Consider the following 72,089-nt stretch of genomic DNA (forward strand, 5'->3'; position numbering starts at 1 on the left):
TCCATGCATACCAATATGGTATGAGCTGAAATCAGAATATGGCTCATCCGACATGATGCAAGTCAGAATTCAAATGTCAAAATCAATACCTTTTTCTTCAAAAATACCACATAACCAGTGCTCTTAATATCTGAAAGTATCTCGTTGTGTGGAAAAGCAGAAAATCAAGAACTGTAAATCTCAAAGCGACTTAGAAAAGTTTTATTCCACATGTAAAGAAACTACCGAATGTAATTCATTTATTTTGCTGACATATTTTATGTGTGTGTTCAATGAAATCTACCTCGAAGGGTACATATGTTCTTTCAATACACGTAAAAATTCTGGATGTTAGGAAGCATGTAATTTAACTGGTTGGATGTTTTCTATCTTAATGGGTGGGTCTACCAACAGGTGATGATAGCTTAGATCTGAGCAATGCTGTGCTAAATACTTAGTATCTGAAATGCTGGTTTAGAGCTGTTTTGTCCCATTTCTCTTGTCAGTCGACTCTAGTACCAAAGCATTGTAATTACTTAATGCTTATAGCGCATGGTAACATGGTAACATTTTAGGGTATGACGTTACTTTTTTTTTTTTTTTTAACGTTTATTTATTTTTGAGACAGAGCATGAATGGGGGAGGGTCAGAGAGAGGGAGACACAGAATCTGAAACAGGCTCCAGGCTCCGAGCTGTCAGCACAGAGCCCGACGCGGGGCTCTAACTCACGGACCGCGAGATGGTGACCTGAGCTGAAGTCTGCCACTCAACCGACTTAGCCACCCAGGCGCCCCATGACGTTACTTTTTTACTAGTCTTCATTTGTAAAATACTTTTGGCTATTCTTGCTTGTTAATTTCAAATTTAACTTCAGACTCTCAGTCCCCTTTCAGGCAGCACCCCCACCAATGAAATTGAACTGTAGTCATGAATAATTGGTTTTGGAATAATTGGAATTATTTTTTTTTCCTTTTTCTTGATATGGGTTATACATCTTTCATGTTAACTTTCATCTCTAACAGATTATTTCCTCTGTTTATTACTGAATGATGAACAATAAATGTTACGAAGGTTTCCTAAGTGCAAGCAGGTTAAAATTATGGCATACAAGGTGTTAGTCTTAGGTTATATGGAGCACAGGCTTAGAGAGCATGGCGTTTCTGTGGTCAGGCCACAGATCTGAAGCTTAGACGTGAAGTTATGAATGATCTAATTTCACACTTGTCTTTTTTTTTTTTTTTTGCAAAGAAAATAATCCTCCATACTATATATGGTTCCCGTCAGATTTAAAATCTTAAGTGTGTAATGTGTTTGACTCATCCAGTATATTTATCCTGTGCTACAGTGACCTTCAGAAGGCAGAATTAATTCCCCTCATATATTAGAGTTGTTCATGCAAACTCTTAAAATATATTTTAAAATGTTAAAGAAATTACCAACATTCAATCGATTTTTAAAAAGAGAGACAAGGAATTTGCTTTAATATTTGAAACATTGAAGCTGATGGTTTAGTAAAACATACTGCTAAAAGAAAATTTATGTATCTAATTGAAACAGATCTGAGGTATGAATTGATCAGAAATTGTCTACAAGGCAATTTAGAATTTTTAAATTTGCAATTAATGTAGGGAATTGGATGTTTCATTTGTTTCGTCCTGGAACTATTGCTAGGCTTTGAAAGTTGAGGAGAAAATACGGCTGTGTTTCAGACCAATGGCCATTCTTGTTCATACCTGTACATAATGGGTAAATGGAAATAGTGCCTTAAAATATTTGCTGAGATTCTGCAGGCTCTTAAAAAGCGAGACATCTAAAAGCAAAAGAAATTTTGATCTTTTTTAAAATAAATTGTGCAAGTAATTCTTCTTTTGAAATTATGGGCAATATAAAGGAGAATTCTTATATTTTTGTAGTTTTCAAAACGTCACTTTTGTGGATATCTATCTAATCATAAAAATAACCATAAATGACTAAAAATGTAGGAAGCAAGGGAGTGGAACAGACGCTGTCTTACAGACTTTGAAGAGCAGTGTGTTTCTGCTACTTTAGTGTTCAAACTTTATGCCCTATTTCTCTTACAATAATTCTGTGTATTATCCAGGTTTTGAAGGAAATGTTGTTCGTCTATGATGCCTCCATCAGCATAGCCGTAGATCCATCAGTCACTGGCTTCTAACTTGTCTTAACTGGGATGCAAATTCTAGAAGATTGTTTTCACCAAAGTAAAGTGGCCTTGCTGTGGCAAATATCTGACACCCTAAGTGATCATTTAGAAAAGTAGAAGTCATTTACTTAAGAAAAATATATTGAGGGACACCTGGGTGGCTCAGTCCGTTCTTTGAGTATCTGGCCTGCTTAAGATTCTCTCTCTCTTTCTCTCTCTCTCTCTCTCTCTCTGCTCCCCACCCCCATGTGTGCTCTCTCTCTCTGAAAAAAAAAAAAAAAAAAGAAAAGGAAAATATGAAATAAAATTAGCTCGTTCTATGTGTCTTGAACTGATACAGCAAACATACCTGCTTCTGCAGGGCTGACATCTGTTAACTTACCACTTTTTTTTTTTTGCATTTATTTATTTTTGAGAGACAGAGACAGAGCACAAATGGGGGAGGGGCAGAGAGAGAATGAGACACAGAATCCGAAGCAGGCTCCAGGCTCTGAGCTGTCAGCATCCAGAGCCCAACGTGGGGCTTGAACTCACGGACCCCGAGATCATGACCTGAGCCGAAGTCGGACGCTTAACCGACTGAGCCACCCAGGCGCCCCTTGTTTTTTTTTTTTTTTTTTTAATTTTTTACATTTATTTATTTTTGAGAGACAGAGAGACACAGAGCGCAAGTGGGGGAGGGGCAGAGAGAGAATGAGTAACTTACCACATTTTTAATTGACCTCGCGTTTACTAGAGTATTACTTTTGGCCTCGAAGGGAAACATTTGAATCCAATAGGTGGGTGTCTCAAGAGCAGTTCGAGACCACACAATAACGTTACCCAAAACTGGAGTAAAACAAATACCCATATTAGAAGTGTGCACCTCTGGCATTCATGTGAAAAAGAGATTTTAGAATAATCTGGAGAATGATATGCACGAACATTATAATGCCAGGTCAATGAACGGCTGATTCTCCATTTTTATGAAGATTACTAAGTGGAGTGGATTTAAAACTCAGCAAAGGCTTTTTGTTTGCTTGTGTGCTTGTTTGTTTGTTTTCAGCAAAAAGCTCTTCCTTAGGCATATATTGTTAAGGCAATATTTCTTTCTCAGCGGCTCCGCGAGTTGTGTCTGAGTGAGATGGACTTTGTATACGGACAAGATGGTGACATTAAGGAAGTGATAAATGTCCCATCAAGCTGTACTATGTACTATCATTTAAAAATGATGCCCTCAGTTTTTAAAAAAATTTATTTATTTTGAGAGAGAGAAAGTGCAATTCGGGGAAGGGCAGAGAGAGAGAGGGAGAGAGAGAATCCCACGCCGACTCCGCACTATCAGTGCAGAGCCCGACACGGGGCTCAAGATCACGACCTGAGGGGAAATCAAGAGTCAGATGCTCAACGGACTGAGTCCCGAAGCGCCCCTGACATCTCCTTGGTGCGATGGCATCCCATTACTAAGGATTTTTGTTTTCATTTCACAGGTTCCAATCAGTGTGCATTTTCCCCCTCTCCTTTTGTAGGATTCAAGAGGTTAAATGAAAGGGTGAAATCTGGGCAAAGGGAGTTATTCGTAGGGCATGTTAGGGTCCTTTTGGATTAATTATAAGAAGTTGGCTGAAAGCACTTGATAAAACTGCTAAGAGTCAACAGGATGTTGACATTTCTTTCCAATTGCAATACTCCAGTGAGCAAAGGCCAAGACAGATATCACTTCCCCACTGTCTTTACAGCACAAGATGCTTTACTGAACACACACACACGCGCGCGCACACACACACACACACACACACACACACACGCTCATGCCGACACCCACACACAACCTGAGGAGTCTGAAATGCCAGAAGTCACAGTTTGTCAATGACAGGGCCGGCATGAACCACTCACGTGTTTTTCCTACTCCACGTTCAATCAGCAATTGCAGTCATCACAGTGTTTACACCAGGTTTTCACAGAATGTCCTCTAATTACAATGTGAACGCAAGGAAATTGAAAGAAAATGGCGCGTTGCTTTGGATACGAAATACATCCAAAGAGGAAATGAAACTCTTTCCCGGTGATGCGGCTGAAGAACGCGGACGAGGAACAGGTGTCGGTCACATACCAGTCACGACTTAAAAGCGAGCCTTAGCTAGTTGATGATATCATGTAGCATCCGTGAATAATAAATGCATATTTATGTTCTGAGTCCCTACTAGGAGCTCTGCAGTGCTCAGATTCTGTAAAAATAAGAGAAAGGCACTGTTTTCACACGGAGGATGGTAGTTTAAGGAGCTGGGTGAAAATATTAATGCAAGATGCAGATCAGACCCAGAGGATTGATAGGACAGAGCCACTAATTTGCGTCATGATAGACTGAAGGGTTTGTGTTTGTTTTTGTGGAGCTCCTTCTAAACAAGGAGGAAGGGGACAGAGGAAAAATGCCTTAGCACAATGAACCAGGGTAGAATGGCAGGGAAGGAGTCTGATGTCCCCGCCCTGGGCAAGGGACTATATTTTGGAGCGCCTTGGCCCATCACAACGGAAAGCCGGGAGATTATGGTTAGGAATCCACACTCTGTGACTAAATCCTGCCCTGGTCATTTGACATGCTTATTTCAACCTTTTGGAATGCTATAATAACAAAAGACGGCACAAAGAAGATTTCAGAGCTAGAAATGAAACAGGAAGAATGTCCAGGCAGAGCCAGAGGCAAGGAGAGAGCAGTGAGCACTGGGCAGATATTACTAATATAAATCAGACTCGCCACAGTCCTAAACTCCCAGCTGGTAAAAGGCCGAACCGGATGCTGGAAACAAAGCTTCCCGAAATCAAAAGGGCTGGTGGAGGTCCTCTTGTCAAGTTTCTGAGTCATTATTCTGTCATTAATCAATCTTACGGGTCCCATTGACTGGCAGTGCTCTGGAGTCGTCTTCCTGGATTGGCAATGCAAAATTTTCCAAAACACATCAGGTTATTTCTTCTCCCTGTTAAATTATCCAGGCAACATCAGCTTTCCTTCTTCGTTTCATGGTAAAATACCGTATGTCTACAATAAAAAATTATCCTACCTTGAACTTCAGAGGTACTGCAAGTCTGCACCTGAAGCACGTATCACCAGATGACAGACTTTTATTCTTGACTTTGGGAAAATAAAATTCTGTGGCCTTTTAGATTGGCTCAGTGCTCTGGGGATGTGCTGAGCTGTGGCTACCGAAGCCATAGGCTTATTAGCGTATATACTCTTTTTTTTCCACACTGGATCTTAATAGGCATGAAACATTGATTACGGCAAAACTAACATAATCTTAGTTAAAATTAAAACCAGCGAGGATTCCAAATGTCCCCTCTAACAAATTCTTTGGTGTTCCCTCAAATGTAGATTAACTTAGGGTGCCTGAGTGGCTCAGTCAGTTAAGCGTCCGACTTTGGCTCAGGTCCTGGTCTCATGGTTCATGAGTTCAAGCCCCACGTCAGGCTCTGTGCTGACAGCTCGGAGCCTGGAGCCTGCTTCAGATACTTTGTCTCCCTCTCCCTTTGTTCCTCCCCTGCCTGTGCTCTGTCTCTGTCTCTCAAAAAAAAAAAAAAATGTAAATTAACTTAATTGGTTCAGAAGTTTTCTTTTGGAAGCTTTTTCTGACATTTGTAGCTCTTTTCTTGTTTATGCTGTAAATTATCATTGTATATGTTAAAGTCACACATCTCTGGAATTCCAGGTTTGCGCTCTTTTTCATTTCTTTTCATGATTAAAAAAAACACATTATGGATTTTTCAAATATAAAAAAATTGGATCAGGGCGCCTGGGCGGCCCCATGGGTTGAGCATCTGACTCTTGATTTCAGTTCAGTCATGATCTCACGATTTGGTTCATGAGATCCAGTGTCTGTTGGGGCTCTACTCTGAAACTGCAGAGCCTGCTTGGGATTGTCTCTCTCCTTCCCTCTGCCCCTACCCCTCTCGCTCATGCACCCTCTCTTTCTCTCTCTCAACTGAATAAACTTAAAAAAAAAAGTTACATAAAAGAAGTTGAATGATGAAATGAATTCCTGTGTATCCATCACTTAGTTAGAAAATAATCTTGAATTCATTATTTTGTCGTTGCTTCGATAGAGCATTTTCAAATATAGCTGAGATTCTCATCAGACGAACATGTTTAATATGTTCTCTATTGCTGCATGACACATCATGGCAAAGCCTGGATCTTTATTCAGAGGGTTCACCTGATTAGGTCAGGCCCCATCCAAGATAACCTCCCTTTTGATAAATTCAAAGTCAGCTACTGAGGGGTCCATATTACATCTCAAAAATCGCTTCAGCTTTGCCAAATTCTGTTTGCTAGAATTGAGCCACGGATTCTTCCAGCACTCCAGGTGAGGCACTAGGAACAGGGGGATTACACATAGGAATCTCAGGGATGGGTATTATGGAGCCCATTTTAGAATCTTATATACCACTAAGACTAACTCAGCAACAGCCTTTTACTCCAAATAGTGTCTTTCATTTCTATTTTTTATATTTCTTTAACTGCATGTGACATACTGAAGAAGGAAAGGAAAAGCTAACTGCAAACTTGTGCATGTATGAAAAATTTCAAGTATATGAAAGAAAGACTCAGGATCAAAAGAACTGAGAAAATAAAGTAGATTGACTTGAAAAGGAGTTGTACCAACATTTGATTCCAGAAGAACTGGCCTGTCAAATAAAACACAGAATGTGTACTTAAAGGAAATAATGCAAAATCATTAAGGTCACCAAATTACAATTAGTCTAAAAATTTGTCCTGTGGGTTTTTATGTTTGCTTTTTTTTTTTTTTTAAAGAAATTTAAGAGAGCACAAATGTGTTTGGTATACAACTTGCATTAAACCACCATTAACTAAATGACGCCTGTGGATTTTTAGAACTCTAACCAGGTAAAATAGAAATTCTTATCAATGCCTTAGAAAGATAACTTGGTTTATTAAATCCCTTCACCAAACCTCTTTCTTTTTTTAAATTTGTTTTTTTTTTCCTTTTTCCCTTAGGAATAGATTGTTGAATAAATCATAACTTTTTATTATAACCCAAAATGTGACTCCTATTTATCGTGTTAACTTACTTTATACTCTTTGTCAGTTGAATGGCTCCCAAATTATCTTGTCTTGGCTGTTAGCATTATCTAAGTTTTTCTGAACTTTGTCACTGTGATGTCAAGGAGGAAGGAATATTGCTCTCTAAAGTGTTTGTTATGGGGCATAGAATATTAATCATCTCTGTTCCCCTCCATGAAAGCTACAATAAAATCTGTATCACTTTCTGAGGCTTAAAACAAGTTAATTTATTTGAAAGGAATTAAAATAACTTGTCAAACATTGGCCTTTCTTGGGGAGTGTCAAAAAGAGGCAGCATATGCCGAGGAAGGTGAGATTTTCAAAGGTTAAGAACATTGTTAAGGTCACGAGCTAGGACCTGGCAGCCTTAGGGCTCCAACAAAGAATTTCAAAGTCCATATTTCAAACCAGTTGTTTCAGTTTGGTTTTGTTTTTCCGTATATTTACATGTTGTGTGATATTCATTATGAAGCAGCATCACAGGTTTTCAGATGAACTATTTTATTTTTAATTTTTGTATATATACAGCTAGAAGTACAAAGAAATGCAGCACAAAATCATCATGTTTAATAATTTTAAAGCTGTTTCTTTCAGATTGGTCTCTTGTGGATTTTGCATACTTTTTCCAACGATTCTGTGATTAATTAAAAAAAAATGGAAACTACCTCTTTAATAATTACCTTTTAAGTGTGTGTCCTCTGCCTTTTGTTGTCTTAAGTATGTAGAATCTCCAGTCTTTCAAAGTAAGTTTGATTTTTAGAAATAAATCTAAAAGTCATTAAGAACAGATGTAGTAGATGAAATATGTAATGAAGATGGATGGTAAATTGGTTTTTTTCTTCAAAACTATTTCATAATCATTAGAATGTGGTTAACTCCTATCATGCCATGAAGACAGTGTATAATCTATAAAATGTCTATGTAATCATCTTCATATTTGAGGACTGATTATAAATAATGACAATTGAAATAAAAAAGAATTTACATAATCCCAGGCTAGATGTAATTCTCCCATCTGAGAAGCATTTTAATAATTCATGATGTTTGCATTTTATTTTAAATCTTATCTGAATTACATGGTTCATAATTTATTAATGTTTTCCTCAAATACAGTGTTTTCCTCCCAGTCCATGAAAGAGCAAGACAAATGTCTAATCTCTACTAATTTTCAAATTGTGTGACAAATTCATGTAATAAATAAGGGCTCTTCATGTTAATTTTTTCTTTGAGATCAGTGTTTTTATTTAAATTTAATTTTTAGCCACCATCCCCAAACAGTTCATCTGAATGAACCAAACAGCTGACCCCTTCAAAAATCTCATTGGTTTTATGAATAATTATCACTTCATATATAGCCAGGAAATTTTCCCTACCTTCTGGAAGTTTTGTTTTGTTTTCTTTTTTTGCGAATTAAATATTGTTTACTTATTTTTTTCTTTATAAATAGGCAGGTCTATGTGTATATTCCATGAAAATGAATTAAATTTCACCCACATCTGGTACTGCTTTTTTTTATCTAAACTTCTATCCTGGAAAGAATCAGCAGAGAACTTCCACAAATTGTTCCCACATCTTCCATTTATAATTTGCATCTTTGCCTTTGCACTTGGACATTTTTCTGCTTGCTACTGAGAGCATCCCTGTGTTCAGGGAACGCTCAATCCCTTCGTTGCTCCCTTACAAGGCAACATACTGCACAATTCCTCCCTCTCGGTCTCTCTCTAATGGAAAATTCTCTCAGCACACACATTTTTTTCCCAAGGTACATACTTTGTAACCACGAAGTAACCTCATCTTCAAAATAATAACAACCAGGGGCGTCAGGGTGGCTCAGTCTGCTGAGCGTCCAACTTCCAACAGTTAGTGGGTTCGAGCCCCGCACCAGGCTCTGTGCTGAGGGCTTGGAGCCTGGAGTCTGGTTCAGATTCTGTGTCTCCCTCTCTCTTTCTCTGTCCTTCCCCTGCTCGCACTCTCTTTCTCTGTCTCAAAAATAAACATAAAAAAAAAAGTAATAATGATAGCAACCAAAATGTGCTTGATTCCAATCTCATAGCAGTTATTATTTCTCTGGAACATTTACAGCGAAACTCACTGGCACTTATGGTTTTAATTCTTTCTTTTTTGTTTGAAAAAAAATCAGTCTAATTAGCCTTTTATCTGCAGCTTTCTACAAAAACTGTTCCGGTCAACACCACAGGTATTAATGCTTCCTCCTCATGGGGAAGCTGTATATGGAATTCTGGGTTCTCAGCTTTCTTGACCCATCAGAGCACTTGACGTGGCTGAACGTCTTTTCAACCTTGAAATGCCTTCTGTGCATGGCTTCAGACCTTGCGTGATCTCGACTTCCCTTCTGCATACTGGATCACTTCTCATCCTTTTCCTGATGTCCAAACCTCAAATAGTTGAAATGCCATTCTTCTCCATCTTTGGGCCTCTTCTCTGTCTACATTCATGGATTACGTACGGTTTTGTGTTTGTCAAAACCACGCGTGTGTTAATGATTCCCGAATTTATATCTCTGCCCCTGACTCCTCTTGAAAAGTCCAGACTCCTATCCCAACTACTTATGTACGTGACATCGCCCCTTAGAGAGATGGCTCATAGGCATCTTATTATTAAAATGTTCAAACCCAAGCCGGATCTAAGATGTCTGTTCTTTGAAAACCTCCGTTCAGTCATTGCCATGTTAATAGAACTCCATTCCGTCTCCATTCTTCAGGCTCTAAATATCAGAGTCCTTGAATCCTCTCTGCCCCATACTCCACATCCAAACCATCCTTTCTCCACCCTAACTTGTGGGCACCACTGACCACGTCCACTGCTACCACGGTGGATGAATGCAGGACCGTCTCTTACCCATAACATTTCCATCATCTCCAAAATAATCCTCGTGCTTCTGGTCCAGCTATTTCTCCGTTCACTTTAGTCTCAAAAAACAGCAGTCAGGGTGAGACTTCATACGCCGTTAGATCATGGCCCCGCGTTTCTGAAAACTTAACCAATGGCTTTCTGTCACGCTCAGAGGTAAACGCCAAAGCTCGCGCAGCGGAAATACAATAAAGTTGCTAGAAACTTGAGTGAAAATAATCCCCATGTCAGAAATGTCGAAGTCCGGCATTAATTAAATGTGAAAAGAGATGCTAGGATACCTGGAGAATAATGTATGGGAACATTGTAATGCAAGGTCAATGAACAGCTGTCTTGCCATTTTTATGGTGAACACGGCTAATTGGAATGGGTGTAAAATTCATCAAAGACTCCATCTGAGCTCTTAAGTGCAGGTTGTTAAGGGAGGGGGCAAACATGCTTTCTAGGTGGCTTTGTGGAGTTGTACCTCACTGAGACAGATGTTGTATACGGACCAGAAAGATCGGTTAAGGGTAAAAGCCAGGGCGCCTGGGTGGCCTCAGTTGGTTAAGCATCCACCTCTTGATCTCAGCCCCGGTCGTGATCTCATGATTTGTGGGATCGAGCCCCGCATCGGGATCTACGCCGACAGCACGGAGCCTGCTTGGGATTCTCTCTCTCCCGCTCTCTCTGCCCCTCCCCCACTTGTTCTCTCTCAATCATTCACTCAAAGTAAATAAATTAAAATAAAAAGAGTAAAAGCCAGAATCCTCACAGTGACCTACAAGGTTCTACCTGTCCTGGCCCGTACCCCTCTGATGACACCTTTTGGCACGGTTACTCAGCTCTGCCCGTAAGGGATTTCTAGCTACTCCTCAAACATGTTTCCTCTTCACTTGCTGTTTCTTCTGCTTTGGGACACCCTTCCCACTGCTATCTGCGTGAACTCTCTCTCAACTCCTTCTGTCTTTGCTCACATATGATCCCTTCAGCGGTGTATTCCCTCACCGATATTTAAAATTGCTAGTCCCTGGGGGCACGTGGGTGGCTCAGTCAGTTGAGTGTACGACTTCACCTCAGGTCATGGTCTTGGGGTTCCTGCGTTTGAGCCCCGCATCGGGCTCACCGCTATCAGCGTTGAAGCCACTTCGGATCCTCTGTCCCCATTTCTCTCTGCCCCTCCCCGTTCATGCTCTCTCAAAAATCGATAAACATTAAAAACAAAGTTTAAAGAAACTCCTAGCCCCCTGCCCTGCCCCACCAGCATGAGTCTCTCCCTAGGGTTATCATTAGCTTTTCCCCACCTCCAAAGTGTATATGTTTTAATTACGTATGTATTATCTATCTACCCCCCAACCCCAGCATGTGAGATCCATTAGGCAAGAAGTTTTATTTATTCTATTTACTACTACGTATCTGTTGCTTAAGACATTAAGTCTCATATATTAATTTCTAAATAAACATGTGTTGAATGAGGTTATACTGATGGTGTATTTTAGCGCCCATGTGAAGAATATGCAGACTTTTATTTACCAGGCTGCTGGCATCACGTTAGCGGGCAAACCCTAAATCTTTCTGCAAAAATATGTTTCCGCACAGAAGCTTAGTATCAGCTTTCCTCTAGAATATCTTTGGGAGCCGGTGTGTGCAAGGATGAAAACTCATTAACCAGTTTGACAATTTTTGCTTAGTTTCACAAAGCATTTGGGCCAGACTTCAAGTATTCATTCCGCAGGAACTTAGTTTGCTGTGATCATTCTGGCAGCTAGTGATGGACACCGCCCACCTCTTTGCTGTCTTGAAACCTTTTACCAAAATGTTCTAATTGTGTCTTCCCACTGAGGTATTTTGAAAAGTTCCTTAAATGACAACTAAGCACGGCAGTCAAATCCCTTGGCAATCTGCATATCAACAGCAGAGTTTATACTCCTACATCTGAAAAAAATTAGTAGCTGCATTGGGGTAGAGGAATGTTTTGCAACCATTAAGTTATTGTAACCTATTTAAGTAAATACAATAATAAAATGACAGACTCGGAGCGCCTCTGGCGCTCAGTTGGTTAGGCATCCTACTTCAGCTCAGGTCGTGGTCTCATGGTTTGTGAGTTCGAGCCCCATGTCGGGCTGTGTGCTGACAGCTCAGAGCCTGGAGCCTGCTTTGGATTCTGTGTCTCCCTCTCTTCTCTGCCCCTCCCTCTCTGTCTCTCTCAAAAATAAATAAATATTAAAAACATTGCTATCATAATTGGTAACATTTATTCACGTTAGCCACTTTGAGCTAAGCACTTTGCATATAATGCTACTTTCAGTTGAGGAAATTGACTTTGGCCCAGAAGTTCAGTTACTAGCCCAAGGTAATGCAGCCAGTAATAGGGGAACCAGAATATGGACTCACATCTGTCTCTGAAGTCCGGACTTCTCACCATCCTGGAGAGGGAAGGGCAAGGGGAAGGAAGGTTGGATACCACCTAGTAGCCCTGGTGCTGTGACCCCTGCTCAGGGAAGAATATTCGTGAAAAATACTTGTTCTTCAGGGAAGTTCCTGTGCTGGTTGAGGCTTAATTACACACAGTGCAATAACCCTGAAACCTTGCACAGCTTGTCTGCACATCTGGGTAACCGGTCTTGCAGAGGAAGGATTGACACTAGGGGTCAGAAAAACCTGTTCTTGTCTGGTGTTTGCCACTTACCGGTCATGTGACCTTGGACAAGAGACTTATGGCTTTAAGCTTTAGATGACAGAGGGAGAAATAGTATAATGTTGCCGCCTCGATCTACTTTTCAGGGCTTTATAGATTGAAGTGAAACTGTACTTTATAATATCCAAATATAAGGCATTATCATTGTTAATATCATTGTAGCCATAGGCATATTTCATTCTTCCGTTCCTATTTTATTAGTCTTTTAAGGAATCGCACGATGTTCTTAGATGGAGTGGGCAACCTGGTCTCTTTCTTAACAGATTCAAATTCACATCATTAAGGAGGAGAAAGAAATTGAGCCGTGCCTTTGGGCACATCCTGGCAAAGTAAAAAGTGGCAGGATTTCAGTGGGATAAGGAGGAAACCGTGAGACGCGTCACTGGCGTAAATTTATATTTGGAAAAAGGATCCCTGGAAAGGGGGGTCTCAGAGGACATGGGTGATTTCTAAAAATGAGTACAGTCAGAATGTGCCTGTAGTTGCAAAATGTTTTCTCGCGTGGTTCAAATTCCTCACACGACCCAAACAAATAAGCCTTGTCAGCCATGTGTCTCCTTCATCCACCGTTCAACGCTTCTTTACCTACAGAGAAGAATTCAGAACGTATCTTACGCAGCCAAGGTAAGCAAGATGATCATTTCAATATGCGCAAGCTTGAGGTCAACGATAGCCAAGTACATAAAAATTTATTTTTGTTTTAATAGATTGATGTCTAATTAGCTGACCAATGGGGGGTAATGCTAATAGTACCAGATAACTCAAGTAAATGTTATTTAACAGCATGGGGCTCCAGTAACACAGGAACAACCTTCTAGGCATTATATCATCTAAGCCCAGGAAGCCCCCCTGTGGTGGCAGCATTGCATTATTTAAAATCAGTTCATCATGTTCCCCACGGGTATTGGCCACCTTTCGAAACTGTCTCTGGTCATGAGGTATTTGTGCCTGCGCTGTGATAATGAATCTCTCCTATAATCTCCAAAACTCAGGCAGATGATGTTTAGAGATTCCAGAAGAAAAGAATGCCGAGCGATTCTCCTCCCTGCTTAATCCCTGATTAAACAAAATTAGATGGTATAATTACATTAATTTCAGAGTCCACGATACCTTTATCAAACATCTTTTCGTTTTATAGCGTGGTCTTCTGTTGTCTTATTCAAGCAGGGTTTTTGTTTTTTACATTTTCATAACATTTTAACCTTTAATAGAAACTGTGTATAATAAATATATATATATATATATATATATATATATATATATATATATATATTTTACTGTATCTTCTATAAGATAACTGCTACAGAAATTTGTATAGATGGAAAGCAAGATGAATGGTTAAGGAGGACCCAGTCCTGTGGGCTGTTCTCAGAGGTTGTAGGTCAGAGTTCACTGGGGGAGGAGGGTTCAGATTACCCAGTCAGGTGAGAGGTGAAGAAAGGCTAAAACACAGGAAGTTAGATAGAGATAACCAGACATTGGGTTTCATCGGTATCCCAATGGTGCACATGTCCTACCTAAAACCTATGTGGATTTGTTCCAAGACTTGGGAATTCCCATAACAAAGATGTCCCTCCCGTTAGGCATGGTCCCAAATACTCTGTCAGTTCCCTCAGCTCTGACAGGAATCCCATCTCTCTCTTCCTTGCACAGATCTTCACAACTTGTAGATTCTTTTGGTCCCTCCGCCCCCCCCCCCCCCAAATTTAGTTTATGTTTAACTAGAGCACTCAACAACCCAGAGGAAAAACGACATAGTCTTGAGTCATCCTTCAGTGAGAGATAGTCAAAAATACCTGTTAAAAGCATGGAAAATTCAGATCTTCCAAGGTCAGATGGTTCCCCAAACAAGCTATCGATTGATGGAAGAGGGTTCTGGCTTCCCACGTGCAGTAGCCACTCCACTTTGAGGCAGTGGTGCAAAGCCTTTCTCAGAAGTTCCAGAACCCTGTGATCGGTACCCGTCTCCAGCCATCTGCATCTAGCCCAGAGCATCCACTGTGCCTTCAGCAGTTTCTTTGACTGAATGATCTTCAAGGGTTAGTGAAGGTTCAAAAAGCAAGGGCGAAGGAGGGCACTGCGTACCGTCATTGACAACATTCGAGTCCTCCTTCGACTTATACATCTGTTGGGGGGGGGGTCGGGGGGACCTCCAGTTGGGAGTGGGAAGTAGGGATCTTCAGAGAGGGTTTCAGGAACTGGTTTGTTGCAAGGTACCTCTTGAGACCACTGGAAGCACTTGAAGAGAACCTGATTTGTGTCCTGACACATAGGGGTGAGGTGGTATTTGGTGAAGAGACTGATCAGAACGACGAACATCATCCACAAAGGCCAAGCGCCTCTGACTGGGACGAATCATATGAGCCTCTTGGGCAGCACCAGCTGCGACCAGCACTCTGCGTGCCTCCAGCTGCTGGTGTAGTAAGGCTTCCACTCCATAGCACTGACCATACCACCGAAGACATTTTAGATGCTTGGGATAGACAGAATCCCAAGCGGGCTCTGCACCACCAGCTCAGAACCCGATGCCAGGCTCGAACTCCCAAACCATGAGATCATGACCTGAGCCGAGATCAAGAGTCAGATGCTTAACCAACTGAGCCACCCAGGCGCCCCTTCAAGCATATACTTAATGCAAAACTCCTGCCCCTCCAGACAAAGCTGTGAGCACAGATTCTGAGTGACTGAACAAGACAGGGGCTCCTGAGACCTGGGCACTGCCGTGAACCTCCCCCGATTGGTGGACAAGACTTGGATCCGAATCCCGTTCATGCCAAAATCTCTGCCACTGCACTGTGCCACGCCGCGAACCCTCGGGCCACGCCACCTGCTCTTCTCAAGCAGGTTTTATATCCTGGGTGTGTTGGTAGGTGATGGAGGGGTAAACAGACATACATGTTCATCAAACGAGTACCGTTTCCGCTTCTTTCATTCGCCCGTTGCGTTTCTTGAGTTCTCTACTTTTTGTGCGTGCAGCATTCATCTTTCTACAATGCGGTGACAAGGGGTATATGAGTGTCCCTACTCTCACAGCGGAGTCAATAGTTGGTCTTGTGACTTAGCTGAATATTTCAAATGAGAGAAACAACCCTTTCTAGCTGAAAGTCTCAAGTGAGAAGACATACAAAAAGCGTGCCCATAAACATAAACAGAGGCGCCTACTCTCATACGTTACAAAGTTGTGTACAATTTATTTTACTTTATTTTCTTTTCCGGGCAGCTCTACCCAGTGACATCACATGGATTATGTCTCAAAGGCCGCATTCTTGTTTGAAAACCTTCAACAGGAAATTCTGGGGTTGTAACCTGAGTTTCTAATTCTCACAGCCTGTGCTGATTTAGAATGCAAGTTCCTGACATCTAACGGATAAGAGGCTGGTTACCAACCATTAGCCTGGGGCCGACAGAGCCCTGAAATTGTGTTTCTCTATCTCATCTCCCAGTTGCTTACTAATTAATGGCCGTAAGGTTTCACCAGGTATAACTGGCCTCTGGGTACCTCCCTTTTTATTTTGGGGGTGAAAAGGTGTCCACTTCCGGATCCCAGCTCTGACAGGAAGAACATTCTATCTCAGAAACACTTGCATGAAAAATAGAAAGTATAGGGCGGGGGGTGGGGGTGGGAATGAATGTGAGGCCCAAATAAGCTAGGTCATAGAGACGTTAAATACTCTTCTGCCAGCCAAAAGTAATTATCATCGTGAATTTAGAAACTATGAATTGAGGATTTGAAGGGCTTACTGTTTTAATTTTAGGTGTTTGGGAAGCTTCAATAGTAGCTGCCTTTATAGCAGTAAGCTAATGGAAGTTAATACAAAGTGTGTTCTTTGACGTCTAGTTTGAAAAAAAAAAAGGAAAAAAAGATTAAACAAGATAGGAAATTATGTAAAATAGGTAAATATGCTTATTTCTTTTTATTATTTCGTTTACTTCCATCCGAACTGCGCAGTTAGACGTTCTCTAGGAAGTTTGTGTGTGGGAGTGGCATCGGTGTTTCTTTTTTTTTAATCCTTTTTTTTTTTTAACATTTATTTATATTTGAGAGACAGAGCATGAACAGGAGAGGGGCAGAGAGAGAGAGAGGGAGACACAGAATCGGAAGCAGGCTCCAGGCTCCGAGCTGTCGGCACAGAGCCTGACGCGGGGCTCGAACTCAGGAACCGTGAGATCATGACCTGAACCGAAGTCAGAAGCTTAATGAACTGAGCCACGCAGGCACCCCAATCAGTGTTTCATACAGAATACTGATTCATTTTGATTTTTCAGCTTTAGTAGATCTTGGCAAGCCTTTCCTCCCTTCAAACGCATACATGCATGCACACCCACGCCGGCCCGCGCACATGCATACACATACACACACACTTTCTTTAAACATTTTACTTCCGGTGTTACCTTAAGCTCCTAAGCATGACAACTTGGGAGCCCACTGTTAAGTGACATTTCTCCAGGTCACTGCTTCTGGTTACAGCTTCTGCCCAGAAAATAGTTGTGCTGTGTTTTCCCTCAGCTCATCAGGCACAGCTTCCTGTTTGGCAAAAACAACAACATCCAACTGCAATGATTGAGGTCATTATAACATCTTGTTCAGTGTAAGCGAAACTGAGTTCTTTCGAACACTGACTGAAGATCCGACGCTCAGGCTCGGTCTGGGAGAAAGAGGAATATTGACGGGTTACAGACCTGTGGAGTCTAATGAAAGAAAGATCAAAAGAAATCATTAGGGCTGGATTATGGATGTTGAGAAAGGATGGTCTGAATGTGTACTGAGTTTTAATGACAGCAAGCTAAAGGTTGTTGATTAGAATTCATTATTCCAGAGAGTGTTACCAACCTTAAAAGAATGGTCTTAATTCCTGCCCCACACCCCTACAAAGAGGCAACCTAAAAGTAATGATGCTTCAGTTGAACTCTAAACACAGAACTGGAAGTGATTTTAGGTGAAGAAACTCTTAAGAATGAGTGAGAGGAAGACAGTGGTTTATGCTCCTCTCTCCCTGGGCTATGGGGCCAGTGCGGTATTTGCTGAGATTTCCTCAGGGGTGCAAGACCAGGTGGTTCATCCATCTTCTCAATAAGGTGATGCCAGCCAGAGCTTTGAGTCGCTAAATCCTGTCTGGGAAGCAGCTGCTGTTCTTTTCCTTTTGTTGTGGTTGATCTCAACTAAAAAGACCACTTGATGGTAGAAGACAACTGCAGTCCCATTTATTCTGATTATATTACACGCAGAATTCTAAGATCAGAGGAAGGACCCCCTGATTTCGAACGAAGAGGAATTTGCAGAGGTGAATGTGGAGGCTGGGCGCAGGGCTATCGTGAGTCAGCGCAAGACACATAAACACCGCTGGGTGGTGGGTGGATTGTTTCGGGCGGTGATGATGGGTCGTTGAGGGGGATGTCTCAAGGCTTTGAAAGCTGTCTCATCTGTATTCAAGGAAAAATATGAAGACTGTGAACAAGGTGCTTTCATTTCTGGGACCTCGGCCATCTCAGCTGTGGAGGTGAGATGAGTTCTATGATCCCGAAGGTCCTTCCAACTCAAGCGCGCTCTCACTCCAGCTCTTGAGTTATTTTGTATCCACAGAGCATTCTTATGAACCAACAACACGCGAGCCTTTATCACCTTAGAGCAGATTCTCGTTCGCTGGTGGACTTCGATGACCAATCACAGTTGCCATACAATTGGATGTTACTGCAGCCGTAGACCTGTGTATATTTCCTGTAGGGTTATTACAAAAAAATAATGTCTCCGTGCACGCCTCCATATTTCTTTCATTCACATATTTTGAAATTATCACAGGGTCTCATAAATACCTTGTCAACATCAGTTTGGTCGTAAGGTGATATCATGTAAATGTTCCAAGCGACGTTGCCAGAGGTACTCTGTATGCGTTTTTGTGTGTATGTGCCTGTCCCCACGCACGTGTGTGAGCACCTGGGGTAGCACAGCCGGAGTGTCAATTGCGATGACATCAGAAACGAACTCCCAGACCTCAGTACTCTTCCCTTCCCATCCAGAATACAGGACGGCAGTCCGACCGGTCTGTGAGATCTACACATCTGAAAAGATCCCTCCCGATTCCAGGATTGCAAATGATCTTAGGACCAAATGCCAAACTCTGGACACGAAACACAAAGGCAGCTCAACGCTGAAGCTGCGTTTACTTCTCTAGGCCGTGGGTCCACGTTTCTCTCCGTGACACAGTTTGAGTGCCAGCCGTGCCGCCCGACTTTAAAATGCCCGAATTCTCCATTTTCTTTCCAGTGTTAAGCCCTCGTAGGGTCTGTCTCCCTTGACGGAAATACGCTTCCCCTGCTTCCTTCACAGCCGACCCCTTCTGTTGCTTCAGGCTTCAGCTGGGTTAATTGGAGAAGGAGAAGTGAAGGAAGGAGAGTATAATTATTTCATAATATCAGTTCTGCATCTGACAACAGAGACAGAACCTAAGACTGTAAGTAATTGATTCATAGTTACTGAGCACCTGCTACTACTGTGTAAAAATGCCACAGGTGACATAAACAGGAACGAGATCCAGACCCCAGATTCCCGATTTGTGGAATATATACACACAAGAGTCCTAATGCAGAACGCTACCTTGCAAGTGCAGGCACCGTGGTGATTTAGAAAAGAGGGTGACCACATTCTGTCGAATTCGGAAAACAACTTAATCTGACGTTATTCTAAGAGTTTCCAAACTCCATTAGCCCACAGGACCTTCCGCTCTCAAAGATACCCCTCAGTCTAATCTTGGGTGATTCCCCAAGGATCAAGTGAGTGAATCCTAGACCCCCAAATTCCCATCAAATTACTGGTTTTCCGTGGCTGTAAAAAAGTTTGAAAGCCACAGGTGTTTTCTACTTGAATACTATTACAGTATGACATTAGCAGATACTCTCAAGTTGATTTTCACTTTCAAGGACATCGCTGGATAACAAATGCACGGTGTCTGTAGCAGAGCTTGTAGCCCAAGTCACTGAAGCGAAATTGTGATTCGTCAGTTCATGGCCATGTGTGATATTGAGGCACCTCAGGAAACCTCACACTTACCAGGTGCATTCATTATTCTTTCTTCTCTTTTAGTAAAATTTCACAGGAAAGATATTTGTTGGAAATTACTGTACAACACTGTGATCTTTGAGAATGAGTCAACGTCCGATGTTAATTGCAAATGTGTCGATACGGTGCAGTGGGAGTTTTGGTTTTTTGAAGCAGAGGAAAAAGGTACTGAGCTTAAGAACTATAAACTCCAAAAATATCTGTGGAAGAAAAATGACATCTTAACTACAGTACTTTTTTCTTTCTTTCATCGGAATATGCGTTTTACCATATGATTTGAACTACTTTTAATTTCTGTCTAAATCCTGCTTCGTTGTGAGCTAAACTAAGCATCCTTCTCTAGGATTCAAGAGTTCACTGTATGAGGTAAATTAACTCTTCCAGTGCTCTGGGGTACCAATTAATGCCCCAGAGGAGGTAAATTACTAAATGGTACCCTGCTGCTCTAAGAAGACTGAATTTGCCTCAAATGGTTCACTTGCTCTCTGTTAGAGAGTAGATTACTCCCAATGGTTCTCTATAGGACAGGGTCCATTTTTAAATAGGAAATTAGATGTCCTATGATTGGCAGGCTAGACCTTCCCAAATGTGTCATAGGATAGTCATGATTAGATTACCAGAATCTATAAATGCCTGTAATGAAAGCTTGACGAGTCGACCAGTAGATGTAAGGGCATGGAACAGAATATTTAGAATATTTGAAAAGTTTGAAGTTTTGTAAGCATAGGGAGAACCAGATATTTGATTTTTATTATTAAGGTGGAGCCGTCTATCATCGTTTAGAAGCATTTTGTAGTGTAGTATCACACTGACATGTTACAAAATGGTGTTCATCCTTTTATTCACTAATCAAAGGACAGAAAAATGGGGGTGCCTGGGTGGCTCAGTCAGTTGAGCGTCTGACTCTTGATTTCAGCTCAGGTCATGATCTCATGGTCGTGGGATCAAGCCCTGCATTGGGCTCTGTGCTGAGCATGAAGCCTGCTTAAGATTCTCTCTCTATCTGCCCCTCTCCCCAACTCATGTGTTCTCTCTCTCTCTCTTTCAAAAAAGAAATATATACATATAGAAAAAAGATGCAGAAATGCAGAATATTTTTCACTCTAGCTTCCTTTGCAAATGGATTTTTAATGTTGCTTGAATACTCTCACTGCTTTAGAAGATACTTTTTCGATGAGTCTGTTAGAAAGTTTTGCTTTATATGGAGGCAAGAACTACTTTCCAATATCTTCATTTGTTCATCATTGCACAAATAGTCGTGAGTGCCTCATACATGGGAGACCGTAAAGGGAAGGGCGGAATTCATGCCTTCTTGAACCGTGAGAAGAACAAACACAAAACCATGAACATTAAATTGTGATAGGTGATAATGAAGAAAATAAAGGAGAGTCCAGGGTCAAAAATACTTGGGGTGGGGAAAGTGAGGGGGGGGGTGGATAACCCTAGGTGAGGCACCGTGGAATGTTGTATAAGAGAATAAGAAGTTATACTTACATTTAATCCTAAAGGTTGTGAAGGAGCTGCCTTTGAAAAGCAGAGGGGGGCGGGGTGAGTACGTGGGAAATGTGCTGAGACAAAAGAGATGCCGTGGGCCCCGTGACGAGACACAGGTGAACAAGGAGAGGGGTGGATGGGGGCGGGAATTGAGATGGAGGGAAGGGCCGGTGTCACCCCGGGCAGGGCCTTGTAAGCCAACCTGAGGAAGGCGATTGTCCTTTCAAGTTCAGTGGAAGAATGACTAAGTAGATGAGTGCCATCATCTAATTAGTGTTTGAAATAGCAATGATATTGAATATTCACAGAGCCCCTACTCTGTGCCAGACACATTTTTCACGACTCAGCACACACTGATATCTCTAATAACCCCGTGAAATGGAACTCACGTAAGGCCCAGAACAGTTCCGTGGCGTCCAGAGTTGTCCAGCTAGCAAATTCCATCACTAGAGTTTAAACCTGAGCAGCGTATACCCTCACTAGTAACCACCCCTATGTTCCTAGCTAGTTAGCGACATCTATCAACTTTTAAAAGTTACATAAGCAGCATTAAACAGTGCTTAAGTGCATGAGAATAGATGAAGGTTTTTTGAGGACTGAGTTTATGTTTAAAGTTTATTTTGAGAGAGAGAGAGAGAGAGAGAGAGAGAGAGCAGGGGAGGACAGAGATGGAGAGAGGCAGAATCTCCAGAAGGATCTGGACTGCACAGGGCCTGACGTGGGGCTCGAGCCCACGAAACCGTGAAATCCTGACCTGAGCTGAAATCAAGAGTTAGGACACTTAACTGGCTGAGCCATCAGGCGCCCGGGATGGAGTTTTGGAAGAAGACCCAGGACTGAGCCCTGTGTGCTCCTGGCAGTATACACAGAAGAGAATGATAAAGCTAGCAAAGGCCACTGAAAAGCAGTGAGCCAGTAAGAGGGGGACACTGCCGATGGAGAGGTGGTAGGGAACCAAGGTGGGTGTCCTAAGATGAAACGAAGGTCAGTCGTGCTTCGTGCTGTGGAGAAGTGAGTAGACATCTGTGCCTGATTAGATCACGGAAATCCTTCACGAGCAGGCCAAGAGAAATTTCACGGAGAGGCCTAAAAAAAAAGGCTGATGGATGGGAGTAAGAGTGAGAAAGATGAAATCAAGATGGAATATATGGACGAATGTTTAGAATTCTGTTGGTGGAAGAGAAATAGCTAGAGAGAAAGATCATTTGGGTCAGGGAGAACACACACACACACACACACACACACACACACACACACACACACACACGGAAAGAACAACCAAGCATATGCACACGCTGATAAGAGAAAAGGGAGCCTTTGAACATGCCGGAGAGAAAACAATATCAATGTATAAGTTTCTTTGAGGAGACAAAGCAAGAGAAGATTCAGGGAAGAAATGGGAGGTTCAGCATTTGCTGGAGAAGGGATTGTCCTGATTGAGCGTGCGTGAGAAAATGTGTGTACTTTGGCCAGTAGAAAACTTTGGCCAGTGGGTTCTTGCTCTGCATTGAGAAAAAGGCAAATAGGGGCGCCTGGGTGGCTCAGTCGGTTCAGCATCTGACTCTTGATTTCGGCTCAGGTCACGATCTCACAATTTGTGAGGTTGAGCCCCGCATCGGGCTCTGAACTGACATTGCAGAGCCTGCTTGGGATTCTCTCCCTCTCTCTACCCCTTCCTAACTAATTCTCTCTCTCTCTCTCTCTCTCTCTCTCTCTCTCTCTCTGTCTCTCTCAAAACAAATTAAAAAAAACATTTAAAATTGTTCAAACAAAGAAAAAGGCAAATAATTAGAAATATCTGATATTGTTGATAATGGGCCTCCATCTATACTAAAAGCTTCACATAGGTTACTTCAATTAATTTTCAGAGAACGCTTCTCAGAAAATTCTCAGAAAAAAAAATTTAATTTTTAATTAACAGCTGACGGAAATGAGACTCACAGGAATTAAGTGACGTGCCCCAAATCACAAATCCACTCGTTGCTAGAGCTCAGAGTCTGGAGGTGATCAGCCTGGCACCAACATCTGATTCCAGAGCTAGAGACTGACTTCCTTAGTCCCTACTACGTGCGAGGTGAGGCTCAGAGAGCTACCCCAGCTTTCCCAGTGTATGCACCTGTTCGCTGACAGGCCTCAGTGTTCTTCCTCCACTCCACCCGATTCTCCTGCTTTAGAGGCAGGAGACATTTTAAAGTAAAACTACGTGAGTGTGTAGTATGAACTTTATTCACGGAAAATTTAGTGGAATTTGGGGGGGAGGCTGTAAAGGTTAAAATCTTAAGAATCCAATATAATTGTTTCTCAAGACAGGAAAACACGAAGTCAAAGAGAACTCTTCGTATCACTCGTGTAAATTTTCCTAATGCAGACTCCATGTATATACAATTAGTTTTAAAAAAAGCATTTTCCAAGTGGCTGATTAACTTTTAATCAGAATGCTAAGATGATTAGACACAGTCTGATTATGTAAGAAAAGGTGCAGTGCAAGGCAGTGTTGTGCTTTTGGTACGCATGTGCAATTTAAGACGAAGTTCAATAATTTTTCGTGTAACAGACCTGGTCAAAATTAGCAGCGGCGGTTTCCCAAAGGCTGTACGTGTGTCTGTTAATATTTCCTGTATAACGAGCAAGATTTCTAACTTTGACATTTTTTCTAACAGAACGGCTGTCACCCTTAGAAGCTCTTAGAATAAAATGCTAAGAGGAATTTTAAATTTCTTATTTTAAGGAAACTATCTGTCTTCCATTCAGTCTTACTATTCATTGTATAGTTTCAGTCTGCTTATAGAAATGCAGTAGCCTGAAGATTTGTTGCTTGTTGATTTTTTTTCCCAACTCTACTATGCACCATTTAATATGCACATCTTTTACTCCAGCCCATGGTGTCCACACAGACATCAAACAGACCTTCACACGTGGAACCCAACAGCACCTCAATTCAGATCCTGCAGACTGTGCATCTCTCTAAGGAGACTCCCGAGTGTCCCACAGGCTCATGCCCCTGCCCCTCAAAATGGCGGTCAACTTGATCATACAGCTTGTCTTCGTTTCCCTTCTTCCTGTTCATTCCCTCGTTCCTCACACAGGCTCCCCAGGATGGCTTTCCCAAATAAGCTAAGTGCGTGGCCCAGGCTAACACACCGGCAAGAATTAAATTGCTATCGTAGAAGCATAAAGAGAAGGTACATATATCCTTTAAGTTGCACATCCGTATGCCAAAATAAATCTTACTTTGTTAAAACGTTCACACACAATTTTATTTCAGTGTTTTTCAGCTATTTGTCTGGGTGTGTGATTTTTATAAGATAAATATTTTAGGTTGTTGAAGATCTAGGAATTTACCTCATCCTTTAAAATGAACTATAATGTGGTAACACAGGTCGGTTATGTTCTGTGGTTTACAGCAATCACACGACCTGCAAAGGAATGAAATCCTGCCATTTGCAACACATGGATGGTTCTAGAGGGTATGCTACGTGAAATAAGTCAGTCAGGGAAAGATAAATACCGTACGATTTCACTCATATGTAGAATTTAAGCAACAAAACAAACGAGCAAAGAAACAGACCAACAAAAAAGCAGACTCTTAAATATAGAGAATGAACTGGTACTTACCAGAGGGGAGGTGAGTGGGGGAAATATGTTAGAGGATTGGGAGTACACTTATCATGATGAGCACTGAATACTGTTTAGAATTGTCAAATCAGGGGCGCCTGGGTGGCGCAGTCGGCTAAGCGTCCGACTTCAGCCAGGTCACGATCTTGCGGTCCGTGAGTTCGAGCCCCGCGTCAGGCTCTGGGCTGATGGCTCGGAGCCTGGAGCCTGTTTCCGATTCTGTGTCTCCCTCTCTCTCTGCCCCTCCCCCGTTCATGCTCTGTCTCTCTCTGTCCCAAAAATAAATAAAAAACGTTGAAAAAAAAATTAAAAAAAAAAAAAGAATTGTCAAATCATTATATTGTGCTAAAACTAATATACTGTACTGAACTAATATTGTACTGAAACTAATATAGCATTGTATGTTAATTATACTTCCATTAAAATTTTAAAAGATAAACATAAAAATCAATCACTCATATGACCAGTCACGTTCCCTTTTCATGAGCCCATCCCTTTTTTTTTTTTTAAGTTTATGTCTTTATTTTTGAGAGTGAGGTTGAGGGAGAGGAAAAGAAAGAGGGAAAGAGAATCCCAAGCAGGACAGTGCAGAGCCCAATGCTGGGCTTGAGCCCACAAACCCTGAGATCATGACCTGAGCCGAAATCAAGAGTTGGACCCTTAGCCAACTAAGCCACCCAAGCGTCCCTGTGAGCCATTCCCTTTTTAGTACCTGACAGTTGACATGAAAAAATGTTTATTAATTTAATAATTCAACATTGAGTCAAATGGGCTTCTCTCATCGGAAGTAGAAATGATAGGAAGCTTGCAAAATAATCGTTCCATCAGGCTAAGAATAAACATAATCCTGAGAACGAATTAGTCATCACACTATACTGCTTATTAAACATCTGCATGTGCTTCTTTCTTCCTGTGCTGAGTACCCAGAAGGTCCATTCCTGGTTATAGGGAGTAAAAGAATTCTTACGGTCTTCACCAGGGCTGTGCCTTAACAGGAGAATTAACACCTGTGTTGTCTATAATAATGAAGGTGTTTTTATTTTTGCTTCGATTTCCTTTTCATCGTACCATTGATGGAATCTGACCCAAAGGATGGGTAGAGAAACATAGGTGTAGATATGGATATATGGAGAGAGATTTCAATACTGACAATGTATATCCTGCTAAATTTAATCATGTTCTCATACTTCTGAGACATAGAGTTGGAGCTGAGAATTTTTCTTAAAATAGTTTTTATCCACGGTATCAATATATGTTGTTATAAATACCAGAATAATGAATTCATTTGGATTTTTGTTATGTATTTCTGATAACGATTTTTTCTGATGAGGTTATTAACAACCTGAAAAGCAATATATCTGGACAAGATAAGCCAGCAGCTTCGAATCCACCGGAAAGGAGTGTTGAATCACATTACCATTTAGACAACAGTAATGGGAAGCAAACCTACAGATACCATTAAAACCTCAAAGAAAATTCCTCCACAAAAGGAATTTCTGACATCAGATGATGGGCCCGAGAAGACCAAAGGGACTTGGGATGTGTGCTCAAAATTGGCCTTTCATGTGTGTTTATGTATTCAGCTTGTCCATCCATCAAAAGCTCCACCTGTCTTGGCGATATCGCCCATTATTTATTTATCTGCAGAGAGAGTAGAGTCTGAATTGATCTTTATTTCAGTCATGTCCTGAATGTAAGAATTGTGAAGAGCAGTTTGGAGCCAGTAAACATCCTTTTTCTAAGAAAGAAGCTGTACTTCACAGGGATCTGGAGTCTTGAAGTTCAGATCTACTCTTGGAGAATAACATACAGTTCATAGGAAACCTCCTCCTGTCCCCCCCCCCACCCCCCGCCGGTCTATTTTTAGACAAATGTGGACATTTCATCCAGTCACCTCATGAAACTAAACCTGATATAATGTTTCTCAATTTTATCTTTCCTTGGAAAACTGTAGTTAATTAAAAATAATAATAATAATAATAATAATAAAGTATTTAAAAAGAGCTGCTTTGAGAACTGTCATCTAAACTGTATAGCATTGTACAAGACCCAAGAAACCACAACCAAGATATTCCTTTGTCTACCAGTGTTTTGAAGGAAAGTGCATGATTTCTTTCTTCAGCCAAGGAGACCCAATTGGCAATGACTTCTGGTAGTGGTTCCTCACATTTATGGCAAATTTTCTATGTGTCACCCATTGTACTACATGCTTTATATGACTCGTCTAACTTAAGTCTGTGAAATGCCCTGGATACTTACTATTCAGTCTATTTTAGGGGCACCTGGGTGGCTCAGTCGGTTCAGTGGCTGACTTCAACTCAGGTGATCATCTTACGGTCTGTGAGTTCGAGCCCTCCATTGGGCTCTCTGCTGTCAGCGTGGAGCCCACTTTGGGTCCTCTGTCCCCTTCTCTGTCTCTGCCCCTCCCCTGCTCATCCTCTCTCTTTCTTTCTTTCTCTCTCAAAGATAAATAAAAATAAACCTGTTTTAGGTTAAGTAACCTATTCAATTTGTAAGTGGCAGAGCCAGTGGTGTTAAACATCTCATTCCATGCCTGTGTGATTCAGAGAACAAACCAACATGTACGCCTTTGGGATACTTATATACTAAACAAGCTCTTTAATGTAAGAACGTAAAAGGTTGTACAGGACACTGCTCATAGATGAAACAATGTATTGGGGATGATAGCGAGATGGAAAAGAAGGATTTCACTCTTAGGAAGCCTGCAGTTTAGTAGTGGGGATAAAGCAAACCCACGTGTTTGTAATAAAATGGTTCCTATCTTTGTAGCCTTAGAAGTTGACAAAGTTCTTTCAGGCATTTTAATTTAATTTCCTTGTATCCAATGTTTTCATCACTAAGCTCTCTATACCTCTCAGACTCTTCTATACATGGCTGGATTGTTTTCTTAGCCTTCACATAAATCCATTAAAACTTCAAGACAGACATGTTGATTACACCTTCCTTCTTAGTACTAATAAAAATGTATTAGTACTAAGTACATATGTACTTATATGTACTATGTACTTAGTACATAAAAATTTATGTAAAATATATATGAATATATATAAATGATGATTTCAACATCTTATGCGATGAAATGGAATATATTTGTCGTAAGCGTATGATTCAGTATAATTGAAACATTGATTGGCTTGGCACTGGCCATCAAAGAGAGCAGAGTAGGGACCTCTTGGCCAAAGTCCCCTATCCCCCCCCTCCGCTTCCTTCCACCTTCTTTTCTCTCATATGATGAGTAAGAAAGGTCTCTTCTTCCTCCAAGGCTGTGCCTTCCAAGTCTTCTCTGAATTCTCTCTTGCTTTGTGTTCTCAGGTATGTCCATATGTTAGATATCATTTTTCTCTTCTTAATCTCCAATCACTCCCTTTCCCTAATGTGTCGTCATATGGACTGTATCCTTACATATGGTTGTGTTCATGTGTGTCCATGCCTGTGCGTGTGTGTGTGTGTGTGTGTGTGTGTGTGTGTGTGTGTATTCTCTCTTGACCCCCTGTCCCTCTCCTGCTATAGCTCTCTTTGTATCCAAGGGGGAAAATTTTCCTAGAAAGCATAAATGAATGGCTCAGATTTAAAGTAGGAAAAAATACACAGCCAAATAATGTATACCTGGGATGTGGGCAACAGAGAACATATATACTGTAAGGTCAATGAGTTAGGGTATGAGCAAAGAGCTCAGCTGTGGTGTTAAGTCTAGCATTTAGAACTGGCTGTGCCATTTACCTATCTCTTTGAGATTGACCAAATCACACAAAATCCGTTTCTTCATCCGTAATAATAGCTTCCTCTGCTACTCAAAGTTGCAACCTCAATAAAAAAAATAAACAAAAAATTTAAAAAAGCCAATCTCTGTTAGAAAGCTTTACAAAACTACGTGGACCTCGCCTGATACAAATATGAGATGCCATTGCCTTTCATTGAGATAAATATCCTAGTGACTCCTCAGCATTCACAAACAAATCATTCTCTTATCCCCAGTTCTGCTCATTTATGCAGCTCCCCGTTTACCTAGAACACAGGATTGCTATATTCCAAGTAACTGTCAGGGGGTATAATATCCAATTCACTGCTGCTCAGTTCATCAGTAGTGAAGAGTAAAACCCATGGATGCTTATCTGAATGATAAGCCGTTCTTTCAAACTTGTAGACATCCTAAATTGTATTACTGGAATAAGCTATCCAGTCAGGAAGCCTGGAGAACCCATCAAAGTAGTGCCCTATGAAATATGTTTGTTTAATTTTCTTAAGTAACATTTGGAATGATAAAGTTATATAATATAAAAAGTTAGATTATAGAAAAAAGAGAGCTTCCTGTGAATTGTTTCACTTTGTAATGGAAGGGTATTATTAAGTCTGTTACATGCCATCTGCTTCTACTGAAAGGTCTCAGCATCACAAATAGCTGTGCTTCGTCCAGAAATTGCGTGTTTAAATCTAATCATCACTCATATTTGTATATGTGGCCGTGCCCTTATCACGTGAAAGGTGTATATGTGCCCCACCTCTTGCAGATACGCAGACTTCATAGAATAAATGTTCATACATTTTTCTGAGTCTGTCTCATTCTTGATCTTAGCGTACTTTCCATACTGTCCTTTCCCTTTGGATCATTTTCCTTTACCAGCATTGTTTTTAATGTGTGTACACGTTTGTGTGTGTATTTTAGTGGATTATATATGCACTTGGTCAAACATCAAACAACCGGTAGAGGAACGCAGGGATCCCCTGCTATCTGAAATCAGAGCATTCCTATAATAACTTTCGTGAGAAGCAATTGCCATTAACTTATAGGGAAAATTTTTTTACGTGTTCCTAGACCAAACAGTAACCTCTCTCAGGATTCTCTGATACCTTAAGACACATCTTGCTAACGAATGCACAAAATCAGTCGAGATTGTGTTTCTACACATTCTAACCAAAGGAACTTTCTGATTTTTACCCTTTTACTCCTTCTCTTTATTGACAGTTATTTTTTGTTGTTTTACTAATTTTGAAGCCCTTTTCTTGTAAAGAAAATAGGGGTTTTGAATACATGATATGTGTCCCAAGTTGCTGCTTATTTTTGACTTTTGCTTATAATGTTTTGATATCCACAGATTGCTAATATTTATTCTTTTTATCAGTATTGGGATTTTTAGTCTTTGGATTTGAGGTCATGCTTAGAAAGCCTTTTCCTAAATGACGACTTTTGCATATATTTTTATTCATTGTCATGTCTAAATCTTGCTAAATCTGGGATTTATTTTGGAGTAAGAAGTGATAGCTCCAACTTGGCCTTTATTTTGTCTCGTTGTTATTTTTCATCTAGGTGCCTTCCAGTTGCATAAAACCATGTACGAAAAACTCATCTTAATGATTTTAAGTGACATCATTATTTATTCATTAAGTAAATATTTATCGGGGCACCAGGGTGGCTCAGTCGGTTGGGCGTCTGACTTCGGCTCAGGTCATGACCTCACGGTCCGTGAGTTCGAGCCCCGCATCGGGCTCTGGGCTGACAGCTCAGAGCCTGGAGCCTGTTTCGGATTCTGTGTCTCCCTCTCTCTCTGACCCTCCCCTGCTCATGCTCTGTCTCTCTCTGTCTCAAAAACAAATAAATGTTAAAAAAAAAAAAAGTAAATATCCATTTTACCATGTTTTAGGACTTTATATTTTGTATCATCTATTTGCCTATTTATTTATTTTAATAATTTATTTTTTAATTTACATCCAAATTAGCATATAGTGCAAAAATGATTTCAGGAGTAGATTCCTTAATGCCCCTTACCCATTTGAGCCCATCCCCACCTCCTACAACCCCTCCAGTAACCCTCTGTTTGTTCTCCATATTTAAGAGTCTCTTATGTTTTGTTCCCCTCCCTGTTTTTATATTATTTTTGCTTCCCTTCTCTTATGTTCATCTGTTTTGTATCTTAACGTCCTCATATGAGTGAAGTCATATGATTTTTGTCTTTCTCTGGCTGACTAATTTCACTTAACATAATACCCTCCAGTTCCATCCATGTAGTTGCTAATGGCGAGATTTTATTCTTTTTGAAGAATAAATACATAAACACACACACACACACACACACACACACACACACACACACCACATCTGCTTTATCCATTCATCCGTCAATGGACACTTGGGCTCTTTCCATACTTGGCTATTGTTGATAGTGTTTCTATACTGTTTGCCTATTTAGACACCAGCTTCAAAGTGAATTAACACAATTTTAACATGTACTTAAATATTAAGTAGAGATAGTTATCACTCTTTAGTCATTTTCTTTTCCTTTTTTTTTTTTTAATGTTAAACTATCCATTTGAATTTTAATGTCAGTTTGCTGGGGATCCAAAATTTAAATAAATAAGACAACCGACAACAACAACAAACACTTTACAATATTTGTGTGGGAAAGTGTCAGTTCATAGAATAACCTGGTGGTAATTGTTACTCTATCATATTGAATCTTAACCCAAAATGGACAAAAGTCCATTTTTCAACACTTTTTTATATGTACTTCAGTAAAACGTTTAAAAGTGTCTTTACACTGATCTTACACATTTCTTGTTGAATTTTAAAATATAATAGTTGTCCTTATATAAACAGTATTTTTCCTTAAATACATTGCAGCACTGAGTGTAGTATGTATATGATAACTAACAATTTCTGAAATTTTAATTTTATACTGAACATTGCACTGAATTCTCTTATAATATATAATGATGATCTCTACTTCACTTGAATTTCCTGAGTAGGCGATCATACTATAATTACCATTATAACTGTATAATTCTGCTTCTTCCATTTTCTGTTACATCTGCTGTTTTATCCTGTTGCTTGTATGCCCCATTTACTACCTATAGCAAAATGGGTAATGATAGTGGGTCGTAGTGGACTTTTTATAGAAACGCTTTTGCAACTTGGACTAAAAACAATGTTAAAGTGTAACTTTTTATATCCAGAGATAAACCCAAGTATCCTTTTTTTACTTGTATCATGTCAGTTATTTTGTGGTATTGTTTTTGCCATTCCTAATTTCTTTTATAACTTTTTTTTCAAACAAGTTTTTGCCTACAGAATAGCAGACTGTGTAACATTTATAGGGAAACAAAAACCAAAAGGAAACAAATCGAAATGAGAAAAACAAATGAAACACTTGAAACTTTTGGATACAAATTCTCTAGGGATTGATCTCCTTTTTTTTTTTTTTTTTTTTTTTTTTTTTTTAACTTATATGGTTACCTTCATTACCATTTCTTTACAGGAACAAATAAAAATTCATCACGTATTTGAGAGGCTTCTTTTTAAAAAAAAATTTTTTTTTAACGTTTATTTATTTTTGAGACAGAGACAGAGCATGAACAGGGGAGGAGCAGAGAGAGAGGGAGACACAGAATCTGAAACAGGCTCCAGGCTCTGAGCTGTCAGCACAGAGCCCAACGCGGGGCTCGAACCCACGGACCGTGAGATCATGACCTGAGCCGAAGTCGGACGCTTAACCGACCAAGCCACCCAGGCGCCCCAAGAGGCTTCTGAATTGAATTTTTAGTTTCAGCAGAGTGATCGCTTTTTTTGCCCAAATGATCACCCCAAACTAAGAGGAGAATAAAAAAACAAAACATGAACTGTATCATAGATAAACCTAGAAGAAAGTTGTAACTCTGAACTTAAAGACTCAGAATGGGTGAAAGAGGAAGCCCAATTTTAGGATTTTCCCAATAAAGATAAGTGTAAGAGATCATTTGAAAAAAGGCTAAGGGATAGGAGACACCAAACAGAAAGTAATTTATCGGTAGTTTTTTTGTTTTGTTTTGTTTTTTTCACATTTGTATATGAAGGCGGTAGATTCCCAGGTTCTCATTACAAACCTGGTTGAGTCAGGTGCCTACCCTTTTTCCACCTGTCTCTGAGACAGGTCACCTGTGATCTGAGGAAACCATGTGACAGGCTCTGGAGGGCAGGAGTGTAAGATAAAGAGGAAGATAAACAAGCAGAAGAAAAGAAAAATATTAAGGGAAGTGTCACATTGAACGGTAAGATTGCTCACTCCATTCTTCCTCAGAAACATGAACTACATTCACAGGGCAATTAGATCCATGCTGGAGAAAAGCTATTCCACTGAAGACATTTGGGGAATCTTCCACAAGAATATAAATAGCAAACTGGGCACCACAGTGAAACCGTGAAGTCAGCAGGACCGTCTTGTGTATCTCAGAATTTTTATTTCACTATTTAGTGCCTCACTGTAAACCAGAATATCCTTAGGCATTCGAAGAAAGCCTCGGACATAAAGGAGACACGGACCGTAAACACTAAAACAAAAGGATCTTAAACTCACACACATACACACATGCACAATTTAGGCAGGAAGAGCAAGCACCAAAAAAACCCAAGTTTATCCTTCAGGGAGTAATATGGTCTTATAGTATGATGACAGGTGATATTGATGATGTTACATGCAAAATTCATGAATACAAGCATCAGAGGTATGTTAGAAAAGTTGAAGCCATCTCCCATAAAATAAATAAAAAAAGATAGAGATACGGGCGCCTGGGTGACTCAGTCTGTTGAGCATCCGACTCTTGATTTCAGCTCAGGTCGTGATCCCAGGGTATGGGATGGAGCCCTGTGTCGGGCTCCACACTGAGCGGGAGCCTCCTAAGGATTCTCTCTCTCTCCCGCTGCCCCCCTCCCCCGCTCGCATTCTCCAAAATTACAGAACAGAACAAAACAAAAAGATAGAGATGGACTGTATGAAGAAAAGACAAGTCTTGGAGTATTAACCCTAAAAGTCAGAAATCTAAGCAATTATTTAGGAAGAAGAAACCAAATGGTGGTGAGAAATTATACAAATATATATATAATAAAGAAAGTACCAGGAACTGAAAGACATGCATCTCCAGATTTAAAACGTCACTGAGAAATTTCCTTTGACTTGGGAATAAAGCGAACACCTGAAAACGCTTTCAGAATTTAAAAAAAAAAAAGAAAGAAAGAAAGAAAAGCCGCATATAAGTTATCTGGGATTGCATCAGAATCACCATCCTGAAAATCAGATGCAAGTGAAACAAAGTTTTTAAAATTTTGAAGGAAATGGTTTTCAGTCATCTCATCAAATAGGCATGAGAATATATTAAATATATTTTCAATTGTGCGGGTTTTTTTTCTTTTTTTTTTAAATTATATACTCTTTTTTGCCTGAGGATGTGCTTTTTTTTAGTTTTTAAATATTTTTCACAGAGAGAGAGAGAGAGAGAGAGATAGCATGAGTGGGAGGGGAGAGAGAGAGGGAGACACAGAATCCGAAACAGGCCCCAGACTCCGAGCTGTCAGCACAGAGCCCGATGCGGAGCTCGAACTCATGAACTGTGAGATCATGACCTGAGCCGAAGTTGGACGCTTAACTGACTGAGCCACTCAGGTGCCCAGAGGATGTACTTTTTTTAAAAAAGGGATGCAAACCAATAAAGAAGAAAACAAAGGAACTGGAGTGGTTGCTCCTGGGGAGCAAAATGGAAAAAGTGGGAAGAGGTAAAGAACTAAGGTTTTGTTTATATTTTAAATCAAATTTAACATTTAAAGCTTTGTGTGTGACTATGAAAAAAATTGATATTATTAAAAAAAAATGTTTATTTATTTTTGAGACAGAGAAACAGAGCATGAGCAGGGGAGAGGCAGAGAGAGGGAGACACAGAATCCGAAGCTGGCTCCAGGCTCTGAGCTGTCAGCACAGAGGCTGACGCGGGGCTAGAACTCATGAACTGTGAGATCAAGACCTGAGCTGAAGTTGGATGCCTCACTGACTGAGCCACCCAGGCGCCCCGACTTTATTTTTTTTAATGTTTATTTATTTACTTAGAGAGAAAGGGAGGGAGGGGCAGAGAGACCGGGAAAGAGAGAATCCCAAGCAGGCTTCACCCTGTGCAGAGCCTGACGTGGGTCTCAAACCCACGAACCTTGAGATCATGACCTGAGCCAAAACCAAGAGATGGACTGAGCGCCTCAGCGCCCCAAACTCTACTTTAAAAGTTTAAACTCTAAACAAGGAGTTAGCTGGAAATGTCTAAAATAGAAATATCTAAAAACACAAATGGCAAATAGCCTCCAAATTTAAAATATTCCTGCAGTGCACAGATTTTACCAGAACTTAATTCACAAATAGTAGCAATCTCCAGAGACATAGATGTGTACACTGTCTTTTCACTAAATCTGCTATATCTGCTTGTTGCTAAAAGATTAGATTATCCCTATACATACACAAAAACACTAAAATGGTTAGGAGAATGGGATGACAAGATAGTCACAAGAAGCTGCATTATCATTAAAAATTCACTTTAGCTGAGAGGAAGGATTTAAGGGAAGTACACATCCTTAGTACGAGACCTTTGATGTAGTTGAACAAATGTGTACCTGATGTGACCCGAGCCTTTTTAACGGATGCTTTACAATACAAGCAAATGTGCTGGGCTCCTCATTAGAGATGTGGGAAATTAAATAATGTGTTTTACTTTTTCCTGAAGCATATCAAAATGATCAAACAGAGGCATACTTTGAAATCTGTTTGTGGGCCATACCATTCATGTGCATGAAAGCAGCCAAGACTTCAGTATTTGTGGTTTTGGTTTCTTTTCAGGGTCTTTTCGACAATATTATGACACCGTAAATGGAATATACAATTAGTGTGACTGTTCAACTCCAGAATTTATTTTACATCTTACAAAGTCTTATTATCAGATATTCGTGCTGATCTGGCAGCTTGAAAGTGCCTGGTTCCGGGCAACGTATTGGTCAAAGAGTTGTTCAGATGTTATTTCAGCTCCCCCCCCCCCCAAAAGACACACATTGCCTGTGTTCACCCCGCCTTTTAAAAACACGCTAACAAAACCAAAACACGTCCTGTGGCAAATTCGTTTCCCTCCTTTTACTTTTTTAAAGAATGCGTTTGTTAGTTCATTGCTTCTCTGTCACCAGACTGTCTCGTGAATATCCCCTCAACCATTGGTTGACTTCCCCTGTTCAAAGCAAACAGTGGGCTCCAACCAGAGTCAACCCCTGTGACACCTGCAAAGACCCCGGGGAGACCAGAGCACGTCTCATCCATAGGATCAGGGATAATCTTCTTGCAAGCCAGAGCGCTCGCTGGGTGCCAGGCTCAGCCTGGCCGCAGAGGGATTAGCCTGTGCCTTTTGCTATATGTGGCGTGAATCGTGTTCACGCCTTGGGAGTCTCCATCGGATCACGGCCTTATACTTTGCAGACGGGAGACTAAAGAAAAGCTGTAGGCATAAAGAAGCTGACAGTTCCCCTTCTCCGAATTTTAATCAGTCATTCCTACAGTTCTGACAGATTTTCTCAGGTTTTTTGGCATGCCTTCGGTGAGGACCTCTGATTTCCTCTTACGAGGAAAACCAGACAATGAAATAAATGGTTTTTTTTTTTTTCCCCATGTAAGTCAGTTCATTTAAACTTCTTTGAGGGTATAGATCTGGACTTTTATTTTATTTGGGACCCAGTGCAGGACCTTGGATTAAGGTCGTCTGGTGTGGTTCTTATAAGCTCCTCTAATTCACTGTCACCCACATTCCTTTCATCCCCCCTTTTTCCGCCACTGACCCACGTGGAGAAACTCCCCTAGACGTACCCAACTCTTCATCTTTATTTTGCTTCACCTGAACAGATGACGTTTGCTGAGGAAAGTCACACAACATGGTTGACTGGTTTAACCTTCAGGGGCTCCTGGGTGGCCCAGTCAGTGGAGCGTCTGTCTCTTGATTGTACCTCACCAGGGTCGTGGGATCAAGCCACGTATTGGGCTCCACACTGAGCGTGGAGCCTGCTTAGGATTCTTTCTCTCCCTCTCTCCCTCTGCCCATCCCCCATTTGCTTGCACTCTCTCTCTCTCTCTCTCTCTCTCTCTCTCTCTCAAATCAAATCATAAGCATGTCCTACCAAGTTGACGCTCAACCTCGTCAGGCAATGTTGTTACCTCTTCCTAGTGAAACCGACTTCGCACTTTCTTCGTTGATGGTCTCTCTGACCTTTTGGGTGAGAACAACACTAAGAGAACCAACAGCCCTCAGCTGCCCACAACCTAATTTACAAATTTGCCATTACGCATATTCATAATCTTCTTCCCTTCCCTGTGGATACAGTTAGATAAAAGGGGGAGGGTTTCTACTTTAAGTCCCATTCTGTTTGTTCTGCCAGTCCCTTACCCTCTCACCATTGTAAGGATTTAATCTTCCCATTACTCCTTTTCCGTATCTGCAATGCTCATCTCTCCTCTACATAACCATTCTCTTCAGGAAACAACATGGTTATAATTATCTCTCATCCATAAAACAAAGACAAGCAAACAAAGAAGAAACTGTTGAAAACACAACTCCTTACTTGCTATCGTAAACTTTCCGTTTGCTCTTGATGTAACGAAATGTCTTATAAGTGTTGTCTATATTGACTATTTTTATCTCCCCCTAATTTCTTCCACACTCCTTGTTCTTTTGTTTATCTAGCTTATGATGAAAAAGGAAATAATTTGTTTCAAAAAGGAAATAATTTTAAAACTCTAGGTTTTTCCTCACACCACATGACTAATCTGACACCTTTGTAGAGTAATGAAACTCTGAGGGGAAACGGCCCGGCTCTCTCCTTGAGCTAACATCCTTTCCATTTCGGTTTATGGGCTGTTGACATAAAGCTCTTTTGTTAGCGTTACCAGCTACCCAGTCCAACAGATAGCAATGTGCACCCATCTATCTTACTTTGCGCCATTCAACACCGTGGAGCGCTTTCTCCTAGACAGGCCTATGACTCCACACGCCTCATTTTCTTCCACTCTCATTGGCTCGACCCCATCAGGGTTCTCTTCTGTCTTTCTCCTGTCATCTGCATGCCAAGTGCCTAGTACTAGGCTTGTTTTATTGTCTATTTACTTTTGCTTTCAAATCTGTCAAGTAACTTTAAATACCACCGGCGTGTTGATGATTCCCAATGGTATGTCCCTGGCCCCAGTGACTCCCCAGTGTCTGGCTGCCTACCTGGTGAGTTCCACTGGATTGCCAAATAGGGCTCCAAGACATACTGTGTCCAAAAGGCAGCTCTTGCCCGCCTCCCCCAGTCATTTCCCGCCACTCTCCACAGCACCCCTGTCATCCTCTCTCTCCATTTCCTAAGCCTGGTGAATATTATCTTCATCTACTTGGTTGTTCAAATTAAAAGCCTAGGAGAAGAGTCTTTATATTTAATGATATCTGCTAAAATATTTATAGATATATTTATATAACGTCTAAGATTTGCTTCAAAATAATGAGAGCAAGGGCTATAAAAGAAACATTTGCTGTGAGTTGGTAATTGTTCAAGTTGGACTATGGGTAGCATAAAATGCAGATTCTGATTGGGCCTGGGATGAGGTCCAGGAGTCTGCAGTTCTAACAAGCTACCAAGTGATGAGAAGCAAAGATATGGAGGCCCTCGTTGACCACTGTGTCTTAAAGAACGCCTTGCCTTATTTTCAGTTATCATTTATGTCATCATGCTATTGGTTTTCTTAATGGGAGTTTCATGATACCTGCATTTGCTTATCCTTTATCTTTGTGAATTGTTCACTTTTCCCACCGTAAGGGCATGTATCTTACTTCTGCTGCCTATTCCTACATCCCAGACCTAGCTCAGTGCATAGAGAGTAAGTGCTTAGTAAATATGTATGACGGAATAGTTCAGAAGGTAATGTGGACAATAACAGATGCATAATAGATATGGGGCTGATTCACAGGGCAGTGTCACAAAGCTATCACCAACCCCCCCCCCCAAAAAAAAAAACCACAAAAGAAGTACTCTTCCTTGTGAGACTACAAATTATTGATGTTTGGTTCTTACTTCCAAACTTTCGTTTGAGATGCTGCCTTTCTAAAAGCACCTGAAACGAATTCTAATTTGCAAAAGCAGTGTTAGTGACCACTGCCTTATGGTGATGATGGTGATATTCCAAGTGTTTTTACATTTTTAACTTATTTCATCTTTAAAAGAATCCTTTGAAATAGATAATGCTGTCTGTATTGTACAGGGGAGGAAATTGAGACACAGGAATGGTATATAACTTTCAACCAACTGTATATCATGAAGCCAGTATTTTCAACCCAGGTAATGTGATTCTGGACTCTTAACAACCAACGGACTTATGATGACAGACATAGCACAGACAATTGTATAAGGGTATGGTTTTGTTTAATGTTACTCAAATATGGCAGATGAAGGGATAAACTTTTTCAGAGGAAACACATACCATGTAAATGTTCCAAAAGTAATGCTTTTATGGAAATCAAGAAAGCGGACAGAAGTGGAGATGAAGTTTAAGGAGAATGAGTTTGCGACAGATCAAGCTTCATCGTGTTTAGCTCCAACAACCAGAGACACTAACGTGAGTCCCGTTCTTCATAGGGTCTATCTTGACTTTGGCTGTCCTCTGCCTGCATCGTGCGTGGCACAAAGCACTGAGGTTGTGCCTCCGTACCCATCTTTTAAACTATGCTCTGAGCACCCAGAACCTTGGAAGTTCCTGCCTAACGAGCTCCATCCAGCCTCCAGAGCTTGCGTGGCTCTTCCCTGAGGACGTTCTTCCAGTGATGACTAGGAAACGGTTGTTTGGGAGGAGGGCTTAATCATAACTTGGGCCAATCAACCGGGTGTTTGATGTGGGTGCTTGCGAAGCCAATTTGGTGCAGGTATGGGAGGGAGGTTCTCAGTGAGGGAAGCGGGGAACAAACCTTGAGCATCCAATTTTTATTCTTGCCTTACTGGTGCCCTCCGGATGTCCTTGAGGTCACATTCTAATTCCAGAGATAAGGTTGAGAGGTTAATCTTGAGAAAGTAGGGAGTTCACCTTGACTTGGAGATGAGACCCCAAAAAATGCTTTACTTTGTGATCTTAAGGTGTCTGGCTAATGGCGACTTCTCTTTCGCATCCTCAGTCCCTCCGGTGCTCATCAAAATCAAAGCAGATCGTTTTGATTTGCTGTAAGCAGATGAGAAAAGGCTTCCATTTTCACTCCTGCATTTGAAAAAGAAGCAATAGTGATGTTGGTCTCTTTGTGGATATTATATCCTCACCAAAGAAGCCTCCTCTGCCCCCTTCAACTCAGCTTGACATGTAGATTAACGATAAAAATCTTCTGAGGACCATTTGAGGTCCTTTTGTAGATGCTCGGGCCAATAATTTGGGTCACATCTTGAGATTTTTGCATACATTTCAAAATACAAAGCAGAGTCAGCCTTGTAACGGGGAAACACTTTCATAATAGGCTTCTTCTTCTTTTTCCTTTCTTCTCTCTCTTTTTTTTTTTTTTTTGTAGCTTTCAAATTTAGCTAAGCATTTGTTTCCTACTGAATAATCAACACTTAGAGAGCCTGAAGTTATAAATGTAAGCTGTTTTAAATTATGTACAGGCTTTCTGCAATTCTTTGTTCTAGAACAAGAAAGTGCATTATTTTCTCTTTTCAGGTAACTTAAAAACAGCTGAATTTGTTGCACTTAATGTGTTTTCCGAGAATGCTGACTTCTTGAATGAGAATAAAAAATAGTAAATTTCTGCTTAGAAAATGTTGGGACCAATCAGTCTTATAATGATTTTGCTTTTTAACTGTGCATATCCCTGTATACTGCAAAAAAATGCACTCAAATTGCCTATAGCGACCATAAAAGGTAATGATACGGTACATTTAATTACTGTTTAGGAGTGCTTTTTATTTGAGCATTTCAAAGTATTAGGAAAAGTGTTATATATCTCATATTTCTGTGAAGGACTTAAATAAAAGTGAAGTAAATGCAGATTTGTTAAACAAGAATGTCGGGACGAAGGGAAGTGGTTTTTCACTCAAAGTAATTTTTGTCATCTTCTCTAGAAGAGGGAAGTGCATCTCCAGTATTGTCTCTTTGCGTTCTCAGCCCAGTTACCAAACATTTTTTAAAATCTTGACCATCCTGGGGTGCCTGGGTGGCTCAGTCGGTTGAGCGTCCGACTTCGGCTCAGGTCATGATCTCACAGTTCGTGGGTTCGAGCCCCGCATCGGGCTCTGTGCTGACCGCTTGCTCAGAGCCTGGAGCCTGCTTTGGATTCTGTGTCTCCTTCTCTCTCTGCCCCTCCCCCATTCACGCTTTGTCTTACTCTGTTTCTCAAAAATAAATAAATGTCAAAAAAAAATTAAAATCTTGACCCTCCTGGCAACTGTTCTTATAGCCAACCGCTACAAAAATAAAAATGGCTGGTGTATTAAACATATCAAAGTATTTCCTAAAGGATGTTTCAGGTAGTTGTTTTGCATTTTCCGTTATTCTGCCTATGTCTATCATGGTGGCAAACAGAACCCACATTCTTCTTTATTTGCATTATTTCTTAATGTATTTATGCACGAGAAATTATGATTTTCAAAGAAAAAGACTTAAATGCATTCTATTTCCCGCTTCCCATCCCCTTATACGTATGTTCCTTTCCACAGTGGCGCTGCACTTGGCCATGTGATATGCCTTGGCCAATGGAACATCTGCAGCCATGTTACAAGCAGAGACTTGATGAGCATTTGTGTATTGGGATGCGCTCTTACATCATTGCCCTAAGATTGCCATGCAAAGAATATCAAATCTTATCAGATTTTGTTCACAAGTTTGAGGACAAACGCACTTGCGATAAAGAAGGCCCTCAGTGATGTATCCCTGTGGCAGTTACAATAATAGTCAAAAAGGCGTTAGCTTCTTTGTTGAATAGGATAAAACTGCCTGATTTAGAACTCTGACTGCCCTCCCCTTCTGGATATATGATCTTGGGAAAGTCATTTCAACTTTCTGTGTCTAAATCTTCATTTGTAATACAATGGTGACAGTAGTACCCATTATTGAGGAAAGGAATGAGTTAATATTTTATAATCTTTAGAATACCACCTGACGCTTGTAAGTGTTGCGTATATATTTGTCAAATAAATAAACAAGGATTAGACATGAGGGATTTGTGAGGTCAAACTCCTTGCAAAAGTTCGAGGGCCTAGCTTAGTTAAGGAGTCAGGACCCAGAAAACAAAGCTAAAGATAAAGGCTTGCAGAACTTTTTTTTTTTTTCTGCCGCACAGAAAATGGCAGAGGAGCATTTATCCACTGGCTGTCATTCCTCACTGATCAGAGTTTGACCCCAGGGTGATAACCTCCTTGCGACTCGCATGTGTTCATAAAGGAGTGTGGCTGGGTTCCTGTAGGTGGCCTTTGCCAGGGAAGGCTCATCACAAATCAAGAGATTCTCTGGAGACTAAAGGAAAGTGTGGTCAGGGTCCGCTTGTTGGAAGCTGATTGACAAATCAGGGCGTGGGATAAAAGATAGACTGAGGAAATTGCAAGCAGAGGCCAAGAGGAGGCAGGTGGGGACAGGTGGGTGCCACAGACTTCCAGCGGTCTGTGGCCCAGAGTGAGGTTCAATCAGTGAGAAAAATAAGGAAGAGTGGTGCCTGGAAAGAGGAGGTGCTGACCTCCCTTGGAGAGATGAAAGGTATGAAATAATTTACAGAGATACGGCAGAAGGAACAAGGTAAGGGAATAGTTTGTGGGGACATCTCCCACCTTCTGAGTGCTTTCTCGTGCCATTTCCTTTATACCTATTTTTTGTTTGACTGGGAAGTTTGCTTGAAGACAAGTTAGAAATTTCTGATTTTTTTTTTTTGAAAATTACATTAGTGTTCATTAGGGTACACGGATCCTATTATCAATAAAATTGCCTAATCACTCTCCAGAGTACATATAATTACTTTCCAGGTAGCTCCATCTAGCAATTGAACAAATATAATAGATAAATAACATTTAAAGATTTTGAAACCAACTTGCCTGTGGAATTGCATAGTGCTCTGTAAACAGAATAATTCATCTAATAAACCTGGGGTGGCAATCCCAATTTTCGTATCAAGTTCTGCTTAAATACGTAAAGCTAGCGGTTCTCATTAGCACAGCAAACTATAGTTAGATGCTTTCAGAATTATCCTGCTGTGAGTTATGATGAACCTAGAAATAAGTATTCTATAGACACAGAGAAAACATTTAAAAGTATTTGTGCCAAGGCATAGATGAAGATTTTGAAACAACTATATAAAATCTCTGGAATTTATCTCTCAGAGTAAAATAGGATTTTCTTTTTGGTTCACAAATATCGTTTGCCCCTTCACTGTTAATTTTCCCCCCCAAATCTTTTTGATTCTCTTAAAATCCCACTACAGCTCAAATGGCATCTGGTTTAGCTAGCGTTTCCCATGAGCTCATCAATTATTTTTTATCATGGAAACAATGAGATTGGTGTGAAATAGTTCAAGTTGTAGGAGAAGTTGATGCACTGTATTCTGGAATTTAAAAATCATACCACACGAGCCTGTCCGTTTTGAGGATGGCACCAGTAGCTGACATAGGTTGATTAATTTGGGGTAGCTTTGAGTTGCTAAAATGTGTTCATTTAATAAATTTTAGTTCCATTAATCAAAAACTATAGGGGCGCCTGGGTGGCTCAGTCGGTTGAGCGCCGACTTCGGCTCGGGTCACGATCTCGCGGTCCGTGAGTTCGAGCCCCGCATCGGGCCCCTGTGCTGACAGCTCAGAGCCTGCAGCCTGTTTCGGATTCTGTGTCTCCCTCTCTCTCTGACCCTCCCCCGTTCATGCTCTGTCTCTCTCTGTCTCAAAAATGAATAAACGTTAAAAAAAAAATTAAAAAACAAAAAAACCCAAAAAACACCTATAAACTAGATTTGTGTAGCTCTCGATCGCCAGTTTTTCACTGAAGGTTCCCATATTCCACAAGAAGAGGATGGCACATTGAAAAGATCATTAAAGTAGGAATCAGGTGGCTGGCTTTTTTAAGACGGTAGATTGATGTTAAGCATTCTCAACACACACACACACGCACACACGCACACACACACACAAACTTTTGGGGCTGATGGATATGTTTATTATCTTGATTGTGGCAATGGTAGCATGGGAGCATGTATATGACACCCATCAAATTGTATATATTAAAAATATGACCAGTTTTGTGTATCCATTGTACTGCAATAAAGTTGTTAAAAATTTGGGATTCCATGCTCTCTCTCTACGTACCCATACTTTCTGAAGTGTAGGATATTTTTTGATGGATATTCATTTTTGAATATGACATAAACTGGTCATAAATGACCAGTTGGACCTGATCCATCAAATTCTTAGTTTTAAACTCCACGTTATTATAAATTTCCCATTGTTTAGTGGTAAGAAATTAAATTGGCATGCTATTTATTGCTTCTCTCTCTCTCTTTTTTTTTTTTTTTTTTTTTTTTTTTTTTTACGAATCCCATTGCCTTTGATAAATTCTGACCTTAGACATTCTGGATTAAATCTCATAGAGCGTTTGGAAAATAGCTTCGTTTTCTTTATGTTAAATTTCATGTTTTGTGAAGCTTCTGGAAAGAGCTGTATCTAGAGTCATTATCCATGGCTTCTGTTATCTGTTAGCCTCAGCAAGATTTTTGTTGCATCGAAGGTATCAATGGATTCGGTGTTTTTCTTTCTTAAAGAATGGACAGACCCACCTCCAGCCCGTTTGTAGGTTGTAATGGAAAGGAGCATCATTGATTTCATAGAAAGCTCTGGCTCGCTCTCAAATAGCTTGCACAGATGGGCCAAAGCAGACTCTGAGCATTCAAAGTCTCCTGCTGAAAAAGGAACAAGCAGGAATCTCTGAAATTCATTGAACTTCTCTAACAAAAATATCCAAGGAAATACATCGGGGCAGGGGAGAAATAAAGAAACAATGCAGTATGCTGTCTGAAGTTAATTGCGTGCTCTTTTTCTCAGAATAATTAGCAAAGTTAAGGCCGTTCTACAGCCACTCTTACTGTTAGAACTATCACTGTACAAAAATTATTTCTGCTTATTGAAATATAAAGCTCAATGGAGCATAAGACTCCCAGCTTGAAACATTTAATCAAGCAGTGAAGATATCCAGCATGTCATGAAACCAGAAGCATAAAGCAAGCTGAAGGGATGTGGTGCCTTTCCCCTTTTCTAGACATCACAGACAATAAATACTTAGAAATGGAGTTGGAAGTTGTGGTGTATTAAATAATTTTGTCACATTTCAGTTTGAGCTACTTTTCCCCCGTAGGTGTTAAATGCACTCAGTCATTGAAACTTTTTGCATGAAACTAGAGGTCTCATTCCCTGTGTTCTTTGGAATCAGCTGTCCTTGGACAGTCCTATGTACCTAAATTTGTTTCCTTTCAGTTTCTTTACTATTAAACAAACTGCTGCTGGAGACAGCCAACTGGAAGGGTAAAAAAATGACACATGCGTTCATTCATTCCTCAGGCAAACAGCATAGTTGGGCTGGGTGATTAGATTAACCCAGGAATTGCTCGAAAGCAAGGTCAGTGCCTTCCAACCTTTAGGTAAAGTGCTTCCTCTGAAAGTTTCCAGAGGCCTCCATCGCGACAGGCTCTTTTCAGTGTACTCGCAGAGAAAATTTCCCTTCCCCTACTGTAATCACATCATACTTTCATAGTTTGTTTACCTGCCTGATTGGCCATAATAATAATCACTGGAGGCAGGAAATGTGTTTATTTGGTTCCCTGCTTCATCTCTACAGTTTGGAGCAAGCCGGGAACATAGCTGGCCTTCAGTACACCTGGTGAGTAAGGTTCGTTTCTGTAGTCTCTAGAACAAAGCCTGAAAGTGGAAGTTGTTCAGTATACGCTTGTTAAACTGAACTCTACTCCAGTTTCCTTGAGACCATCAGTATGATACCCTTACGTTCCCTCAACTCCCTCTTTCCATTTCCATGCCATTCTCCCATCTCTCAGCTTCCTCCCAGCTCTGAAAATCCTTAATTCTGTCAATTTCAATTATTCGTAATTTCTGTTGCTTCGAATCTTGATGTTCTTCCAGAGCCAGCGAAAGTCCTGAGGGCCTTGCCTCGGGATCAGACTTCTTTCCCTACGTTATTTCTGCCTGTAGAGAGTTGGGTACGTAGATAGTGCTGCCCCAGGAAATGATGTTACTCTTAACTTGGTTTGAAGACTAGTAACTAAGAAAACAACAAACACTGAAACAAATAGGCCACCAAAGTTACAGATACGAACAGAGAATTCATTCATAGCATGTCTCATGAGTAAGTACAACCATTTCAAAGTATGAAATAAAATTAAAAGACAGTTTAAGGGTAAGCCTAGTATTCTGTTTTCTAGCTATAAATGGGTGAGATTTGGGGCGCCTGGGTGGCTCGGTCGGTTAAGCGTCCGACTTCGGCTCAGGTCATGATCTCACGGTCCGTGGGTTCAAGCCCCGCGTCGGGCTCTGTGCCGACAGCTCAGAGCCTGGAGCCTGTTTCGGATTCTGTGTCTCCCTCTCTCTGTGACCCTCCCCTGCTCATGCTCTGTCTCTCTCTGTCTCAAAAATAAATAAACGTTAAAAAATTTTTTTTTAAAATAAATGGGTGATATTTATTTGGACTGCTTATATGTGCTTCACTTAAAATTGGGGATACTCTTCATTTTCTGATTTCTAGTCAGCTAAGAACCAGAAGGGTAGAAGATGCAGCAGTTACTGAATCCTGGGGGTTTCAGAACAGCCTGGGTTTGTTTTTTGTTTGTTTTGTTTCATTTTGTTTTGTCATATAGGAGTTAAAATAGTTTTCTCTCTGTTGCAAAAAAATTCTTTTCTAAAATACTTGCAACAATGGGCTTTCTTTTTCTTTTTCTTTTTCTTTTTTTGTTTTTGTTTTTGTTTTTGTTTTTGCAACTCTGCTTCTTTGGATGAAATCTGTGTAGTAAGCCGTCACTGTATTTTAGCTACTTAAGAGAGACCAAAACAACAAACCACTTTCCGAGGAATAAATGAACTATTGTATCTTTATTGATTTTTATTTTTATCAACATATCACATAGAGGTAGTTTAAAACTCAGGTAGTACTCATATTAATAAATGGAATAGCTGTACTAGTATTTCTCAGTATATACAATTTATATATTTATTTACCCCCTGTCCCAAAGTCTGCTCCCACACACATCCATCTATCCTGTGCCCCCTTTATCCCATCATAGAATATGGTAAAAGCTTTGGTTAAGTCAGTTTTTAGTGCTCACATTATTTTAATTACATAGCTATACAGTTTCGTGTTGAGCCACATAGCATACTATAATTTTATGTTTTGTCTTTTATAACTTGTTGCTTTCTTTGGTGTTAATAATTGCCTCTTTTTCACGTTTGCTTTATTTTCTCTGTATCGTTCGTTCTTTTCCAAAATTTCCAACAGAACCCTAAAATCCTTTTGAGAGTTGTCAAATGCATGATGTCTGTAACCGTATCAATTAGTTCCTTTTTGAAATTGCATGCCCTTCAAATGTCATGTGCTTGTCCCCTGCGGTGAGGGGCTGCTGGGTTGGGTTTGGGAGAGCAGGAAGGCCAGACCCAGGTCCTTGTTTATCTTCCAAGAACTCACCATGTGGAGGATGAATGCCCTTAAGGTGAACACAGAGACCCCGGGAAAACCTGTCTCCACCCTCCGAAGTATTTCTAAGACTTCATTCACCCTTTGCTCTTTAGGAAAGCAGAAATCGAAGGGAGCATTCCTTACATTCTAAATCACCAGCCCTTGATCTTTGAGAAAGAGGAGGAGAGAGTAACCTCCATACGTTTCTCTCACTTTCTTGCAGTGAGGTTTCTGGGACTTCGGGGTTTCCCTGATCTTATTACCAGGACATCTGCACCAAAGGTCATAGTTACAGCAGATCTGTTCTCTCCAAACCAATTAGGAGGACACAAGCGGACAAGATTCTCATTCTCCCACAGCCTGGGCAGCTGTCTCCTGCCCCAGGTGACTCGCGAAACAAGCTTAGAACAGCCCCTGTCCACAGATGGTTTTCACCACTTGTTTGTGTCTGGTTTTAACCTTTTGTTTCTTCTCTGGCTTCTCTGGGCAGGCAGACCTTGGAAGAGGATGCCAGTATGCCTAATAACGTATCATTTCGGTAGGACAAATGATCAGATTGTTGAAGTAATCTGTGTTCTTCTTGCTGTCTTCCTTCTCGAAGACAAGACTCCTGAAGACTTCTGCGGCGTGTTAACAAATAGACTGGCCGGTCGCAGGCGTGCTGCACAATTTCTCCATCAGGCGGTGAGCTCTCTTTTCCTTGTACTTCTATGAGAGCGCCTATGTCTTGGCATCTGTTGCCTGTTCTTTTAATTTCTCATTTTGGTGGAGCACGTCCGCAAGCTTCCTGAGGAAGAATGTATGGGGGACCCGTTTTCAGACTTGTCTGTCAATAATGCCTTCAGTTCAATAATACTCTCAGTTAATTTACCAATTAGATGTCTAGGGGGAAATATACTTTTCCCTCGGAATACTAAAGGTATTCTGTGGTCTCCTACCGGCTTATTTTTGAGATGACCTATTCCACTTTAATTTCCGATCTGTTATGTTTCTGTGCGCGCGTTTCTGAGTTATCTGAAAGCTTCCAGTATCTTCTCTTTGATCGCTGGTTTTTAAAATTATGTGATTGTGTATATTGATACGGCTTCCTTCAGTCTGTTTTTGGAAGGAGACACAGAGACAGGTGTTTTGGTAAGGAAGGAAGTTATAGAGTCAGACTTCAGAGGAACTGTCTTGCCAAATAGAAAAAAAAAACATGTTTTAAAAGACAAAACAACAACAATAAAAATGGTTAAATATCCAAATTACTAGGTTACATTTATCTATCCATGGTGAAAAAACAGCAACTTCCTTGCATGATTATTGTATTCAGAGAGGGCATTGATTTCAGACATCGGTATAGCAAAAATCAAGCATAACGTTATTTTTATTAGGGATCAGGTATGGGAAATATGCAAGAACCAATTAGAATAAGCCTATTATTTTAGGCTTATCTCAGTGTATAAAATGGTATGTGTGTGTGTTTTTCTGACTATGGAATATGAAATAGTTGATTATTGGAAGCGAGGCAAAGTGTCTGTTTTTGCTTTGATTCAAAAACAATTGATGTTTTTCAGTTCTAGGAAATGTTTATGAATTATTTTTTTTATCCTAATGTCATGCTCATTATCCTTTTTTTTTTTTTTTTTTTTTTTGCTTTTTCTATATAACATCATCCTTTAATTCTCTGTTCTAGAATTCCTGAATCAACCCTCGACTATTATCTTTTCTGTCCTATTTTCTATGTCTTTCTCCTCTCCTTTCTGGAAATATTCCTCGGACTTCTTATCTGGTTCATCCCAACTTTTTAATTTTATATTTTAAATTATTTTTAACTTTTATTTTATTGTTGAGTGACAGAGCGCGAGCAGGGGAGGGGCAGAGAGAGGGAGACACAGAACCCGAAGCAGGTTCTAGGCTCTGAGCTGTCAGCACAGAGACCGACATGGGGCTCAAACGCACAAACTGCGAGATCATGACCTGAGCTAAAGTCGGATACTTGACTGACCGAGCCACTCAGGCACCCCTCAACTTTTTATTTTTAATTTTAAATGTTATAATATTAAGTTTAGCATGAGAACATTTTCTTATTTGTTCTTTCTCTCCAGAGCATCTGTTTGATTTGCATAGATGTAATGTCTTTCAATCTCTTTGACATTATTAAAGGCCTTAATATTTTATGATCTTTGCATTTTTTTCTGTGCCTTTTTTTTCCTTCTGTTTTGGTCTCTGTATTTCATATTATAAACCTTCATTTCCTATTGATTTTTAGTTTAGGTTAGTTGTAAGTATAATGCATAAAAAATTAGGCTGCCACATTAACTGAGTGATCAAACAGCATCGCCAATAATGGAACGTGCTGATAGGACGCACCCTCTGTGAGACCCAATGGAGATTACAGAGCATCGCTGTGTGACCTAGATCTTACGGTGAAGAAAGAATCATCAGACACATGCAGATTTCAGCCAAGTGTACAAACAAGTGGCCAGACTCTTCAAACATGTCAGTTATGAAATTAAAAAAAAAAAAATACACATGTTAGACTGGGCCAGAATTAAGAAGACATGACAAGTTCATGTAATACACACTTTTTAATTGATCCTAGAAAACTGTGGGGTGAGGAATGATTTCTGAGGTGTGTAACCTAATGTTCACACCACGTTTCTTGTGTCTTACAGTCCACTGTGGCTCTTCAGGGAGAAAGACTTGGTCTTTGTGATGCCTGCCCCCTGCCACCTGACAAACGTCATTAACACCTGGATACTTTGATTTTTTTCTTTCTTTCTTCTTTTTGCCGCTCATCTGTTTGCTTTTCATCTTGCGGAAAATTCCTTGTCATGTCTCATCTCCTGTAGTCTCCTATATAATGTTGTGTTCTCAGTATACGTTTATGGGATTTCAGGAAGGAGACAAGATAGATACTTACATGTTTGATAAGACTTATTAAGTGGAAGTCCAAGGCTTTTTAAAGGATTTAACTTGTTTTCTATATGCCCACATTTGATCATGTGTCATATATGTTAGCCATACATTTAAAATAATTCTACTTTCTAGTCAAAGGTTCACATGACTGTCAACTCATTTTTAAGGTGCCCGACCATTTAATTGCTTTTAATTAATGTAAAAGCAAAGGGATAAAATAACCAGAAGAGGAATATTTTATATTTTATGTACATTTTATAGTCTGTAAATCTCAAATAGGCAGAAAATAAGACCGTCTGTGGTCCCGAGAAATCATACGCATTGTGATGCGGAGTGGGTGAATACTTGGGCACAGGTACGTTAGTAAAACCTAAAATTGAATACCAGGGTTCAAATCTACTTTTGGAGATTAGTGTATACCCCTAAGTTTCAATCTCTCAACTTTTAAATGATATTAATCATTATGGGGTGGGCTTTGTGGCATTCTAGTGAGAATCAAAGAATCCATGTAAATCACTTAGGGGCATTTTAATGTTTACCACGGGTATGAGTATTTTGTTATTATTTTTTATTGGAGTATAATTCCCATACAGTGTTCTATCAGTTCCATATGTGCACTGTAATGCTTCAACAACCCTATCCGTTTCTCAGCGCTCCTCAAGATAAGCATACTCTTTATTCTCTCCATCACTTCTTTCCCCTTTCCCCCCACCCACCTCCCTTCTGGCAACCACCGGTTGGTTCGTTCTCTGTATTTTAGGGTCTGTCTTTTGGTTTGTTTCTTTTTTTTCAGGTTGTGGATATGTTTTCCTTATTGAATTCCACCTACGCATGAGATCATTGTAGCTGTCTTTCTCTGACTGACTTGATTCGCTTTCCAGGTTCATCCGGTTGTTGCAGGTGGAAAGGCGTCATTCTTTTTTATGACGGAGTGATATTCCATTATCTGTATATACCACTTCTTCTTTATCCATTCACTTATGGGTGGACACCAGATTGCTTCCATATCTTGGCTATTGTAAATAATGCTGCAACAAACATAGGTGTGCATGTATCTTTTTGAGTTAGTGTTTTCGTTTTCTTTGGGTAAGTACTCTATAATGGAATTACCAGATTGTATGGTAAATCCATTTGTACCATGGGGGTGGGGAACCTTCATACCGCGCGCCACGGTGGTTGTACCAGTTTGCATTCCCACGACAGTACGTGAAGGTTCCATTTTCTTCCATATCCTTGACCACCCTGGTTTCCTGTCTCTTTGATTTTAGCCATCCTGACAGGTGTGAGGTCATATCTGATTATGGTTTGGATTTGCGTTGCCCGATGATGAGTCATGTTGAACACCTTTCCATGTGTCTGTTGGCCGTCTGGATGTCTTCTTTGGAAAAATGTCTGTTCGGCTCCTCTGCCCATTATTTTTGGTTAACATTATCATCATTATCACATCATGAGAAGTATAAGAAAGGAGAGATGGTTCACAAACAAAAATCAAACAAAATCAGGAAGGCTGGAATATACGGTACCATGATAGCAAATATAAAAAAGGTGATCAAAATAAATTACAAATATCCTCGAAATCTGGGCTCAAAACTAAATCCAAGTTTACTCCTCTGATAAAAGCTGCTCCATTTTTTAGTTGAAAGCACAGAGGTGGAAATTGGGAATTTCAGGTATTTGAGAAAATGTTAGAGATTGTGTCAGCTTGGATTGCTCTGAGTGTTCATTCTGAACAGTTGAACCTTCTTGTATGTTTATATTTGCTTTTCCTAGTAAAGCTCAAAATATCACGTAACGATAGATTTTTCTTTCCTTCTCACTTGTCTCTCTGATTTTAGAGCAGTTTCTGAGTATTCACTAGAAGTAAGGTATTCAGTGCTGGCATTATCCACCGAAGAGAGAGTGACTTTGGGAAGCATTTGGGTGGGGGGATAGACTAATTGTGCCTCTATTCAAAGGCTCTTTAAAAACTCCCTTGGGCTAGAATTTCCAATCATCTTCAAATCTTCTTTTTGAAAGAAAGCAACTGCTGAGTAATCACTTGCACTCGGGCAGGGTTTTGCAAAAATATGTGAGGTTTAGTTGAGGGAAAGGGGAGAGAAGAGGTCCAGTGCTGCTGGCAAAAGCATGGTACCCAGAGAAATGACGAGAAAGTGAGCTGTTTGGCTCCCGTTCAAAACATCCAAAGGACAGGGCTTAAATTAAATACAGAGGAAAACGTTGCTTTTTTGCGAGTACTGTCTAACTGATGACATGTATATGCTGTTGGATTTTTTCCACACCGTGGCTTATGGCAAGTATGTAGGATCACCGTACTTCCACTAGGCAGATGATATTCATGTGCTTCTGTAAATTTGCTATGGAAGTGCTTTTCCAGGGGCAAAGTTCTTTAAGATCTTCACATTTGGAAACGGAATGACTTACAGTCTTTGCTCCCTGGCAAGTGTTAGGTATGAGATAATACCTAGTGGATGCTTTATTCCAACTTGGAGTAGCAAAATAAATGAAAAAAATAAATAAATCCACCTAGGAGAGACATTTGTACTGATTTGGGAGATTTTTCTTTGGTGTTAGAGACCTTAATAAACCAAGCTTCAGTACAGCCGCGAAGGTGTCTTCTTTTGTTCGGTTTTTGAACTAGGTAATAGGGCCAGTCAATGGGAAGGAGTCAGGGTTGTCCTTTACGCTAGCTACTTCATGCCTAATTTGCTGGTATAGACCTGGAAAAATGTCTACCTACCATGAGATTCCCTATTGGAGCCACCCTACCACAATTCACCCTGTGGCGGTGAGGTCTCCCCAAGGGGCTGAGAGATACACACAGGGGTCCCATGAGTTCAGTTTATCTCTTGATCGTTGCTAATTCTCTAGAATATTTCTGAGTAGATGTGGCTGGCCGACAATGCCATTTGATGTTTTGTTTTGTTTTTTCTGGCTAAGCTTCTTATAAAAGCTTTTTTTTTTTTTTTTTGGATGACTAATGCATGAACATTTACCAAATAAAATAGAAGCATTTAAAGATAGAGCAATTAAGAAGAGCCATAAACCTAAGTACACGTGCATTAAGTCTATAGTTTTGTACAAATGTGTTCGTACGTTCAGGGGCTGTGTCATTGGAATATGACATCTGCTTACAAAGGAGCCAATGTTATTGTTAACGAGTACTCTATGACACAGTTGTCCAGAAGTGACTTTTCTTTCAGGTCTTCTCAAAGCCTGGTTATTGTGGCTCTAGTCAAAAGAGTAGATAGATATGCCTGAGTCAGTCTGCTGACCCGTGGTAATTTGTGAGTGGAGGAACGAGACTTGCTACCAGGGTGAGTGCGGCGTGCGGATTGCCATGGGCATTTGGCTGGCATTTCCTAGATTAGTCAGGTGCAGATAAACGTATCTGAAATTGCATCTTCATTACCTAAGTAAAGGAAAGAAAAACAGAGACCTGCTATGAAAATAGCCATGGAGTAAAGGAAGACTGAAGGAGCAGGTAACTAAATGCTAGTTTTTAAATGACGTCATAGCAGACTAAAAGATACACGGACGAGAATACACATCCTCAGAGCTTGTTAGCAGTAATGGTAATTGGATTGGATTGTGGAGAAGACTTGCAAGCCGTCCTTTATTAACTCAATCCAGAGCACAAGACTAATTCGCACATTTTATAAATACAAAGCTATAGAGTCTTTTCTGGAGTCCGAAATCTGCGGTAGAACGTATCGTTGTTTGTTGCTATTGGCAAGCCCCGTGCGTGACTTGGGCCTGAACACAAGGATGCTTAATACATGCTTTCATGAAAGGTTTAGTGAATGCATGGCCGAAGGAGCCTTTAAACTAAGAGTATTTAAAGTTAGAGATTATTTCTGGTACTTGTAGTTTATATTTATGTGTCATCGCCCCATCAACAATAAAGGTGCCATATGGACTGTTCTAGTATTTTCACCTCCCCCTCCCCCCCAAAATGGTGTGGTTATTCCACACAGTGACCTCTGGAGGTAGGTACTTGGATTACCTCTATTTTATGGCGGAAGGATCTGAGGCACAGGGCTAAGAAGTGGGAAAGGTGACATTTAAATCCAAGGAGTCCCAACACCAGAGTCTTGACTACCTCATCACGTGTAGAGCAACGGGCCAGCGTTTTGTTAAGCTTCATGTCACATACATCATAATTTGCAGGCATTGCTTTGTACCCAGTATATGCTCAACACATGTTAATGCTAAATAGTTTTTTCTTCTAGCTTAATTTTTTTTCATGTTTATTAAAACATTAGACAGAGACAGAGCCAGAGACAGAGAGACAGAGCATGAGTGGGGCAGAGGCAGAGAGAGAGGGAGACACGGATCCAAAGCAGGCTCCAGGCTCTGAACCAACAGCACAGAGCCTGACACGGGGCTTGCACTCATGAACCACGAGATCTTGACCTGATAGCTGGCTAGTTAGATAGAAAGATGCATAGATGGATGGATGCATGGATGGATGGATGGATGGATGGATGGATGCATAGATAACTTTACATATAACCATGGGCCAACAATGATTATCTGAGAAAGAAAGATTTAAAGAGCTTTAGTCGAGGAAATCTTTGTAGGAGATTTTAAGGTGTTAGTCTGTAAATGGAGAATATTTTCATTTATAGTATTGTTGCAAATTTACATGAGTTAATATTCCTGAATATTCTTTGCATACTTGCAATGCTTAATATTCTTCAATTAGTATACTTCCCTCCTTCCATACTTGGCCTGGCATTGGATAGACCGTTTCTTTAATCATACTGTAACCTATAGCATATGTTCAGTGATATTTCTACTCTGCAGACTTCTGAGAAGATAATAGTTATTTAGTCAGTTTCCCTGTCTTCTTGACTTTTAAAAACATACTTCATAAAATGCCATGTTTTTCCTTTCTCTGTATATATATTTTTATTTAATATTTTAATTACAGCATGTCAAAAATTTTCCTAAATTGCATACTTCATTTTCCAGTGTTCATATAAGTCAACATTTTAAGTATAATTATATATTTTAAAATAAGACAGTAAGCAAGAAAACAGCATCTGTTATTTATTTCTTTTAGTGAATCATGTAGTTTTATTTTAATTAGTACTACCAAATCATTAATTCTAGGTTAGAATTATAAAGCATTATCAAAGGTACTCACAGAATATTGCAATTAGGGTTTACTTGATTAGGCAATTATAAGAAAATGAACTTTTTTTCTGTGTGAACAATGAAGTCAGTTAAAATATTTTGTGGAATTAATGTGGTAACAGCCATGTTGTAGAAATATAGGTAGCATAATCATTGCAAAAATATTGTTATCTTCAATTCTGGAAAGTATTCCTTTCTTTATCGGGCTCTTTTAGAGAATATTGGATACATATGTTCTATAAAATACGTGTCTTTTCTCTTAGATCATTACTGGCAGAAAAAGAATATATACTTTTAAACATTTGATAGACCACTAGAATTCATGGGTGTTAAACAGGAAGTAAAGGTATTTGCTTGAAAGTGATAACATTTCGGGGCGCCTGGGTTGCTCAGTCGGTTGAGCGGCCGGCTTCGGCTCAGGTCATGATCTCACGGTCCATGAGTTCGAGCCCCGCGTCGGGCCCTGTGCTGACAGCTTAGAGCCTGGAGCCTGTTTCAGATTCTGTGTCTCCCTCTCTCTGACCCTCCCCCGTTCATGCTCTGTCTCTCTCTGTCTCAAAAATAAATAAACGCTAAAAAAAAATTAAAAAAAAAAGAAAGTGATAACATTTCAATTAGTACATTATTCCTTGGACACGTTAACAAATATGAAAATAAACTTTCTAATTCTTATCAAAGAAACATAGCTGTCTACTTTTTAGAAGTTTATATATTTGTTGCAGCCATTTTGATTCATGCAGTGTATTATTTCTCACAATTTATAATGGACTTTAAATAATATTGTCCTTTGCACCTTTATTTGACCTTTATGATTTCACTTTCCAATTATAATACATAGATGGAATATTACTTGAAATTTACTGCAAAGTGGCTTCATTCTCTGAAAATTTTAGACCCGATGGCTTTAATAACATCTGACACTGATTTTGGATCCATTTTCTCTTGATTGGTACACACACTTCCCCATGTCAGCGTCAGGCCTTGACTTTTCTGCTACTTGTCAATAGATTCCTTTGCAAATTTACATAAATGTTTTTCCTGGAGGCAACATTTACAACATTTACTCCTGACAGCAATGATCCTTGGGCATTTCACATACTGTAGTTACTTGTCATTCCGAGGATATTGTTGATTGCCTGTCATTCCTACCGCCTGGGTGTCATTCAGAGGGCTATTTGTTATTTTAATGTGCCAGAATTTGAAACATTAAGGTCAATTAACCCAACAGGGCCACAGTGTGAGTCAGGTTCAAGTGAAAGTTTCAGATGCTACTTGCGAGAGCTGCCATGAAAAAGGAGGAAAGAGCTTGCTGCTAATGACTGAGCTGTGCACTTGGGATTATTTGTTGTGGTGAGTATCCCCACTCCCCATGTTCCCAATTTCTTGAGTAACTGTGGACCTAGTATTTTCAAAATATCTGGAAACAGACTCCCCTCCCTCGTTAACATCCAGTATCCCTAGAAAGCAGTATCACACTAGCCATGTCAGTGTATAAACAGAAGGAATCCACTGTCGCACAAAACAAGTCACAAAAGTGCAAGAGAACACAACTTGGGGGCAGATTGGAATAACTTCGACATTTTATAAGCCAGAATGCCAAGAATAATGTCCCATGCTTGTTGTGAACACACTAGAATCTTCTTCTGCATTTTTCTCTAAATGCAACATCTGAAGCTTAAACAGCCTTTGAGAAAGGGTCCACAGGGGAGGAATATCTCTTACCTCTGGAGTGAGGGGAAGCTGGGTCTCAACGCATTTTGTATTCTTTGAACATTTATATCTGTTTCTCTAGAGAATCAGTTAGTTGGGACTCTCTATGAAAAGTCAATGCTGGTTACTTCGGGGAAACACAAAAAACAAAAAAAAAACATTTGGCGTTTTAAACTTTGGAGCCAACCAGGACAGAGAGAGGCTGAGGATAGTTTTGTTCTTTTTCCTTATGAATTCAAAACCTCAGAAAACGTTTCTTCTCAAAGTATTTGCATTATCATTATATTTAAAATATATAAGAATACTATTTTCTGCGCTATCACAATTACATACATAGATAGAATTCCTTCGACCTTTTTTTCCCTCTAAGTAGACATGTTGCTAGTCACTTGTTCACCGGTAGTTATTTCTGTGTGTCAGAGCGCATTTTCCTTCCGATGTTATTTCTATTTCAGACTCATTTAACTAAGGAGAGAAATAACGTTATTTCTTGATTATATTACTGCTGTGTGAATAGCACGGGTCATAACACTAATGCTGGCTTTCTGAGAAAACCACTGCTGGCCAGTCAGCTGCCCTCGCTGGAGAGATCAGAAGGGAACATTCTAATGCTGGCAAGGGGGCTCTGTGTCTTTATCCCTTCCCTGGGCCAGTTCTGGTTCCCAAGGCAGACCCGCCTCCCCATGCCACAGTAAACCAGTCACTTCCGCAGTCTGTACTGGCCTGTTGGCACGAGGACTCTCTCTCAGCTGTTCACTAGAACCTTTAGAAGGGAACTGGAGGCAGAGTTTCCTGCATGTGCCTAGCGAGGTAATTAGAGAAAAACTATTGTAGTAAAAAAAAAAAAAAACATGAATGAAGAGGATGCTTGGAATTGATAGGTGCACTCGTAATATTTTATCCTGAATTGCCTTTTTTTTCAATGGTAGGCATTCTTCTTGCCCATTGTTAACGCTGTCGCAAAGCACGTTCCGCTGGAGTAAGTAGACAGGCAGGAAAACTTGGTGCAAAGAGGGCTGGGATATTCATATATTTACGTTGCCTTCAATGTTACTTGTATCAGTGCGTGAGAACTAAGGATGTCACATCACCATAAAGTGACATTGATAACAGAGGTATAATTTGTGAAAAGGAATGTTGCAGTTCTGCAAAGCAGCCGAGGACTGTCCCTAAAGGTTCAAATGAAACATACAGAGTGGGAGTCTGAGATTGTTTCTTTCAAGATCTACGATATTAACAAGCTTTGAATCTTCAGGAAACAGTGTGAATCTCCTATGTGGGTAGAACCAGCTTTAACAAGTAAGTACTTCTTGATTTGCCCCCTCAGAAACCCTCCTAGGACATAGCAAAATGAGCTTAGGACACAGAAAGAGTGTGAAGGGTTGAAGGGGGTGTCTGGGTGGCTCAGTTGGTTAAGTGTCCAATTTCATATCAGGTCACGATCTCACAGTTCGTGGGTTCTAGCCCTGTGTAGGGCTCTGTGCTGACAGCTCGGAGCCTGGAGCCTGCCTCAGATTCCGCCTTCAGATTCTGTCTCTCTCTCTCTCTGCTCCCTTTCCCCACTTGTACTCTGTGTCTGTCTCTCTCTCTCTCTCAAAAATAATTTGAAGGGCTGAAGACTTGGGAGCTTTTTGGCACCAGAATCTGAGCACAGTTTCAGGAATAGACTGAAAACTCTCGGATTGGTAAGGAAATTCTGTCTTCGCAAAAGATGACCAACACATTCCAAGAAAACCGAGAATCCTGTTTGACCCAGTGAACCTACGCTAACCAAATCTGTGTGCCAGCTTCAGTGCCTTGGTGTCATTTGAGGGTAATTAGTAACAAACTTACAGACCAGTGAGTCTTCCCAAGAGACGTTCGAGAGAAGAAGTCAGGAAGAAAGATACAGGACCATTTCGATTTCATCGCACCCCTGGGATGACGTTGAATAATACATCTGGCAGTTTCTTGAGTCAATGTGACTGTCCTAACGTCACCAATACATTCTACCTGCTGCTGGGTAGAAGCTAGAACTCACTTTATAACATAAAAGGGGAGGGAGGTGATACATGCAATGTAAAAGTGGTTGCCAGTGACCGGCCTGGTGGGCGAAAACCGGGACAGGCTGGTAAAAGTGTACAGACTTTCAGCTAGAAGATGAATAAGGTCTGAGGAAGGATCTCATGCATTGCTTGGCAACTGGAGTTGATTGTATTATATAATTGAAGTTTGCTAAGAGAGTAGGACTTAAATGTTCTCTCACCCACATGAGAAGGTACCTATGTGAGGTGAGGGATGTGGCTGATAAATCTGATGGAGGCCATCCTTTCAACGATCGGTGCATAGATCAAATCATCACGGGGTACGTGCTGTGTATCATGCAGTCATATTTCTCAGTTATACCTCAATAAAGCTGAAAATGGCAAAGAAGAGAGGGCTGTAGTTGTTTCATAGACAGGAGGGCACATCGGGGCTGAAAATCCACATCCCACGTATCAGCTGAAATGGCCAGAGTTGAGGCAAGTAACCGAGGTGATGGCAGAGAAAAATAACCGAGAAAAATGAAAGTCAGTGAGCTAAGAAGTAGAAAGGAAAGTGAAGCGGAGAGAGTCCATGAAGTTGACAGGCAAGAGGCTGATATTTTCCCCTCACTTTTTCCTGGCACCGTATCCTGTGATTAGACATTTATTAGGTCGCTCGTAAATCCGTGCCTTGGCACACTTGTGGTGTGGTTCATTTTGTAGGACGGCATATGCTTCTTTCTGACATACACATAGTGTGCTGTAACAGCGTCTTTGCAGTTTACAGTCTGATGAATAGATTCCGATATTTTACTTATCTTGATGAATGGCTGACATCTACCCTACGTCTTTCGCATTTTTCTCTTGACTTCGCTTCCATGAAATTGTGTGATATTTTCTCTCCTTTAGGCTTATTTAAATTTCTATTCAGCAAACAGCTATTTAGGCAAGGTAGTATAATTTACTATTTTTTTCTTAAAAATTTCCCCAACAAAAGTTTATTGCATCACTGCCATATATATATATATATATATATATACACACATATATATATATATATATACACACACACATATATATATATATACACACATATATATATATATATACACACACATATATATATATATATATATACATATATATATATATATATCTGTATGTATGTATTGGGGATATATATATATATATACACATACATATGTATATATACATATATATGTATATATATGTGTATATATATATATCCCCAGTACTCTTTCATGCAAAAAAATATTGTATACTGTAATTGGCCACAGTGTAAAGTTGGTATTTAGAAAATATATTTCTCGTATTTATAGCCATAATATTAAAAGCAGAAAATCTAAAAGATGAAAATGTGTTTTATTTGCAACTAAAGACATGATATATGTGTATTGCTATTATAAATAGTATATCTACAGATGGATTTTCCTCAGACGTTGAAGATTTGTCACATAAAATATGTTCCTACATAGTTATCTCTTCTATCATCTACATTGGGCATCTGTAACACATATTCTTAATAGAGGAGTATGTGTTCATCTCATATTGTTAATATCTGCAATAAACCTTCAGAGCGCCATCAACATAAGAATTTTAAACCTGTGCTTCAGCTATTTCCTGTGTATTTGACCTAAAGTTACCGTCTACATTTTGCACGTGAATTGTTAAATTCACATTTTTTCTCAATACCAAAGGGGTCAGAGAGAAGGTCCCCGGCTCGGGCTTGAGTCCAGGAACCAGATGGTCAGTAGGGTCTATCCAGAAGCAGAGGCAGCCATTCTCTTTTTTCTTGTTCTAAAATAAGATGTAAAATCACAAGGATAGGTTAATCATATTACAGATAAACTTATCTTCACAAGATGTTATGTACTTTAACATTATACCTGTAATACCTGTATCTACCTCTAAGAAGAGGCAAATAAACAAGTAATTATAATACAATGTGGTAAGTCTATGTACAGTTCAGATGTAATGTACTGTGAACTTTTAGATTTGTTCCTACAGAAGTCGGAAAGGCTTCTTACGTACAACTGGGTGTCTGTGTATTAATATAGAGAAACTTGAAAATGAGGAAAAGACTTTTAGGATATTAAATAATTGAACTTGCTGACTACGTGTGAAAATTTGGTTTTAAGTTTATTTTACTTTGAGAGAGAGAGAGAGTGCGCACAAGCAGGGAAGGAGCAGAAGGGGAGGGAGAGGGAGAGAGAATCCCAAGCAGGCTCTGCCCTGTCAGTGTAGAGCCCACATGGGGCTCAAACTCAGGAACCCGTGATGAGATCGTGACCTGAGTGGAAATCAAGAGTAGGATGCTTAACCGACCGAGCCACCCAGGCACCCCTCTGTGTGTGAAAAATTTTAAACCTTGGACAGTTTACCAATGAATTCAAATAACTTTTTTGCTTTTTAATTTTGCTTTGTTTCTGGTTTAAGAAATAGAAATTTTTGAATACTTCACCAATTCACATCCCTGACTTCAAGGAACATAACCAAATGCTGCTCTGAATTTTAGAATTATAGTTTATATTTATCTAATTTTGTTTTCTACTTTTGCTTTATTTGAATTATCAAAGTAATTTATTAAGTATTCCTCTGTAAATATGATTAATAACTTGGTAGTTCATTTTGATATAGTCGTCTTATGAAAGTTGTCCATTCTTGAACAATTTCTAGCTTTTAATGGATTTCAGTTGATGCCTATAATTGTCATTTTTACTTCATATGTATGTCATAGCTCTTTGTTAAGGGCTGGCTAGAGAGTTTAGGCAATTTGCGTGAAGATTTTATCCATGGTACACGTAGAATTTTTGAAAATTAATCATAACTTTTCATCATTATCAACTATGAAATTTCACAAAATAATGTGTGATATAATTCAGTAATTACCGGTGGGCATTTACAATCATACTCACATGAACTAATTATATGTCAAACAAATGTAGTCACTTGACAAATGACTGACTTCCTTTCATTTTATTACAATTCTATAAGAATTGTTAACAATATATACAACTTACATAGTCTGTTGTTAAAGTTTTAATCTTACGGCTATTTTGTCAGTCTGTAATAAAACATTGAAAGACACTATTTCAGACCAAATAACCCACTATTTTAAATTTTGATCAGTTTCTAATGAACATTTAATTACTGTCTAATTAACTTTTAGCCCGGATTACATATATTTTTGAAAACAGATGTTAAAATGACAAAGATCCCCACCACCAGCCACAAAAGCCTTCACGTAAGGCTCACGTAACGTTACTCACGTTAGTAAGAATCTAAACAAGAACAGTTTAGGTCGAGTTTCTCTAAGCTCTCCTTAATATTCTCCAGTATTGGATAACACTGTTGGACAGAATGAAACCTTCAAAAACTGCTTCCCCAAACGTAGCAGTAGAATGAGGACTCTCACTGTCGCTGCTGAGACGGTCGTGGATTTCTGGAGATGCTTGTACTCAATCCACAGTTCTTTGAACTTCCAACTCAATTCAAGAATCAAGAACATATCCTCCTGGTTTTCGTAACAGGGAGTCAAGCAGGATAAACATGCAGATCTCTGCCTTTCTGCCGAAGGTTGCTACTTCACACAGAGGCCGTGGGCCGCAAGCTTTGGTCGATTGAGTTGGAAGGAAGCGGAAGGGGGTGAAGAGAAGCCAGTGGCAGAAGGGTGGGCCCATGTGACACCATGTGACTTCGAGCAGTGGATCACGTGGCCCGGCACGTGGGGCAGGATCGGCCCCTGCAGGTCCCCCCAGCCTCTTGTGTTGCTTTGCCCGCCACTTGCCATCGCCATCGTTATGGGCAGCGACTTCTCTCATAGGCCCTCACCCACCATGTTGCTTCCTTACTGGCCTGCAGCTGGAGTCTGTGCTGGGAAGGCTCCCTGCCCTCTCTGCCTGGCCAACTTCCTTTCCTCCTCCACTCCTCACACCTCCATTCTGCCGGGATGTCTGCCCTGATGCTCCACATTCATTCTCTGGCTCAGCCCTTGCAGTGTCCTGAACATCACCGCATTTTGTAATTAGATGCTTATTAATGACGAAGCAATGTTCTTTCCGAGTAGAGAGTTATTAGCCTGTCTGACTTGCATCGCTTCCAAAAGAAGTACATTTCCCTCTTTTTTTTAACACTGTGAAAATGTATTCCCTTCTTTATCAAAACCAAAAACAAGTGAAAACAACCTTAACATTTATTTTAATATTTGTTTTTGAGAGAGAGGGAGAGAGCCAGCAAGCAGGGGAGAGGCAGAGAGAAAAAAGGAGACAAAGAATCCGAAGCAGGCTCCATGCTCTGAGTCCGATCAGGGCTCGAACCCACGAACTGTGAGAACCGTGAAATCGTGACCTGAGCCGAAGTTGGACGCTAACTGACTGAGCCACCAAGGTGCCCTGAAAACGACCTTTTAAATACCCATCAGCAGATGAACAGATAAAGAAAATGTGGTATGTATATATACAATGACTATTCTTCAGTCTTAAAAAAGAAGAAAATCCTATCATAACTGACAGCATAGGGGAACCTTGAGGATATTATGCTAAAAAAGCATCCCGGAGCACAAGGGAGTGTCAGGGTTGGGCTGAAACACCATGTCAGAGCAGGTGGGAATGTGAATCATCCTCATAAGACCATCAGGAGTCAAAGTTGCAGAACCTTTCCTATTAGAATAAGGTGCTTGGACAGCCAGAGCAATTGTCATGATTGTTCAGGGGCAGCATCCTAAGGTCTGAAGGACGGTGGCCACATATGCATGGGATATGGAGAGTTACAGAAGGTAGGGTCGCTTATAATTTTCAAGGGAAGGGATCTTGTAAAGGTTCTTAAAATTCTGGTGGATGTTTTCACTTCATCATCTGGGTCACGAGCGTTTGGACGAAAGTTCTCACAAAGGTTTATTTTCGTAGATTACCTTACACTGTTAGATGGTGGGATGGTAGTTTTGACCCCTTGCAGGCCCGTGTTGGGTAACAAAGGAGGTCCTTGAGTACCTCATGGCAGAGGATATCGGTAGTGGGAGAGGATATGGAAAGAAGAAACAACGGACCCACATTCAAATTTGTGCTTTGATAATATTGGTATGGTTTTCATCGTAAAACATCAGGAAAAAAAAGAAATTTTGCTCTTACCGGAAATACCAAAAAAAAGTTTATTTTAATACCCGATTTCACGTCTTTTGGTGCCAGGCATAAAAAGCGTAATCAGTTAAAATAGTGAACTAATAAAAAGTGTAGCGATTAGTATAGTGATAACCATCATTAATTCCATCCATGGCGTTCTGTTGTGGCTGTTGTAACAAGTTCTCCATATTGAACAAGATTCGTCCAGGAAGTGAAGTCTCACTGTACCAACCCAAAATAAAGCGTAAGTGTGTCAAGACTTGACATATTTAGTCCACCGCATCTTAGTCCCTGGCTGTTTGTGTTGTGAATTACACTTTTGTGAAATTATTCGGAAGTGCTATGGCTATGGTGCAAGGTTTGAGGAAGCTAGTTGCAGGGAATGAGCTCAACTGGTAAAGCAGATCGATAAAGGCGACCTCTTCCGGAAAGCTTCTGTGATAGTCATGGACGCAGGCACACCATTTACCTCATAATCACTTGTCACCAGCTCTTCCAAGAAGTTCAGAAACACGTGATTTTCTTGAATAAAACACGTGGTTTTCTTGAATAAGTGTTCAAATAGACCACTCTGGCACTTTTCTTGTGATTTGTGTTTACAGACATGAAAAATGTTGAGAGTTCTGTAGGCTGTCATTGGTCATCTATTTTGGAATATGTTATGTAAATAATCCAAAGCTGAAAAAGTGCTCACCCAGGATAACCTGGGCACTGAACATTAAATAATATATGCAGACAAAGCCTTATAAATCTAAACAAGATGAAAAACATTGAGTAGTATTGATTAATTTGAGCAAAATTAACCATTAAAAATGAGTTGTCAATTTCTGTCTGTAGAGAATATCCATTGACCGCATACATTCTAAATATAGGACTTTGTCCCCCTGTAGTCAAGGGTTATTTGCTATAAGAAATTAGTTGCAAAAAATTGAGCACAGAAAAGCAGCATCTGAATTCTTCAAAACAACCAGTACTGTCTCAGAGCCCTCTTTAAAGTAGGTACAGGGGTGCCTAGGTGGCTCAGTTGGTTAAGCATCTCACTTTGGCCCGGGTCATGATCACGTGGTTCCTGAGTTTGAGCCCTACACCAGGCTGTTTTCTGTCAGCACAGAGCCTGCTTCGGATCCTATGTCCCTTTCTCTCTGTCCCGGCCCTGCTTGAATGCGTGCATGCATGCGCGCTCTCTCTCTCTCTCTCTCTCTCTCTCTCAAAAATAAACATTAAAAAATAAAAAAAAAAAAAACTAGATACATAAAATAATTTGGAAATCTCCTTGATGGTGAACAACCAACAGAGTTAAGGAAAGAGGGAGTCCCTTCAACCAAGTCAGCCTGGATTCAAGTCCACACCCAAGTGAACATGCTGCCATTGGCCACTTAGCTTTGGAACCCAGCTTGCTCGTTGGTAGAATGGCAAAAATGATTAAGCTATGGTCATCTCATTTCATCTTTGCCATAATTCTGAAAGCTAGGGTATTGTAAGTGCTTAGCAAATTTTTGTTATATTTTACATTCTCTTTTATCACTCCCGGTGAGTAAATTATATCTACATCACCACTTTATCTTGGGACGTTGAGTAGATTTCAGGAAGTAGTTTAAAAGGGGATTTGAATTTTTGAGCCAACTGGTGATTTTCTTCCCGAAAACTTAAAAAATCTGAAGAATTTAAGTGTTTTGTAAGGCAAATGTAGTTATATGCTGTTTATGATTAAAAAACCATTATTTAAAAAAAGTCACTTGAAATCACTTGAAAAGAAAACACAACTTTCTCACTGAATTTTAGTAGTAAACAAATTTTAGAATTTGTTCAAATTACTCAAGAAGATAGGAAATATTCAAGATTCATCAGTGCATATTCATCCTCAAAGGCTTTTTAACCTCCCACTGAGGCTTCTTGTTCCTCATTCAAAACCAGAACCTTCTTCCTCAAGAACTACTCTTAGGCAGTGACCCGGATAAGGAGAAAGAACAGAGATGTGTAATAATGGACCAGGAACTGTGGTTCTAGTTTCTGTACATACTTGACATTTCAAGGTCTCAATAATATCAAAAGGGGACAAAGAACGGATGAGATGAGTTGCAATGTCCTTCTGACTCTGTCTTTCTGTGAGTAAAGCTGGTGTTACTCCCAAAGGCTGGTGTTACTCCCAAAGGCTCTGTAGTGACTAACTAGTAATCCCATAACTGAGAAAATTGGAGCTGGAAAGGACCTAAGAGTCAAGGCAGTTTTATGTTTTCAGAAAAGTGTTCATCACCCGCCCTTGCTTTTCTCTCTGGTCTGGTATATGGACTTTTCCATATTTGGGCACGTCAGTATTCAGTGATCCTGATGTCCTCACCAATGCCATCCCCTGAGGCAGGGGTGGGCAGGCTACTGCCAGTCCTTTGAGCTGCCTGTGTTTGTAAATAACTTCTGTTGAGACACAGCCACACCGGTTGTTGCCTGTCTTCTGGTGGCTCTCTTGCTACAAAGGCAGCAGTTTGGTCACAAAGCCCCAAATATTTACTATCTGGCTCCTTACAGATTTGAGGACTTCTCTGCTCTAAAGGCATGCGTATAAATCCAGTTAATCTGTTGGGTGGTTTTACTGGAACTCTGATGAGCTCTTTAAATTATCTGTAAGATATTGATTTTTGCCAAAAATAGTTGTAGTTCCAATTACGTGGTGCCCAGATGTACAACTTTTCCCATTCATAAAAGTTACAAATGACCACATACAGAGGTGGTATTCTATAAAATCGGCTTTAAGAAGATTGACCTGTCACTGTATACTTTCAACACCCCCAGAATCGTTATTTTGAAGCTTTTGGGTGAGGAGGAGCGGGAAGCAGCCAGATTCCTTCCCCCGGAGCCCATGCTGACCAGGCTCCAAGGAGGGGGTGGGTCTTGAGTCACTGGTGGTTCATAGCTTCGGTTTTTCTCACCTCTGAATCAGGTCCGTGCCTGGGAACAGGTTCCACTGGAGGAACGACTGGGTTTGTGAAAGTCCTCTGCTATTCTGTCAATCTGGGGCTAAAGACTGAGGAAGAATGTCAGAAAGGGCAATTCCTCGTTGGATTTAATTCAGTCAAATCAGGACAGAGAATCCGGACAAGACCTAGATTAGATTTCTTCGGGGCACACGGGCGACTGCCTTTCCACGGTGACTAATACCCACTCCAGCCATGTGTTCATCCTACCGTGTGTGAGATTTACGCAGCGTTCTTCCCTCCCAAGTGCCGAAGATGGAGAAGTTTAAAGTTACTACAGCGATTTCCTTTAGTTGCATATTTAAGCGGTGGTGCCTTATCTTTGAGGTGGAGCCCTCAGTCCCCACGATGTCTTGCTAGGAATTAATTCACTACTTACAGCCCACTGACATAAAAATAGAGTTTGCCAGTTTATAGAGCTGGTGAATTTTCTGCAGCTCCGCAAATGTTACGGTGACATCTTAAAGCTGAGGGTGAAGGATTTTAGTTTAGTCCTACAGTAAACCCAAAAATCCTGGGATAAATGCCTTACTTTTTATGTGTGCCTCATGGTCATGGATTCACTTTCCTATCTCTGGTCAGAGAGACTAGCTTGTAGATCCCAACCATGTGCAAAGGGGAGAGGCCACACAACACGGTTGTTGGTTGTAGAGTCAGGTTGTCGTCAGGGTGACGCAGACTGGGTTTTAGACGAGTAAACAAAAGCAGTGTGCATTGGAAAGTACTGAAAATAGCAGCAAAATGTGGGCATGTAATGGTAAGGAAAAGGGGCTTCTTTAGTCTGTAGGGTGATAAAGGCCCTCGGGCTGGTTATTGTCTGTACCCGATACACGAGAAACACACAGGAGAGAAAATGATCTAAGTCACGACTGGGCATCCTGAAGAGAGGGACAATTGCTTAATGCTCTTTGGAACCGCATTCCCCTTCTTCGGCGTTGTCCTTTCCACTTGGAGTTTGGTGTGGAGGTACTCTTGTGCATTTCCCCAAATCCCAAAAAAGAAATAAAGAAAGAAATTTCAGTATTTCTGAGCAAAATAATAAGCTGAGAAAAGTCTCATTCCACATTGTAGGACGCAGGTTATTTTCTATTTATGGAGAAAGAACACCATAAACAAAGCTCTGGATCGGCCCGGCGGGTTGAAAATATCTTCAGCCTTGTATGAATTTCACAGCATCTCCTTTGGGTGGTCTCATCTTGTCACATTTTAATGTTTGTGTTGTTGTTCCTCTCTTCCTTTTTCTGCATATCCATTGCAGAAGAGACTTTAACTACTCAGATGAAATACAGTCATACTTCCCCCAAGGGGTGTAAAACTTTCAGCATAAGCCTTGTAAAAGGAGAGCAAGGTTTACTGATCCTTCTTTCCTTCTTTTTGGAGTTTATAAGATCGTTCCTGGTGAAGCTGTGTTCACCGGTGTCAGCATCCGTGATCTCAAGGACCAGATAATCTGCAGCCTGTACTGTTGGTGAAGTGTTTTAAGTGAAGACACAAAACTGAGTTGTTTATTCAGACAGAAGGTGGACATATTAACTATAATAATTTCCAAACTTGCCTGCCTTCGCATTTCTGTAAATGTGGCGTTTGTGGCACAAGGGCTGACTCTATGTGTACATCATCAAATGCTAAAAGTAATACAATTCAGTAACAAGTTTGATTTCCTTTATTCATAAGAAACGATCCCTGGATTAGGGGAGTACAGTGCCTCGCAAGCAGTGCAGTCTTCCCGAGGGATTTGGGTCAAGAGCAAATTTTACAGAGCGATGGAAAAGGCAGGGGGGAAATAGGAGACTGGTTAAGAGGTCGGCCATTTCCTTATTTTCTAGAGGAAGGTAAGCTAGGTAAAGCTGAGTTAGAGGATTGCTGATTGGTGTATGTTAGGATTCCTCAACAGTTGTTTTCGATAAGTGCAGGCTGACTTAAGTTTAGATTGGTCACGTGGGCCAGGTCAGTAGGGCGGCCTCCATTTTGTGGGTCCTGAAACGCTAAATAAGTTTATCTATCTAAACGCTAAATAAGTTTATCTATCTATCTATCTATCTATCTATCTATCTATCTATCTATCTATCCACACACACACAATAATATAAATTCTTAGTGGTCATCAACTACATATGAAGTGGTGTTCTAAGTAAAGAATTTGAAGAAGAAGGTGGTGTTGACTTGGCTATCTCGCTGTTCACACCCGGATGACAGGTAAGTTTTGTCTAGTTCCCATAATATTGTGTTTAAATAGACTTAGGTGCGTGTCTGCTTTTAAAAGTTGAGAAACTTCCCATGAAGTTTCCCAGAGACTGTGGTTCCTCTTGGGAAATCTGAAGTTTTGGCGGGGCAGACCCACATTCCCCTGGTGGTGCCATTGTTTGGGAGGTAATGGCTGCCACCAGCTGGAGTCAGGACCCACTTTCCATGTCTCACCGTCTTGGCACCTACCTGCGTGTTGTCTGAGCCCTGGACTCACCCTGTTGTAATTTGAGTTGCCACAGGCATAGATCAGTAAGGAATGGATGAGAGGGGATGGAAACGGGGATGGGGTGAAGATTTCCAGAGACTGTGGCTAAAGGGCTGAATGTGGAGGTAGGGGGGCTCTGTGGCCCAGCCACAGAACTGGGAGCTGGGCGACAGCCTGAAGGGTCAGTCCTATTTCGTAGAGGGAGACACTTTTAAAACGCTTTATTCTGCTGAATATCAGCAAGATGCTGAAGAAAATACCCTTGCCTGCTTTTCCAAAGCAGATGAATGTGGGCTTTCCACGAACAATTTGCAATAAAAGAAAATAAATGAAATCCCTTTTGAGGGAGTAAGGTGGGAGGAGAGGAGCCTTATGTGGAATTCTTGGAGATTATTCAGTAGTGACTAATGCTTGCGAAGGTAACTTAGGAGCCCCGTTGGCAGCAGAGGGTAGAATGCCTCCCGGTTTATATTGCAAGTTCTATGGAACTAGAAGTATGTGAGTCTGTTTAATAGAGCTTCGACTGGAAAAATCGCAAAGGACAGTGTTAGTTCATAAGAAACAAAGCACCAGAATCCACGGAGAAATTAACTGCTCTGTGAGCCCCCAGCCTCAGAAAAACATAAGTGCTTCGCCGAAGGAAAAGGTGGTGGATATTCTGGGGTGCCGGGGTGGATCAGTTGGTTGAGCGTCTAGTGTCTGACTTCCACTAAGGTCACCGTCTCACAATCGTGGGTTCGAGCCCCACATTGGGCTCTGTGCTGACCGCTCAGAGCCTAGAGCCTGCTTCGGATTCTGTGTCTCCCTCTCTTTCCACCCCTCCCCTGCTCTCTCTCTCTCTCTCTCTCTCTCTCTCTCGCTCTCTCTCTCTCTCTCACACACACACACACACACACACACATAAATAAACATTAAAAGAAAAAAAAAGATGGTGGATTTTCAAATTAATTTAGTTATTTGTGTTTCTCAGGTATTTCCAACTATAAATGTACTCATTTAGCTTATGCTGTGTGTGTGTGTGTGTGTGTGTGTGTGTGTGTGTGTGTGTTTTAACAATAATAGGAATCAGTTTGAAGCTCATTGTTTTTACTTCAGAATAATTGGATAGGTACACTTTAAGTAAAATTTCTTTATTTGCATGTACAAAATATTGCAGCTAATAAAATGAAACTCTAATGGTTTTTATTGCCAAAAGAAAAAAATTAAATGTAATGTTCAGTAAACTCTTTTAAAATTGTAACTCTTACCTTAATGCAACTAATTTGGTTTCCATTAAATGTACCTGTTGTTGAACCACGCAGTTTAACATCCCTGTAATTGAGACCCCTCCCCCCCCACCCTGCTATAGAATCACAGGAAAATCTCTACAGTTTATTTTTCTTGTAAGTTAAGAGGACCATGTAAAGTATTTTTGCCACCAAAGTCTTGTGTTGTTTCTTAATTTAGTATTTTTTTTGTATTATCAATAAAAAGAAAAAATACAAATATGTATCTGGAATTCAGGGAAATTCTCTAAACTTGTAAAATTAAATTGTTCTTATTAAGGAGTCAATATAAATTGTCTTTCAGTTGATGATAATGCCTACCCCATTCACCAAAATAAATAATTTCACAATTTGAAGATTCCTTTTATCAAGTTCTATCTTAGAGAATAGGCATTTTGTGATAATCTGTAAAATGAAAAGACTTCTATTCAAAGTCACATAAAAATGTTTGAGTTAGTTACAAAGTAACACTGAAAGAGTATCCATTAAATTCTTTACATTTATTACTATTTGAAAAATTGGTAATTTCATATCTCGTCATGTACAACATTTTAATTAGCATTTATTTCATTACATGTAAAAGGAGAATTGAGATAATTTGATCTCACAGCAGTGTGTAAGTTTAACATTCTCTAATATTATTGCATCTGACCATTAAAGTATTAGGAACATCTGTATACATTTTATTTCTAATCTGTAGAGAGGGCTATGTAATTTATTATCTAAAAACAAACAAACAAACAAAAACACCAAAAGAAGAAAGCCCTCAGTAGTCACTCAGCTTATAATTATAAAATTTTATAAGGTGATGAGACTTCCTGGAGCTTTGTATTTACCCACCAATTATATCTGTTTCTCAGAGATTTTTTTTTTCCATTCAAAAAAGACTATCTTTCTACTTATTTCAGTTACCTCCCCTGTTAAGTTCTGTCCCATTAGGTCCACCACTTGTATTTTTGATTTGAAGACAAGGATGAATCAATTGCCCGAAGTCTTCATCTCTTTAAAATTGTGCATTTAGGGGCACCTGGGAGGCTCAGATGCCTAACTGAGTTAACGGTTTCTGAGTTCGAGCCCCGCGTCGGGCTCTGTGCTGACAGCTCGGAGCCTGGAGCCT

General features: G+C 40.3%; 1 pseudogene; it reads right to left on the bottom strand.

Moving 5' to 3' along the window:
• Positions 1-14,600: 14,600 nt before the first annotated feature.
• LOC122213237 lies at positions 14,601-37,759 on the bottom strand (annotated as a pseudogene).
• Positions 37,760-72,089: the final 34,330 nt, after the last annotated feature.

Source organism: Panthera leo, chromosome A2 (genome assembly GCF_018350215.1).
Source record: "Panthera leo isolate Ple1 chromosome A2, P.leo_Ple1_pat1.1, whole genome shotgun sequence".
Taxonomy (NCBI): domain Eukaryota; kingdom Metazoa; phylum Chordata; class Mammalia; order Carnivora; family Felidae; genus Panthera; species Panthera leo.